Raw genomic sequence first — 72,089 nt, 5'->3', positions numbered from 1 at the left:
TGGAGTCACAATCCATGCAAGGCACATCTGTGAGGTCTGGAGATCCACCTCCAACAGGCAGAGGCAACAATCGCGGCGGGTTCGTCGGGTCGTCAGTTCACCCTGACATTTCCAATCCTCTTCTGACATCAGAACTTGACACACTGCTCACCATGAGTGATACCACGAGTGGACACAGAATACCAACTGAGATGGAACCCGAGGCAAATTTGGCTTACCAGTGAACCTCAGAGTATTCATCATGAATACTGTGTTTCAGAAGTTTCTGTCCATGAGTGATGCAACCCAAAGAAGCATTAAAGACAGAGTTAATGAGTACTTGAGGTGGTGGAGAAAGTCTGGACATGGCCTGCTCTCCCTTATCTAAGAAATTAAGCATACAGTAAATGTAGGCTACAGTAAACATCTCATTGTCCTGTTGGTATTTGGCACACTGCACAGTAGCCGAATAAACATGCATTTTGAAACAGTTTTGAAAATAAAAACAATCTAATTCAATAATATGTCTACCACTGGGGTGATGACATGCACAAATGCATGAATGATTGATTGATATATATTGAAGTAGTCCTTTAGGCCAGTATGTAAGTTACTGTATGTTAAGACAGCTGCAGTAAACAGGACTCATAGTCCTACAGCTCCATGTCATTTCAATAAAAACCTTGAACCCACCTATCCCTGAATTTACCGAAATATGTGTATTTTACACTCTAGCAGTAGGCCTACATTAAGATAAATATCATAAAAGACAAAAACTTAACTGAGCATTTCATCCACAAAACACCATGAAGGTCTGATGTATGGTATGTATATTAACAGCAGAATAGCCAGGACTCAATAGCCGCCAGTCTAATAAATCAGTTTAATATACACAATCACAAAGAAATCCATTAATATTTTACTTAGGAAGATCGTACAAAAAAAAAACATGACACTAAGCCAAAATAACAGAATAGCATGTTTTAAGATGTATTTCGCTGTGCTATAGTAGCTGAAGGCTACACTGAAAAAAATATTGCTTTGAATTGACTTAATTAAAATGTGTACATCGGTTCCACATAAATGAAACATGTTAGATAAACACCATTTTTTCTTTTTCAGTTTACTTATTTTCTTTTTGTCAAGCAAATATAATTGTTCAAGTTAATGCATTGTAATGGAATAGAATCAATTTAACATGATTTGGTTAAGCTAATTTTATTTCGATTAAAATGTGTAGCTTCAAATGGATTTGATCATGTTCCCTAAACCTGATCACTACTTAATAATTAACATTATTTTATTGATGATATTACTCATAATTATGTAGAAGGTTCTACATAATTATTCATATAAGCACAAGATGAAATGCTGCCATTTTCTACCTTAGTGTTTGTATTTGCACAAATGAATAGGGAAATAAAAAGTACATGCTAAAGATGTGGAACCAAGGAGCAAGAGACCATTTGCATCAGTGACAATGAAGGCAAAAGGCATGTGTTTCAAAAATTCTACTGTATTACTTTGTAACGTTTCAGCTTTTTGGAACGACAAATGTCCATTCACTGACATTCTGTGTTCAATGAATTGCACAGGTCTAAATCCCAGTGCTGTAGGTTATATATATATATATATGTATTTTTTTTTTTTAAAGCGTTGTCCTAATAATGATTGGGCACTCTCTCTAATACATTTTGTTACAGAATGAGGTAGTTATTTTTCATACAGAGTAACAGACAAAGAATGTGGTAGGTATGTGTGCATGTTCATTCTTTTGACTAAAAGTCACTAAAGTGAAACTGATCTACTCAAAACACCATACAAAATATCTAACAAAATCACGATAGCTCCATATTTGGACATGCTCATTCTGTTGGGAGTTTTTGTGAACAATCTAACAAGTTCAACAGAAGTCAAACAGCGTGTGAAACACAACATACAGTCTGAAACAGCCTGTTTTTAAATGTAACAGCTTTGTTAGAAAGATTGTCCCCATTCAGTTCCATAAAAACCTTCCGAAAGACTTCAAAGGTGTAGCGGAGCTCAGTAGGGTAACTGAGGTTCATGGCATACATGAGGCTGAACAGCATTGCAACAGCAAACGCTACGTTGCCCAGATCCTGCAGCACCTTGACGCCTTCAAGGACAAACCCAGTGTCCTTTGGTTCCTCACTCGCGACATGGTCTTTGATAGTGTAGATCCCCCACAGTAATGTCCTCAATGGCTGCCTTGGTGGACTCTTCATCCATGCCCTGAACAAGACACAAAGGCATAACTTGTCAATCATGTGTTTACAGTTAGGGACTCTAGATTGCAAAAAGTATAGCTCATGAAGCACAAGAGCATGATACAGACAAAGTCAACTAAATCAAGAACTGCTGGTAATATTTGAACACCGCCTATTACAAGGCTAAAATTAAAAGTGGTTCTAACAAAGATTTCCATTCTATTCAGATTACATTTGAGACATAGCCAATTTGATCACTGTATTCAGCATTCATGCAAACAAAAAAAGACATGGAGTCTATAATCTGAATTATACAATTCTGAATAAAAAAAAATAGAAAGTGCATCTAACCGCAGCCAATGAATTAAGATGGAAGACAGAGGAGATGACACAGGGATAGAATAGCTAGTGATAGAATATGTTGGTGACACGGAACAGGAGAGTAAGAAAAAGGAAGGAAGGAAGGAATCACTTCAATCTATTAACATACCACATATAAGGTTTTCTGGGCCTTCACCCATATACACACACACTCCCTTTATGATGCACTCTCGTCCGACATCTATGTTGCTATTCTAAGAAAAGAGAAGAAGGATTTTTTTTTATTTGAAGTCAACTTTTGGTGTAGAACCACATATGAATGTGTCTTTTGAAGCATAAGGAATTCTTACATCAGCCATAGGTGCAATGATTGATGTGACTCTTCTGCCCAGCTGTCCTCCTCTTCTTTGGAACAACTTCAGGTGGTTATCTGAGTGTATATCAAGTTGAGAAAGAAATTTGGACTGGATTGGGGTTGTGGTGATTCTCTTCAACTCAGCATTGACCTGAAAATAGTAATTAAACAAATTAGATTAAAAACTGCAGAAAGGAAAATATCCTGGAGATGATCACACAAGCAGCAAACTAGAGGGTTCTCTATAGGGAGAGAAATAACTAGGCAGTCAGCACAAATGGTGATGACTCTGAATAAGGCTCACTTATGTGGCAAGCTGAGGGAAAATAATCTTCTACCTTCACCAACAAATCCCAGATAACATTCCCAATAGATCAACAATAAGACAATCATGGCTAACTTACCTCAATGAGCGCATGCCATCTTGCCATGAAGTCCTCTACCATGGGTGCGTCACGGACAACTTCATGTCTCCCGTATGTAAACATCTTCTCCATTTTGAACTTCACTGTCTCTTTGTTGTCCCTTTTTCTTCACATCGGACAGTAGAGCGTTCCGCATGTCCTCGAGGCTCTCTTCTGTTTCTCCTGAGGGATATGTGGGGAAAAAGTTCACTTCTGCTCTCTTTGGCTTTTTAACACCATAGGCTGCACTTGACTTCCCTGCAGGTTTGTGCTTCAAGGAGTTTATCATCACCTCTGGACATCCCAGTCTTCTCAGGCGAGTGAGATAGTTTCCCAGTTTGTATTTCTAACTGGTTTTCCATCCTCCACACACAGTGAAGGAACACTTCTCAGTCAGATTTTTAGTACCCTCTATTGAGTGGACTTTACTTTGGTGCACAATTAAGGCATTCCAGGTCTTAAATTCATATGGACAGTCAATGTATGTACATGGGTATAGGACAGTACGGCCGTAATGTGGGTGCTTTAATGCTTTAACTTGTAATGATGCAAAAGTTGGGACATACTTAACATCAATCCTGAACACCCCTTACACTTCCACATTAACACAACACTGAAAAAAAGAGAACAGAAATACCATAAGACCTAAAGACTGACATTCAGACAACATTCATTTGTTGTTGTTGCTATTAAAACAACCTCTGATAACAGTACTCACAAACCCTATATAGCGTTTGAATGGGTAGACAAAGCAGCACAAACGTAGTAGGCAAACATGGACCTGTAGATATACATTTTGTTCATGAAATTATTACTTTTTTCATTATGAAATGTGGAAGTGAAGTGGCCCGGGCCTTACTGAACACCTCTCGGAGGTCCTGTTACTCAGCAGGAATGGGCGGAGAGGTCCAGGGCAACTTCCGAGCCCACAGGAAGGCTGCGTTGACTTTAGGCAATGGGCGTGGCAGAACGGGCTCCAGCCCATGATGGCACAAGCAGTCCAGTCTATGAGGGATTGTGTTGCTGGAGCCAAGAGAATCCCAATACCACGGGAACCTGAGAAGACTTAATTAGCATGAATTGGATTGAGTGGTTCCCTGACACTCGTGGGTTGATGGGAGGGGTATTGTGGGTGACCCGGCCTATAGAGCGCCCATCCAGCTCTCTAACGTCCATGGGAATGGAGAGTGGCTGAGTGGGGATGCCCAGCTCGGATGACAGGGTAGCGTCCATAAAACTCTCATCTGCCCCAGAGTTGATGAGTAAACAGAGAGATTTCAACTGGTTCCTCAACAGCAGGATGGCATGGAAAGGGGTGCAAGTAAGGGGAGAGGAAAGGTTCTCCGTATGGCCCACCAGAGTACTCATCCCTACAGGTGAGCCTGGTCTTTTAGTGGACAGGAGGACAGAAAATGACCAGTAGTTCTGCAATACAGGCACCTCTTTGTGTGAAGCCGATGTAGACTTTCGGCTGGGGACAGCCTACCTCTGCCTAGTTGCATCGGCTCGGGAAGAGGTGAATTGGCAGACTTCGGAGACTCTCAAGGAAACTCGGGTAGCCTCGGGTCCTCTCGGCCAAGGAGACGTCGGGGACTTCGGGGATGCCTCGGAGACGAGGTGGAATTGGACCTCCTCTCCCATAGCCACCCATCGATCCGGATGGTCAAGGCAATGAGCGAGTCGAGATCCATCAGTAGTTCCCGGGCTGCTAGCTCGTCCTTCACATCCTCCGATAATCCGTGCAGGAAGGTGTCAAACAGCGATTCCGTTTTCCAGACACTCTCAGCTGTCAACGTGCGGAAATCCACCCCATAGTCTGCCACACTGCGGGAGTCTTGCTGGAGCTGGAGTAACTTCCGGGCAGCCTCTCTCCAGGACAATGGAGAACTCCAGTGTCACGTCCTGACCATAGTAAGATGTTATTTTCTATGGTAGAGTTGGTCAGGGCGTGACAGGGGGTGTTTTGTGTTTTTCTATGTTTTGTAATCTATGTTTAGGTTCTAGTTTTTCTATTTCTATGTTGTTGTTTTTTGGGATGATCTCCAATTAGAGGCAGCTGGTCCTCGCTGTCTCTAATTGGAGATCATACTTAAGTAGGTTTTTTTCCCACCTGTGTTTGTGGGTAGTTGTCTTCTGTTTAGGTTATGTACCTGACAGAACTGTGCACTTTCGTTTTTTCTCTTTGTTATTTTTCCTTTAGTGTTTTGAGTTATTCATCATGAGCAATCAACACGCTGCGCTTTGGTCCCCTCTCTACGACAGCCGTTACATCCAGACTGAAGTATACTGCCGACTGTTGTTCTCACGTGGCCGTAGCCCAGGCGAGAGCCCTCCCGGACATCAGCGTGATGAGGTACGCTATCTTCAAGCGGTCCGAGGGGAAGGAGGAGGGCTGCAGTTCGATGAAGAGAAAACACTGCGTGAGAAATGCCCGACAGGTTCCTGACTCTCCAGCGAAGCGTTCCGGGGTAGATAAGCGGGGTTCTCGGGCAACCGGGGTGGCCGGGGAGGCCGTGCTGCTAACAGCCGCGTTACTGAGGGGGCAAGAGGTTACCATCGTGGTAGACTGCCTGACAGACAACCCGCGGAATTTCTCCAGCAATGTGTTCAACCCGCAGTCATGGTGTTCGGCCAAGGTCTGGAACCCCTCCATAAGACCATGAAGCAAATCCTCATGCCTTCCAATGGTGTCTCCTTGGGAGGAGACGGCATTGTGGCGCTGGTCCGAGTCTGCTGGGTCCATCATGGCCAGTTCGTACTGTCAAGACTCAGGAGTAGACCCAGACAGTTTCAAAATAACAAAAGTTTATTACAAAAACGGGGGCAGGCAAACGACAGGTCAAGGGCAGGCAGAGGTCAGTAATCCAGAGCAGAGTCTGAAAGGTACAGAATGGCAGGCAGGCTCAGGGCAGGCAGAGGTCAGTAATCCAGGGTGGTGTGACAAGGTACAGAACGGCAGGCAGGGTCAGGGTCAGGGCAGGCAGAATGGTCAAAACTGGGAAAACTAGAAAACAGGAACTAGAGAAAGACATGAGCACAAGAAAAACGCGGGTAGGCTTGACGAAACAAAACGAACTGGCAACAGACAAACAGAGAACACAGGTATAAATACACTGGGGATAATGGGGAAGATGGGTGACACCTGGATGGGGTGGAGACAAGCACAAAGACAGGTGAAACAGATCAGGGTGTGACAACCCCATACATTTTCCCTGACACCCAAAAGTACTCATTACATTTTGAATGCTTAGCGGGACAGAAAGTGGTCCAATTCACACACCTATCAAGAGAACATCGCTGGTCATCCCTACTGCCTACGATCTGGCGGACTCACTACACACAAATGCTTTGTTTGTAAATTATGTCTGAATGTTGGGGTGTGACCCAGGCAATCTGTAAATTTAAAAAACAAGAAAATTGGTCCATCTGGTTTGCTTAACGTAAGGATTTTTTATTATTCATGCTTTTACTTTTGATACTTAAGAATATTTTAGCAATTACATTTACTTTGATACTTAAGTATATTTAAAACCAAATACTTTTGACTTTTACTCAAGTAGTATTTTACTGGGTGACTTTCACTTTTACTTGAGTCATTTTCTATTAAGGCATCTTTACTTTTACTCAAGTATGACTTTTGATGGTCTACTGATAGTGGTTAATATTTAACATGAAAGAAATAGGCAGTGGTGGAAAAAGTACCCAATTACTTATTAATTACTGTTAAATATTAACCACTATCAGTAGACCATCAGTAGGCCTAATAACTGTTATGTTCATGTTTTAAGTATCCCTATATTAGAGGTAGACCGATTATGATTTTTCAACGCCGATACCGATGCCGATTATAGGAGGGCCAAAACCCGATACCGATTAATCGGCCGATTTGTATTTATATTTGTAATAATGACAATTACAACAATACTGAATGAACACTTTTTTAAAACTTAATATAATACATAAAATCTATTTAGTCTCAAATAAATAATGAAACATGTTTAATTTGCTTTAAATAATGCAAAAACACAGTGTTGGAGAAGAAAGTAAAAGTGCAATATGTGCCATGTAAAAAAGCTAACGTTTAAGTTCCTTGCTCAGAACATGAGAACATATGAAAGCTGATGGTTCCTTTTAACATGAGTCTTCAATATTCCCAGTTAAGAAGTTTTAGGTTGTAGTTATTATAGGAATTGTAGGATTATTTCTCTCTATACCATTTGTATTTCATATACCTTTGACTATTGCATGTTCTTATGGGCACTATAGTATTGCCAGCCTAATCTCGGGAGTTGATAGGCTTGAAGTCATAAACAGCGTAATGCTTGAAGCACAGCAAAGAGCTGCTGGCAAACGCAGGAAAGTGCTGTTTGAATGAATGCTTATGAGCCTGCTGCTGCCTACCACCGCTCAGTCAGACTGCTCTATCAAATATCAAATCATAGACTTAATTATAATATAATAAACACACAGAAATACGAGCCTTAGGTCATTAATATGGTCAAATCCGGAAACTACCATTTCGAAAACAAAACATTTATTCTTTCAGTGAAATACGGAACCGTTCCGTATTTTATCTAATGGGTGGTATCCCTAAGTCTAAATATTGCTGTTACATTGCACAACCTTCAATGTTATGTCATAATTATGTAAAATCATGGCAAATTAATTACGGTCTTTGTTAGGAAGAAATGGTCTTCACACAGTTTGCAACGAGCCAGGTGCCCCAAACTGCTGCATATACCCTGACTCTGCTTGAACAAAACGCATGAGAAGTGACACAATTTCCCTAGTTAAAAGAAATTCATGTTAGCAGGCAATATTAACTAAATATGCAGGTTTAAAATAATATATACTTGTGTATTGATTTTAAGAAAGGCATTGATGTTTATGGTTAGATACACATTGGTGCAACGACAGTGCTTTTTTTGCGAATGCGCTTGTTAAATCATCACCCGTTTGGCGAAGTAGGCTGTGATTCGATGAGAAATTAACAGGCACCGCATTGATTATATGCAACGCAGGACAAGCTAGATAAACTAGTAATATCATCAACCAGGTGAAGTTAACTAGTGATTATGTTAAGATTGATTGTTTTTATAAGATAAGTTTAATGCTAGCTAGCAACTTACCTTGGCTCCTTGCTGCACTCGCGTAACAGGTGGTCAGAGAGAAACTTTTTCAAACTTTGACAGTGTTACTAGAGACATTTCAGTTGCAATGACTAACTTCATAATTGATTTTGAACAGAGGTACTATAGGATGCACAAGTAGGATGTGGTTCTCCCGAATGCAGTGTTAGCTTTCAAGTTGCTAGATACTGCCTGTCTGGATGGTAGGGAGAAACAGTTGGCTTTGACTGTTTGTACTGTGCTGTCTTTTGCGTCAATGAAGTAGGCACTAAAAAAGATTTTGGGTGAAAAGACTGTTGCGCCAATAACAGATGGAATGCAAGTGAGTGACGTGGCATATTACACTGAGCAACAGAGAAAAAACGCCAACAAGTCACATTCAAGACAACCAGACGAGGGCGCTATTGCCCGGCACAAATCCACTGGACTGGTATGTCAGGCACGCCACAGGAGTCACTAGTGCGCGATGGGACAGGAACATCCCTGCCGGCCAAACCCTCCCCTAACCAGGACGACGCTGCGCCGTCCCGGTCGCGGCCAGAGCCTGGACTCGAACCAGGTTCTCTAGTGGCACAGCTGGCACTGTGATGCACCGCGCCATTCGGGAGGCGGCAGTTGTGAGACATGCCAGAAATAAAGCAAACCTAAGCCCAGACCAGCTGTTGTTTTGCCACTGGCTTCCAAGTACAATGAAACAGTGGCTGTAGATCTACATGAGCTAGGACCAAGTGTGTGGTACCTTCACATAATCGACCACTTCACACGCTTCAGTGCTGGAAGCATTGTGAATACAAAGAAACCCAGTGAAATCATCAAGCACTTCATTCATTCCTGGATAAGTGTGCACGGCCCGCCCCAGAAATTGTACAGTGACAATGTTGGAGAATTCAATAATAATTAAATAAGAGAAATGGCAGAGAAATTCAACATGGAAGTAAAGACAACTGCTGCATACAGTCCACGTAGCAATGGACTTCTGGAGAGACATAATCAAACACTCACAGAGATCATGCTGAAAGTGAAGCAAGACAATGGATGTTACTGGAATACAGCTCCTAGATTTGGCTTTGATGGCAAAAAACTCAATGCACAATGTTCATGGCTACAGCCCATGCCAACTTGTATTCGGGCAGAACCCTAATCTTCCCTCTGTACTGATTGACAAGCCATCAGCACTAGAAGGGACCAGTGTGAGTGCATGGGTGGGACAGCACCTTTCAGCAATACATGCAGCGAGAAGTCTTCAGAGAGAATTCTCAGGGCTCTATGTAAACAGCTTCAACCCACAGATGAGAAGTATGAGACTGGAAACAAAGTGTACTACAAACGAGTTGACTGTCAAGAGTGGAAAGGACCAGGAGTAGTCACTGGCCAAGATGGTGTGGCAAGTTCTGTGAGGCACGGAGGCACCATTGTCAGGGTGCATCACTCAAGATTGCAGAATGTAAATTATCAACAAGATGGAGGGGCTGTTGCTGAGAATCAGCCTCCTACTAAAAAGGACACATTAACAGACACAAACATACCAGATGTCACATCCAATGATATGGACACTGAAACTGACACAGGAAATGGAGCAGAGACCTTCAACCATGACACAGGTCATACTGTTGAGGGTTCAAATTAGGAAAATGTTCACCATCAGCCACATGTGTTAAGACAACATGGTTGTTCCAATCTGACAACTGGACAAACTGTTAAATACAATGGACAGAGAAGGTGCTATTCCACACACAGTCATTGGAGGAGCAGGAAAAGCCAAAGGAAAACACCAGAACTGGTACAACTTGCAGTACTCTGAACCGGCTACACTTTCTGGTCATCTGACCTGTCACTTGTAGATAATCGCAGAATTGAACCAATGGAAAATCGAGAAAACAGAATGACATTCAAAATTATGTACTTGACTCAGCTAAACTAGATGAGCTCAGTAATTGGAGGAACGATTGAGTGTTTGAGGAAGTCAAAGACATTGGCCAAAAAATGTGTCTCAACAAGGTGGGTGTGTACCCTTAAAGAATCCTTAACTGGAATAGTGCCTAAAGCACGTCTAGTGGCTAGAGGTTTTGAGGAGCTGGCTGCTAAACAACTCCCAAGACTCACCGACATGCATCTCAGAGTCACTCAGATTGCTGCTGACAGTGATCTGACAGAAAAAATGGAAACTTCATTCCATAGACATAAAATCTGCATTTTTGCAGGGAACAGAGCTGTCAAGGGACATTCACATACGACCTCCGCCTGAAGCTAAGAGCGAAGGAACACTGTGGAAACTAAAAAAGTGTGTGTATGGCCTGGCAGATGCATCACTCTACTGGTACAACAAAGTCAAGGCAACAATGCTGAGTACAGGTGCGAAAATGTCACAAGTGGATCCTGCCGTCTTCTATTTGCTTGATCAAAACAGCAATGTGACTGGAGTACTTGTCTGTCATGTTGATGACTTAATCTGGGGTTGTTTACAGAACTTTGCTTCAACTGTGATTCCACACCTCAAAGCTGTTTTCCTGGTCGGCCACAAAGGAACATCTTGCTGACTAAAAAGGGAACATCCGGTCTTGTGCTCCTAAAGGCACTCAGTAATGGAAAGTGTCAGCTTATGTAATACAAATAAAACTTTGTCACACACCCCATTTGTAATGGGGAACTTAAATAATACCTGGGACATTTAATTATTTTGTTGATGTTTTATTTGTCTTTAAAGAGAAGTGGGAGATTGTTAAAATTCATGCTTTAAGTATCCCTATATTTCTGTTATTATGGTGCCATCACTCGGTTATTAGTACGCCTGGGCAGTAGTCTCACTGGTTGATGGACCTGGTTTGAGTGTGATGGCGACTATGTACTGTGGTTTCACAGTGAAGTAAACATTGTTAAACTGGAACCTAGTCGTTGTGTCATTTTGAGTTAACAATAACACATATTCAACTGCCAATTTACTGTTGTTCCCTTCAGTTGGTATACATTATCGTTATCATTCCATTTAATTACATTGTTTTGTTTACCTTAATTTGCTTCCTCTGTAAACGCCGTCACTGCCAGGTGCTTGTTGCTGAGGATCATTAGTAACAGTTGATTCAAAAAATAAAAATACACATATGCTAATTAAATTGTTTAGGAGTGGAGAGCAGTCCAAGCAGTAACAGTTTAAACGCGAAGCATGGCGCAACACTTGGCTGTGTCATCGCAGAGTTCCATGGTTAGCGCACATAGACGAGGGTATAGCCTACCATTGTACACAATTCTCCCTATTATAATTATACAGTTGAAGTCAGAAGTTTACATACACCTTAGCCAAATACATTTAAACTCAGTTTTTCACAATTCCTAACATTTAATCAGAGTAAAAATTCCCTGTCTTAGGTCAGTTAGGATCACCACTATATTTTAAGAATGTGAAATGTCAGAATAATAGTAGAGAGAATGATTTATTTCAGCTTTTATTTCTTTCATCACATTCCCAGTGGGTCAAAAGTTTACATACACTCAATTAGTATTTGGTAGCATTGCCTTTAAATTGTTTAACCTGTTAGGGCTAGGGGGCAGTATTGACACGGCCGGATAAAAAACGTACCCGATTTAATCTGGTTACTACTCCTGCCCAGTAACTAGAATATGCATATAATTATTGGCTTTGGATAGAAAACACCCTAAAGTTTCTAAAACTGTTTGAATGGTGTCTGTGAGTATAACAGAACTCAAATGGCAGGCCAAAACCTGAGAAGATTCCATGCAGGAAGTGGCCTGTCTGACAAGTTGTGTTTCATCTGGGCTCTTTTTATTGAAGACTGAGGATCTTTGCTCTAACGTGACACTTCCTACGGCTCCCATAGGCTCTCAGAGCCCGGGAAAAAGGTGAACGATATCGAGGCAGCCTCTGGCTGAAACACATTATCGCTTTTGGCAAGTGGCCGATCATAGTACTATGGGCTTAGGCGCGTGCCCGAGTCGACCGAATGCTTTATTTTCTTTCGTCTGTTTACCTAAACGCAGATTCCCGGTCGGAATATTATCGCTTTTTTATGAGAAAAATGGCATACAAATTGATTTTAAACAGCGGTTGACATGCTTCGAAGTACGGTAATGGAATATTTAGAATTTTTTTGTCACGAATTGCGCCATGCTCGTCACCCTTATTTACCCTTTCGGATAGTGTCTTGAACGCACGAACAAAACGCCGCTGTTTGGATATAACTATGGATTATTTTGAACCAAACCAACATTTGTTATTGAAGTAGAAGTCCTGGGAGTGCATTCTGACGAAGACAGCAAAGGTAATAACATTTTTCTTATAGTAAATCTGACTTTGGTGAGTGCTAAACTTGCTGGGTGTCTAAATAGCTAGCCCTGTGATGCCGGGCTATCTACTGAGAATATTGCAAAATGTGCTTTCACCGAAAAGCTATTTTAAAATCGGACATAGAGTGCATAGAGGAGTTCTGTATCTATAATTCTTAAAATAATTGTTATGCTTTTTGTGAACGTTTATCGTGAGTAATTTAGTAAATTCACCGGCAGTGTTCGGTGGGAATGCTAGTCACATGCTAGTCACATGCTAATGTAAAAAGCTGGTTTTTGATATAAATATGAACTTGATTGAACAAAACATGCATGTATTGTATAACATAATGTCCTAGGGTTGTCATCTGATGAAGATCATCAAAGGTTAGTGCTGCATTTAGCTGTCTTCTGGGTTTTTGTGACATATGCTAGCTTGAAAAATGGGTGTCTGATTATTTCTGGCTGGGTACTCTGCTGACATAATCTAATGTTTTGCTTTCGTTGTAAAGCCTTTTTGAAATCGGACAGTGTGGTTAGATTAACGAGAGTCTTGTCTTTAAAATGGTGTAAAATAGTCATATGTTTGAAAAATTGAAGTTTTTGCATTTTTGAGGTTTTTGAATAACGCGCCACGGGATTACACTGGCTGTTACGTAGGTGGGACGATTTGGTGCCACCTACCCTAGAGAGGTAAACTTGGGTTAAACGTTTTGGGTAGCCTTCCACAAGCTCCCCACAATAAGTTGGGTGAATTTTGGCCCATTCCTCCTGACAAAGCTGGTGTAACTGACTCAGGTTTGTAGGCCTCCTTGCTCGCACACGCTTTTTCAGTTATGCCCACAAATTTTCTATGGGATTGAGGTCAGGGCTTTGTGAAGCCACTCTAATACCTTGACTTTGTTGTCCCTAAGGCATTTTGCTACAACTTTGGAAGTATGCTTGGGGTTATTGTCCATTTGGAAGACCCATTTGCGACTAAGCTTTAACTTCCTGACTGATGTACTGAGATGTTGCTTCAATATATACACATAATTTTCCTTTCCTCATGATGGCATCTATTTTGTGAAGTACACCAGTGCCTCCTGCAGCATAGCACCCCCACAACATGATGTTGCCACCCCCATGCTGCACGGTTGGGATGGTGTTCTTCGGCTTGCAAGCCTCCCCCTTTTTCCTCCAAACATAACGATGGTCATTATGGCCAAACAGTTCTATTTTTGTTTCATCAGACCAGAGGACATTTCTCCAAAAAGTACGATATTTGTCCCCATGTGCAGTTGCAAACCCTAGTCTGGCTTTTTTTATGGCGGTTTTGGAGCAGTGGCTTCTTCCTTGCTGAGCGGCCTTTCAGGTTATGTTGATATAGGACTCGTTTTACTGTGGATATAGATACTTTTGTACCTGTTTCCTCCAGCATCTTCACAAGGTCCTTTGCTGTTGTTCTGGGATTGATTTGCACTTTTCGCACCAAAGTACATTAATCTCTAGGGGACACAACGCGTCTCCTTCCTGAGCGATATGACGGCTGCATGGTCCCATGGTGTTTATACTTGCGTACTATTGCTTGATGAACGTGGTACCTTCAGGCGTTTGGAAACTGCTCCCAAGGATGAAACAGACTTTTTCCTGAGGTCTTGGCTGATTTATTTAGATTTTCCCATGATGTCAAGCAAAGAGGCACTGAGTTTGAAGGTAGTCCTTGAAATACATCCACAGGTACACCTCCAATTGACTCAAATGATGCCAATTACCCTATTAGAAGCTTCTAAAGCCATGATATCATTTTCTGGAATTTTCCAAGCTGTTTAAAGGCATAGTCAACTTAGTGTATGTAAACTTCTGACCTACTGGAATTGTGATACAGTGAATTACAAGTGAAATAATCTGTCTAAACAATTGTTGGGAAAATTACTTGTGTCATGCACAAAGTAGATGTCCTAACCAACTTGCCAAAACTATAGTTTGTTAACAAGAAATTTGTGGAGTGGTTGAAAAACGAGTTTTAATGACTCCAACCTAAGTGTCTAAACTTCTGACTTCAACTGTATGTACACCAATCTTCCAACATCACCATGGGTCAAAGAACTGAATGTAATTTTCAGAAAAAAATCAAACCACTTCTCTTTCATGCATAAAAGGCTCTCAAAACCTTTATGATTCATGAATACTTTCCTAACCCTAAATAAATATACAAGATCAGAGTATTTTGAAATCTACCAATTGGTGCTGGAAGAGACAAATATGCATAAATTCAGATGGATTTCATTCATTGACCCCTAATATTCTAAACCCATTCTCTCGATATATTCCATTGAGTCTGCTGCCAAAATTCGAAAGAAATAAAATAAAAAAAAGGTACACTATATATAAAGGAATGGCTTAAGATAAATGTACTGAAAACCCTATTGAATGAAAACTCCACAAGTGGGAGGCTTTCAGTGGTTGAATTACATTTATTCAGCGCGCGCAAGGGAACCATGCCTGCAAAGCCCATTATGCACCTTCATAAGGTTGAGGATGTGTTATACAGAAGCTGTTCATTTCAGGATGTAGATAGCAGATGTAAAGACGAAGCGAAGTAACCAAAATACTATCCATACATTGTTTATTTAAACTATTTACTTACAAAAAAAAGAACAAGCAGGTAATGTGGTGACTTGAGCAAGCAGAAGTACAGATAAAAAGAAACAAATATAAAGGTCACTTTATTATTATAAAACCCCAAAGAATTTATTTGATGAGATCCCATCCCCACTCACCCACACACCTACTGAAGCTACACTACTGCATTAGATCGCCGTGACGTTGGGGTGAGATTGATTATTTTAACCGATGACACTCTGCGTTTTAGAAACAATCACAGTCAAAATCCCCCTTATAGCTCAATATTGTTACTGAGTATTATTTTAGTACTTATAGCCACCTATAGATAAATATCACTCTGCAGTCACTCAGTCAACAGTACATGTTGGTCATGATACGGATGTCAATGTGGCCCCAGACATAATAATATACCAAGTCCCACATACAGTACATGAACACACTACAGACATGACATAGAACACATGACAGACTCCTGTCACAGGCAGCGTAACATCACACCTGTGACAAAATATACAGGTCTTGTCAACATCGAACACGCAGCGAGGGCAGGGATTTGAAATACAGATTATTTTTCTACTCAATATATTTCCCAGAGCATCATAAAAACATGTTTGTTTCTGTACATCATTTACTTTCAGCATCCTATCTGACATGATCTACCGCAGGACTATGGGCGGGTGATTAAAAAGAAAGACAGCTACATTATTTATTTTCTTCTACTGATTTCTGGTGTCTTCTTTCATGACAATGAGAAAAGGAGGAGACTAGAAGCAGCAACAGAGGTTCACAACATCTACGTTGATCGTATTTGCCCCTTGATTAAGCAAATGCAGGCGTTACACCAAAAATGTGGGTAACCCTAAGCAAACTTACTGTTTTCAATAACACATCCTCAAAAACATCCCTAGTCGGTTTCTTAGTGTTATCTGATCTCCGCTGACTAAAGCAAACAACAGTGTTCCAAAGAGAAAGAAATCACCGCAGCTCAGAGTTCTCTCCGAACCAGCTACACAAATTCAGTTACACACCAATCAATTCACTACTGGTCTGTACTATTACCAAACTGAACCAAAGTGCTAGCACACCAATCATCGTCAAACCACTTCTAGAAGTGCCATTTTTTTATCAAAACATAATACATTTCCAGTGTTCTGTCATCATGCTAGTTCCAAACTTGGTCTAAAAGTTACTTTAAGCATTCTTAAAAAGAGGACCACAACATCACTATATGCACATAAAGCATGGGGTTAATTTCTACGTCATCTCTGTGATCTCCATCTTTGGTGATGTTAATATCTATACTGCGAGTGATACTGTAGCAGCCAGGTCTCAATCGATACCGTGGAAGTTTGAATACATGTCAAAGTAAATTTAAAGTAAATGAACTAACTGGTGCAAGTGGGGCAAAGCAGCAAGAGTGCCTGGCATCTTATAGAAAATCAAGAATATAACTAGCCATTATAATGGGAGTAGTGTTTTTCTGATGACTTGCTTTACCATGAAAGGCCTTTCTGTCATAGCAGGGCTCACCCGCTCACTCTCGTTATCTCTCTCGATTGCGTAGCAGAGCCAGGGTGAGTGTTTGTCCGTGAATCTTCTTTTATTCTGAGTCCTTTATCAGGCTGAAGCCTCCTCCCAAGGAGAGGAGCGAGAGAAAGGAGAAAGACAGGGACAGCTGAAAGACCTGAGAATGTCGAGCACACTTGAAAGAAGCACCGTGATCAACAGAATGACAGAGCGCGAGAAAAAGAGAGGAATCAGAAGAGATGGAGGGATGGGGAGAGAGACTGTTTGGTGTAGTATACGGGCTCATTGCCGAACCTCAACGTAATTGGCTGGGAAGAGGCCGTAGGCACCCCGGCACACACCCCTCCACCAGCCCTCGTCAATCATCTCAATGTTAGTGATGATGTCATCAGGGTCGAAGGAGATCTCGTCATCACCAGCTGGAAGGCAGACATTCCATATCAGTTGACTTTACATTCCATTGCCCTCATATTATAAAGAATGTCAAAAGGGTTTGTGTATATCATGAATGTGTCCAAATTATTGTATTTTTGGGGTAATTATGAGATATTGATTTTAAAAATTAGAGCTTTGATAGATGTGATGATCAAAGTATAGACAATAGAGGGCTTGCCTCCACTCACCTGCTTGGTAGTCATACAGGGCCACTGCGGTTAACCCCAAGTCCTCACCGTACTCATATGTCTGGGCGTCTGCAGGGAAAAGACAAAACACAAGGGGAGATTGTCAATTGGGAAAAATGTGGTCCTCTCCTTGACTCCTCCGTCCTCCTCTCCCTCATGACCCGGAAACCGATAAGTGGTCGCCATATGTAGGAGTGTCAATTCATTAATAGTTGAACAGAGGAGTATGCGCCTCTCCTTGATAGCATTTTGCAGCCGAGGATACTTAAGTGAATCCTATCGGGACAAGTGTTGTAATGCGCCACACCCTCTTTGAATCAGCTGTTGTTTTCACGTAGGATGAACGAATGCACACCATGTCAATAAAATGTCTGGCACTAGCTCTCCTGTTTTTACTACCTTACACATATTTTGGGATTCCTCCTCTGTAAATGTAATTTGCCTGAATACGCACTACTGTAGAAGGAGAGTCATTTCATGCATTTCTTACCACGTTTCCTCTCTTCCCCTCAGGTCAAAGGTAATCGAGGAGAGGACGCAAGGAACTGAGCGAATCCAATCAAGATTCTCCCAATGGCTCAATCGCTTAAAATTATGTCCTTTTCTCATCATCTCCCCTTAATTTGCAGTGATTGGAAAGACTTGACAGGTGAAAAAAGAAGCTCATCATTAGGCTGGCTTTCACCTGGTCAGTTCTTTCAGACCATTACAATGGAGGGGACATATTTTTTTTTAACGAGAAACAGCCAAGTTAGAAATGGAGTTCACAGTGACTCAGCATATGGCATGTCCTACTCCTCCCCTCTCGTTCACACTCATTCTCTCACCTCCTGTCTCGTCAGGACTCTGGTAGAGTGCCTCCTCCTGGGCTGGAGGCTCCTCATACGTCTGCTCGGCAGAGGGCCGGGAGATGGGCTCCGCCTCATACAGCTCTTCCCCATTCTCCGCTGCTGTAGGATCCTCGTACACACCAGAGTCCTGACACAGCCAGCAGAGACACAGTCAGATAACAGCTCCTAACCCCTGGGTCAATTCAAATTCCTCCTTAACTATGAGTTTTTCTATTTTTGGGACTTTACCTTATTTTTCTTCCTCTATGAAATATCACAGAAAGCATGGTAAGGAAGGAAGGAAAGTCAAAGTCACAAAGTAAAAGCGAGAAGAGGACTGCAGCATTGGGGAAAAAAAATCAGACCATCCTTGTTCACGCCAATGTCACTTAACTGCAAGAAGGACTGAGTCATCCAATTTTGAAGGATGTACTCATCCATATTTTACTCAGCAAACTAACTCCTAGCAAAAAAGTGATGTGCATGTTGGCATGTTAAGCAAACAGGCATTTGTGGGAGTGCAGTGATTGGTGGAACCGGTTGTCATTCACCTGGTGGACTGGGTCGGCGGCTGCAGGTACACACGAAGGTGAGGCTTGCTTGGCAGGAGGGGTAGGGCTAATGGTAGGGATGGTCTCAGAAGCCGGGGAGGCAGGCTTAGCCTTAGCTGTCTCCTCTATCTTGCGCCGCGCTTCCGCTTGCTCCTGCTTCTCCTTGGCCTGGCGGCGGGTTCTCTCCTCCTCCGCCCGCTTCTTGTCCTCCTCCTCATTCTGCTTGGCGATGTTCTCGAAGCGGGCCTTGATGCTGCCCGTGCTGCTCCCGGCTAGGGAGGGATGACACAGGGAGGGCAGATCATAATCAAACCAGTGGTTCAAGTTCCTATTCTGCAATGATCTTGACAAACATATCACGCATTTACACACACACGCTGATTTTGTGGTTACTTACCAGTTTCCACAGGCTTGGTCCTCTGGTAGGCAGGTCTTGGTTTCTCCACATCTTCAAAGTTACCTGCACTCTGCCATTCAAACGAGAGGGAGGAGAGTAACTACACACAATAGATGAGAAATCCCCGGTCTTCAGATATTAGGTATAGAGACAACGTACCTTATCCATTCTGTCCTTCTGGATGCCAAACTTCCCTCCAAACCCATGGGAGTAGTCTGTAAACAGCGGAGAATAAATAGTGTGCCTTTTATTCACAGATTCAAGTGATAGATCACTTTACAGGTGAACTTTTTTTTTTTTTTAGGGAACCATCGCTTAAATTTAAGAAAAGGGATAAAGTAAAAAAGGAATGAAGCGCATGGCATGCAGACCTGTGAAAAGGGGATCAAATAAAATGAAAAAAAAAGAAGCTTAGAATGGAGGAAGGGTAGGGCTGGGCAATACATTGTGTATTTGTTGGTATCGCGAAATAGTGCACTGATTAGTATTTTGCCAGTTGTCAGTATTCCACAATATTCACACTACCTCTCTTCTGCCAAAATCTGTAGCCATTGTTGCCTACTTGGGTTTATGTTAAAATTTCTGAATAGGGGTTATGTTACCATACAATAGGAATGTATTTATATGCATTTATAATACTAATTATATCCTAGGATCCTACAAGATTATGTTCTATCTATAGACATACAAAAGTATGTGGACACCCCTTCAAATTAGTTGATTCAGCTATTTCAGCCACACTCATTGCTGACAAGTGTATAAAATCAAGCACAGTCATGCAATCTCCATAGCAAATATTGACCACAGAATGGTCTTACTGAAGAGCTCAGTGACTTTCAACGTGGCACAGTCATAGGATGCCACCTTCCCAACAAGTCAGTTCGTCAAATTTTTGCCCTGCTATAGCTGCCCCGGTCAACTGTAAGTGCTGTTATTGTGAAGTTGAAACGTCTAGGAGCAACAAAGCTCAGCTGCAAAGTGGTAGGCCACACAAGCTCACAGAAAGGGACCGCCGAGTGCTGTAGCGTATAGTACATAAAAACCATCTGTCCTTAGCTGCAACACTCACTACAAAGTTCCAAACTGCCTCTGGAAGCAACATCAGCATAAGAACTGTTCATCTGGAGCTTCATGAAATGGGTTTTCATGGCCGAGCAGCCCACACAAGCCTAAAATCACCATGCGCAAAGGCCAACCATCGGCTGGAGTGGTGTAGGGCTCGCCGTCATTGGATTGGGGATCAGTGGAAACACGTTCTCTGGAGTGATGAATCACGCTTCACCATCTGGCAGTACGAGAGATGAATCTGGGTTTGGCGGATGCCAGGAGAACGTTACAAGCCCCAATGCATAGTGCCAACTGTAACGTTTGGTGGAGAAGGAATAATGGTCTGGGGCTGTTTTTCATGGTTCGGGCTAGGCCCCTGTGAAGGGAAATCTTAACGGTACAGCATACAAATTACATTCTAGACAATTCTGTGCTTCAACTTTGCGGCAACAATTTGGGGAAGGTCCATGGCCGTTCCAGCATGACAATGCCCCCGTGCACAAAACGAGGTCCATTCAGAAATGGTTTGTCGAGATCGGTGTGGAAGAACTTGACTGGCCTGCACAGAGCCCTGACCTCAGCCCCATTGAACACTTTTGGGATGAATTGGAATGCCGACTGCAAACCAGGCCTAATCACCCAACATTAGTGCCTGACCTAGATAATGCTCGTGGCAAAACGGAAGCAAATCCCAGCAGCAATGTTCCAACATATTGTGGAAAGCCTTCCCAGAAGTGTAGAGGCTGATGTAGCAGCAAGTGGGGGGGACCAACTCCATATTAATGCCCATGATTTTGGAAAATTGATATTTCGGCAAGAAGGTGTCCTCATACTTTAGGTCAAGTAGTGTGTGTGTTTAACTATGCACGTGTATATGTATTTATGTGTATATGTATGTCTGCCTGTCTATGTACAGTACCAGTGAAAAAAGTTGACAATCATTCAAGGGTTTTATTACATTTTAAAAATGTTCTACATTGTAGAATAATAGTGAAGACGTCAAAACTATGAAAAATAGAAAACAGCTTTTCACCCTTCGCATTCTCTCAACCAACTTCATAAGGAATGCTTTTCCAACAGACTTCAAATCAAAATCAAATGTTATTGGTCACATACTCGCAATAACATCTGCTAACCACATGTGTAGCGAAATGCTTGTGAAGGAGTTCCCACATATGCTGAGCACTTGTTGGCTGATTTTCCTTCCTCCACGGTCCAACCCATCCCAAACCATCTCAATTGGGTTGAGGTCGGGCGATTGTTGAGGCCAGGTCATCTGATGCAGCACTCCATTGCTCTCTTTCTTGGTCAAATAGCCCTTGCACAGCTTGGAGGTGTGTTCGGTCATTGTCCTGCTGAAAAACAAATAATAGTCCCACTAAGCACAACCAGATGGGATGGCATATTGCTGCAGAATGTCTTGAATTCTAAAATCACAGACACTGTCACCAGCAAAGCACCCAGCAAAGCACCACCACACCTCCTCCTCCTCCTCCTCCATGCTTCACGGTGGGAACCACATATGGAGATCATCCGTTCACCTACGCTGCGTCTCACAAAGACACGGCGGTTGGAACCAAAAATCTAAAATTTGGACTCAGACCAAAGGACAGATTTCCCTTTGCTCGTGTTTCTTGGCACAAGCAAGTCTCTTCTTATTATTGGTGTCCTTTAGTAGTGGTTTATTTGCAGCAATTCGACCATGAAGGCCTGATTCACGCAGTCTCCTCTGAACAGTTGATATTGAGATGTGTCTGTTACTTGAACTCTGTGAAGCATTTATTTGGGCTGCCATTCCGGAGATAGGTAACTCTAATGAACTTATCCTCTGCAGCAGTGGTAACTCTGGGTCTTCATTTCCTGTGGCGGTCCTCATGAGAGTCAGTTCATCAAAGAGCTTGATGGTTTTTGCGACTGCACTTGAAGACACTTTCAAAGTTCTTGAAATGTTGGGCATTGACTGACCTTCATGTCTTAAAGTAATGATGGACTGTCGTTTCTCTTTGCTTATTTGAGCTATTCTTGCCATAATATGGACTTGGTCTTTTACCAAATATGGCAATCTTCTGTATATCACCCCTACCTTGTTACAACACAACTGATTGGCTCAAAAGCATTAAGAAAAAAATCCACAAATTAACTTTTAACAAGGAACACCTCTTAATTAAAATGCATTCCAGGTGACTACCTCATGATGCTGGTTGAGAGAATGCCAAGAGTGTGCAAAGCTGTCAAGGCAAAGGGTGGCTACTTTGAAGAATCTCAAATATAAAATATATTGATTTGTTTAACAGTTTTTTGGTTACTACATGATTCCATATGTGTCATTTCATAGTTTTGATGTCTTCACTATTATTCTACAATGTAGAAAATAGTAAAAATTAAGAAAAACCCTGGAACGAGAAGGTCCAAACTGGTACTGTATATTATTGCGATTGGTGATTAATTTATTTTGTGTCAATATCTTCCAGTCCTGGGGGTAGGTTTGCACAGTAGGGGTGATGTTTTGAAGGGGGACTAAGATGGGTAAAGGGCAAAGGCGCTTTAGACATTCCAAAACAGTGCTAGGGCAAAAGGAAGGAGAATAAACTTTGGAAAGAAAACGAGGGATGGTGTGTTCTGTGCCTTGCTGAGACTCGTGCTTGGCCAGCCTCTCCTTGTGCTCATAACCCAGGGCACATTGGTCTTGCTTCTCCACCTCTACCCCATACTGCCCTCCGAACCCACGCTTATAGTCTGAAACAATACAAAACATATAGAGACATACAAACTATATATACACATACACAGATAGATACACACACACAGACAGATATACACACAAATATATATATACATACATATTTTCTTCATATCTACATCTATAGATATACATATATCGATAGATACACACAGACAAATATACACACACACACACACACACACACACACACACACACACACACACACACACACACACACACACACATACACACACATATACATACTGCTCAAAAAAATGAAGGGAACACTTAAACAACACATCCTAGATCTGAATGAAAGAAATAATCTTATTAAATACTTTTTTCTTTACATAGTTGAATGTGTTGACAACAAAATCACAAAAATAGTCAATGGAAATCCAATTCATCAACCCATGGAGGTCTGGATTTGGAGTCACACTCAAAATTAAAGTGTAAAACCACACTACAGGCTGATCCAACTTTGATGTAATGTCCTTAAAACAAGTCAAAATGAGGCTCAGTAGTGTGTGTGGCCTCCACGTGCCTGTATGACCTCCCTACAACGCCTGGGCATGCTCCTGATGAGGTGGAGGATGGTCTCCTGAGGGATCTCCTCCCAGACCTGGACTAAAGCATCCGCCAACTCCTGGACAGTCTGTGGTGCAACGTGGCATTGGTGGATGGAGCGAGACATGATGTCCCAGATGTGCTCAATTGGATTCAGGTCTGGGGAACGGGCGGGCCAGTCCATAGCATCAATGCCTTCCTCTTGCAGGAACTGCTGACACACTCCAGCCACATGAGGTCTAGCATTGTCTTGCATTAGGAGGAACCCAGGGCCAACCGCACCAGCATATGGTCTCACAAGGGGTCTGAGGATCTCATCTCGGTACCTAATGGCAGTCAGGCTACCTCTGGCGAGCACATGGTGGGCTGTGCGGCCACCCAAAGAAATGCCACCCCACACCATGACTGACCCACCGCCAAACCGGTCATGCTGGAGGATGTTGCAGGCAGCAGAACGTTCTCCACGGCGTCTCCAGACTCTGTCACGTCTATCACGTGCTCAGTGTGAACCTGCTTTCATCTGTGAAGAGCACAGGGCGCCAGTGGCGAATTTGCCAATCTTGGCGTTCTCTGGCAAATGCCAAACGTCCTGCACGGTGTTGGGCTGTAAGCACAACCCCCACCTGTGGACGTCGGGCCCTCATACCACCCTCATGGAGTCTGTTTCTGACCGTTTGAGCAGACACATGCACATTTGTGGCCTGCTGGAGGTCATTTTGCAGGGCTCTGGCAGTGCTCCTCCTGCTCCTCCTTGCACAAAGGCGGAGGTAGCGGTCCTGCTGCTGGGTTGTTGCCCTCCTACGGCCTCCTCCACGTCTCCTGATGTACTGGCCTGTCTCCTGGTAGCGCCTCCATGCTCTGGACACTACGCTGACAGACACAGCAAACCTTCTTGCCACAGCTCGCATTGATGTGCCATCCTGGATGAGCTGCACTACCTGAGCCACTTGTGTGGGTTGTAGACTCCGTCTCATGCTACCACTAGAGTGAAAGCACCGCCAGCATTCAAAAGTGACCAAAACATCAGCCAGGAAGCATAGGAACTGAGAAGTGGTCTGTGGTCCCCACCTGCAGAACCACTCCTTTATTGGGGGTGTCTTGCTAATTGCCTATAATTTCTATAATATATATAAAAATCTCTTTTTCCATTTTTTTAAATTAAAATATACCTTCCGGCAACCCGCCTCACCCAATGTGATACGGATCTGCTATTTTAAGACCTTATAGCCAGAACATCCATCAGAAGCTAGCCATCAGAAGCTAACCAGCTAATTAGCAACTAGCTATTTAGACATTGTTAGCGGCCTTTACCTTTAGCACAGACACCAGCCGCTTTTAGCCTGGATAATACTTGCCAGCCTGCCAATCTGAGCATACCGGACTGTTTTTCTCCACGACAACACCGGATTCCTGCCGTAAGCCCTGGACCATTACTCCAGATCATCGCAGCTAGCTAGCTGCCACCGAGCGGCCCAGCCCCGAAGCTAGCCTTGAGCCAGGCCCATCTCTCGGCCTGCTCAGTGGACCCTATGATCACTCGGCTACACAGCTGATGCCTCTCGGACTCCTCACTAACATGACTAGAATCCACGACACCACCGGATTCTTGCCGTAAGCTCAGGACATTTGCATCGGATCATCGCTGCTAGCTAGCTGCTAACGCCCTTGTCCCATCTCCCGGCTAGCAAACGAAATTACTCCAGCTACAATAGCTCTTTTGCCAACTGGCCTGGACCTTTTGTCAACACGGAGCCCCGCCGTTCTATCACGACTGGTCTGCCGACATAATTTCATCCGCTTTGCCCTCAACTGGACGTCGGAGCAGACGCATCTACTAGACCCGGCCTGCTAACTTTATTTTTTAACGCTGTGTCTCCTGCTTGCTAGTGTAGTAACGACTACCTAGCGGCTTCCCTGTTTCGTCTATTGCTGTTCACTGGACCCTATGATCATTTGGCTACATAGATGATGCCTGCTGGACTGTTCATTAATCACGGTACTCCATTTTGTTTATCTGTCGGCCCCAGCCTCGAACTCAGGCCCTGTGTGTAGTTAACTGACCCTCTGCCCATTCATCGCCATTTTACCTGTTGTTGCTGTCTTAACTGATTAGCTGTTGTTGTCTTACCCGTTGTCTTAGCTAGCTCTCCCAATCAACACCTGTGATTGCTTTATGCCTAAACGTCATCATAACCACCATCAATCTTCATCGACCTGACCAAGGCTTTCGATTCTGTCAATCACCGCATTCTTAAAATCGGCAGACTCAACAACCTTGGCTTCTCAAATGACTGCCTCGCCTGGTTCACCAACTACTTCTCAGAGTTCAGTGTGTCAAATCAGAGGGCCTGTTGTCTGGACCTCTGGCAGTCTCTATGGGGGTACCACAGAGTTCAAATCTCGGGCCGACTCTTTTCTCTGTATATATCAACGATGTCACTCTTGCTGCTGGTGACTCCCTGATCCACCTCTTACGCAGACGACACCATTCTGTATACATATGGCCCTTCTTTGGACACTTAAACCTCCAAACGAGCTTCAATGCCATACAACACTCCTTCCGGGGCCTCCAACTGCTCTTAAATGCTAGTAAAACTAAATGCATGCTTTTCAACTGATCGCTGCCCGCACCTGCCCGCCCGACCAGCATCACTACTCTGGACGGTTCTGACTTAGAATATGTGGACAACTACAAATACCTAGGAGTCTGGCTAGACTGTAAACTCTCCTTCCAGACTCATATTAAACCCCTCCAATCCAAAATGAAATCTAGAGTCGGCTTCCTATTTTGCAACAAAGCATCCTTCCCTCACGCTGCCAAACATACCCTCATAAAACTGACCATCCTACCGATCCTCGACTTCGGCGATGTAATTTACAAAATAGCCTCCAACACTCTACTCAGCAAACTGGATGCAGTCTATCACAGTGCCATCCGTTTGGTCACCAAAGCCCCATATACCACCCACCACTGCGACCTATATGCTCTCGTTGGCTGGCCCTTGCTACATATTCGTCGCCAGACCCACTGGCTCCAGGTCATCTATAAGTCTTTGCTAGGTAAAGCTCCACCTTATCTCAGCTCACTGGTCACCATAACAACACCCACACGTAGCACGCGCTCCAGCAGGTATATCTCACTGGTCAACCCCAAAGCCAACACCTCCTTTGGCTGCATTTCCTTCCAGTTCTCTGCTGCCAATGACTGGAATGAATTGCAAAAATCACTGAAGTTGGAGACATAACTCCCTCACTAACTTTAAGCATCAGCTATCTGAGCAGCTTACCGATCGCTGCACACAGCCCATCTGTAAATAGCCCATCCAATCTACCTACCTCATCCCCATATTGTTTTAATTTACTTTTTTGCACACCAGTATTTCTACTTGCACATCTTTCACTCCAGTGTTAATTTGCTAAGTTGTAATTACTTCGCTACTATGGCTTATTTATTGCCTAACCTCCTCACACCATTTGCACACACTGTATATAGACTTTTTCTATTGTGTTATTTACTGTACGTTTGTTTATTCCATGTTTAACTCTGTTGTTTGTGTCGCACTGCTTTGCTTTATCTTGGCCAGGTCGCAGTTGTAAATGGCCTACCTGATTAAATAAAGGTGAAATAAAAAAAATTCAAAAACAAAAATATATATACACACACATATACACACACACACAGTTGAAGTCGGAAGTTTACATACACTTAGGTTGGAGTCATTAAAACTCATTTGTCAACCACTCCACAAATTTCTTGTTAACAAACTATAGTTTTGGCAAGTCAGTTAGGACATCTACTTTGTGCATGACACAAGTCATTTATCCAACAATTGTTTACAGACAGATTATTTCACTTATAATTGACTGCATCACAATTCCAGTGGGTTAGAAGTTTACATACACTAAGTTGACTGTGCCTTTAAACAGCTTGGAAAATTCCAGAAAATTATGTCATGGTTTTAGAAGCTTCTGATGGGCTAATTGACATCATTTGGGTCAATTGGAGGTGCACCTGTGGATGTATTTCAAGGCCTACCTTCAAACTCAGTGCCTCTTTGCTTGACATCATGGGAAAATCTAAATAAATCAGCCAAGACCTCAGAAAACAAAAATGTGGCCCTCCACAAGTCTGGTTCATCCTTGGGAGCAGTTTCCAAACGCCTGAAGGTACCACGTTCATCTGTACAAACAATGGTACACAAGTATAAACACCATGGGACCACGCAGTCGTCATACCACTCAGGAAGGAGACGCGTTCTGTAACATAGGATAGAGATGAACATACTTTGGTGCGAAAAGTGCAAATCAATCCCAGAACAACAGCAAAGGACCTTGTGAAGATGCTGGAGAAAACAGGTATAAAAGTATCTATATCCACAGAAAAACAAGTCCTATATCAACATAACCTGAAAGGCCGCTCAGCAAGGAAGAAGCCACTGCTCCAAAACCGCCATAAAAAAGCCAGACTACGTTTTGCAACTGCACATGGGGACAGAGATCTTACTTTTTGGTGAAATGTCCTCTGGTCTGTTGAAACAAAAATAGAACTATTTGGCCATAATGACCATCGTTGTTTGGAGGAAAAAGGGGGAGGATTGCAAGCTGAAGAACACCATCCCAACCGTGAAGCACAGGGGTGACAGCATCATGTTGAGGTGGTGCTTTGCTGCAGGAGGGACTGGTGCACTTCGCAAAATAGATGGCATCATGAGGAAAGGAAAATTATGTGGATATATTTAAGCAACATCAAGACATCAGACAGGAAGTTAAAGCTTGGTCGCAAATGGGTCTTCCAAATGGACAATAACCCCAAGCATACTTCCAAAGCTGTGGCAAAATGGCTTAAGGACAACAAAGTCAAGGTATTGGAGTGGCCATCACAAAGCTCTGACCTCAATCCAATAGAACATTTGTGGGCAGAACTGAAAAAGCGTGTGCGAGCAAAGAGGCCTACAAACCTGACTCAGTTACACCAGCTCTGTCAGAAAGAGTGGGCCAAAAATCACCCAACTTATTGTGGGAAGCTTGTGGAAGGCTACCCGAAACATTTGACCCAAGTTAAACAATTTAAAGGCAATGCTACCAAATACCAATTGAGTGTATGTAAACTTCTGACCCACTGGGAATGTGATGAAAGAAATAAAATCTGAAATAAATAGTTCTCTCTACTTTTATTCTGACATTTCACATTCTTAAAATAAAGTGGTGATCCTAACTGACCTAAAACAGGGAATTTTTACCAGGATTAAATGTCAGGAATTGTGAAAAACTGAGTTTAAATGTATTTGGCTAAGATGTACGTCAACTTCCTACTTCAACTGTGTGTGTGAGATATATATAAAAACTGAGTTTAAATATATTTGGCTAAGATGTACGTCAACTTCAACTGTGTGTGTGAGATATATATATATATATATATATATATATATATAAATATATTTAAACTCAGTTTTTATATATATCTCACACACACAGTTGACGTACATCTTAGCCAAATACATTTAAACTCAGTTTTTATATACATCTCACACACACAGTTGAAGTAGGAAGTTTACGTACATCTTAGCCAAATATATTTAAACTCAGTTTTTATATATATATCTCACACACACAGTTGAAGTAGGAAGTTGACGTACATCTTAGCCAAATACATTTAAACTCAGTATATATATACATACATACATACATACATACATACATACATACATACATACATACATACATACATACATACATACATACATACATACATACATACATACATACATACATACATACATACATACATACATACATACATACATACATACATACATACATACATACATACATACATACATACATACATACATACATACACACACACACACATATATATATATACACACACACACACATACATATATATATACACACACACACACATACATATATATATATACACACACACACACACACATATATACACACACAAAGGCACAAACAGACAAACAAGTACACGGGTCCAGGCCTAACACACATACACACACAAAGACGTATGCGCACACACACATAGCGATACTGCATTACTACATACAGTATATAAAAGCACACACATACAGAATAGAAACATATAGAATTACAGTATATAATACACACAGCAAATGAAAAACTTTGTCAACTTAAACCAAAAGAACCAAGGTGCTTTGCACATCCAGTAAATCCAGCCTGAGTGCTGGACTGATCAGTCCTCCTTATGTCTAGCTCTATCTGTTCTCACTTCCTCTATTATAATCCTGTGGCAGATGCCATGCCACCAGACAAAGGAAGTACTTTAACCTCATTGACTCAATAGTAAAACCACAAAATGACCACCATAGTAAAAAGTGAGTGTTGGGTGGGTTAGGATGTGAACACAATTCCTCTGTGTGTTTTCCTGCTACTAAGGCTAGGTGGAATAAAATGCATGTAATGACAGGTCAAACACGGGTACCTTTCTGCGACTCGTGGAGCTGCAGTTTCTCCTGGTGGTCCCATCCCACGGCTGACTTGTCCTGTCTGTCCGTCTGCACACCAAACTTGCCACCAAAGCCCTTCACGTAATCTGTCAAGGGCACAGAGAATATTAGCATGGATACTAAAGCGCAACGTAGGTAGGCCCAAATTGGATAATTCCAATGGCTGATTGTCATACAGTACAATACCGGATAACATATATGATACAATTCTACACTACAAAATGGCTACTGTGGAGGCACTCTGGGACACATGTCAGAGCCACCATCTCAACACCTGGGCTGTAAATACTGCCTTGGTGCAGTTTGGGTAACAATGGAAGGTCACCTGTCCCTCCCTCTGATACCAGCTGATACCTTCAGCCTGGGATTGCGTAATCAGGGAGGAAAAGCTAATGATAAGGCAACATGTTTCCAGGCCTTCGGGAGAGCTTGAAAACAAGATCCTACAAGCAGAACTATTTAGCTATTAGGATATTTGGGGCACTGTAGGAGAGAGGGAAACAAGTCTGATCAGAGCTGAAGGGGGCGTAGTACATACTTGTCAGATATCTATGACCCCACACTGTCTTGCCTCATCCCACTTGTTACACAGGCACAATAGAAAATAAAGTGTGTATGTGTGTGTGCTTAAGGCTTCGGGAGGTACAGGATGATTTTTCAATATCATTGAATCTATTTGTGCTTTAATAAATATGAATATTTGGGGCTTTATAAATCCATTTGATTGATCACATTCTTCATTTCACCTGTCACAATCTTTCATTATGAAGCTTACCAGTAGTCCCGAAGTCACGTGGTGTTTGTTTACAAGCACAGAACAACGAGATCGGCGCCTTGTGAGTCACTCACTGTTGTGCAGCATGCTCCAGGTGATCTAATTACAGTATGGAATTCATAACTAAATGTTTGCCAGCTAGAAATTTTGATAACTATTAAGTTAACTCTCTAAAATATGCTAAATGCTCTGCAGTTGTGCATTGAAAGTGATAATTTAGCTATCTGGCTAACTTATTCCAAAATCAAGCAGTCACTTGGTAACAGCAGAGAATCACCACCTGGATCAAGAGCCCTGCTGTCTAATATTTGTTTTGTGGGTGCAGCAAACTGAGTAGCATTTTTTTGTCACTTGTATAGTTTAGGTCAAAGTTCGCAATGTGCTTGTTAGCATTTAGTTAGCATTCTCTATGGGATTTTACATGTACTTGTTAGCATTTCTAACCTTTCGGATTACAGAGTATCAGTGGGGTTTGAAAACAGTGCTCCTTGTGTTCAGTGCTGGTATTACTGAATATCCTGGTATGGCACAATATATGACAAACTGGATACCGCCCAAGCCTAGTATATGCGTGACAAAGGAGGACACACCTTTCTGAGACTCGTGCTTCTCTGTTTTGCCCTGGTACTCAAAGCCCAAGGCACTCTTGTCCACCTTGTCCGTCTCCACTCCGAACTTCCCGCCAAAACCTTTGGTGTAATCTGTTGATACCCGGGAAAATGTTTGGGAAAATAGCAGATATAGTTAATCATAGGGGGGAAAAAAATAGTTGGGCTTACCCCAAGGCAGACAATTCAGAGTTCAGTCAAGGTATCATCTGGATACCCATTCTATATCCTATATACACAGGCAAGTGTTATCACTGACATACAGTCCAAAAACCATGTTTAGCTGGAACTGCAAGGCAGCTGATCAAGCTAAAGCACAACAAAGCCATGAATTTGGCAGCCTAATGTTTAGCAAGAACACTGCAACACTGTAAACCAGTGGGCTTCAACCCTGGTTGAGAGAACTACAGGATGTGCAGGTATTTGTTCCAGCCCAGCACTAAATGGGGCCGGAAACTAAAGCCTGCACACCCTGTCAGGTTTTTCCACAAAATAAGTGCCTATTAAGTAGAAATTGTGCACAAATATTGAATTTTAAAAGCCTGTTATATTAAATGAAGTGCCCTTTAAAATAGACCACATGGACAATTAAATTAATACTTTAATAAAGGCTTCAATTAATACATTTTTTGATATGAATAAAGGCTTGCAAAAGCGCCAAATTCAGACTTTTGATATGTCCCACCGTCAAGCCTGTCACTTCTAGGAAGATTTAAACCCACTTAAAATAAAAATGTACCAAAGTTTCACCATCACTGTAGTCCTCGTCATTTTGTTGCTTTGACAAAGTAATTTCTGAAGATAATTTATTTCATGTGATTAGTCATTAAATGTACAGTACCAGTCAAAAGTTTGGACACACCTAATCATTCCAGGGCTTTTCCTTATTTTCTACATTGTAGAATAATAGTGAAGACATCAAAACTATGAAATAACACAAATGGAATCATGTACTAACCAAAAAAGTGTTAAATCAAAATATATTTTATATTTCAGATTCTTCAAAGAACTTGGAAAGTTTCCTCAAGCGCAGTTGCAAAAACCATAAAGCGCTATGATGAAACTGGCTCTCATGAGGACCACCACAGGAAAGAAAGACCCAGAGTTACCTCTGCTGCAGAGGATAAGTTCATTAGAGTTACCAGCCTTGCTGCAAAGAAACCACTACTAAAGAACACCAAAAATAAGAATAGACTTGATTGGCCCAAGAAACACGAGCAATGGACATTAGACCGGTGGAAATTGGTCCTTTAGAAGATGAGTCGAAATTTGAGATTTTTGGTTCCAACCGCCGTGTCTTTGTAAGATGCAGAGTAGGTGAACGGATGACCTCCGCATGTGTAATTCCCACCGTGAAGCATGAAGGAGGTGGTGTGATGGTGCTTTGCTGGTGACACGGTCTGTGATTTGTTTAGAATATTTAGATGGCACACTTAACCAGCATGGCTACCACAGCATTCTGTAGCAATACGCCATCCCATCTGGTTTGAGCTTAGTGGGACTATCATTTGTTTTTCAACAGGACAATGAACCCAAACACACCAAGATTTGGCATGGGTCCTGAGATCCTCAAAAGGTTCTACAGCTGCAACATCGAGAGCATCCTGACCGGTTGCATCACTGCCTGGTACGGCAATTGCTCGGCCTCCGACCGCAAGGCACTTCAGAGGGTAGTGCGTACGGCCCAGTACATCACTGAGGCAAAGCTGCCTGCCATCCAGGACCTCTACGCCAGGCAGTGTCAGAGGAAGGCCCTAAAAATTGTCAAAGACCCCAGCCACCCCAGTCATAGACTGTTCTCTCTACTACCGCATGGCAAGCAGTACCGGAGTGCCAAGTCTAGGACAAAAAGGCTTCAACAGTTTTTACCCCCAAGCCTTAAGATTCCTGAACAGGTAAGCAAATGGTTACCCGGACTATTTGCATTGTGTGCCACCCCCCACCCCTCTTTTACGCTGATGCTACTCTCTGTTCATCATATATGCATAGTCACTTTAACTATACATTCATGTACATAATACCTCAATTAGCCCGACCAACCAGTGCTCCCGCACATTGGCTAACCGGGCTATCTGCATTGTGTCCCACCACCCGCCAACCCCTCTTTTTACGCTACCGCTACTCTCTGTTCATCATATATGCATAGTTACTTTAACCATACCTACATGTACATACTACCTCAATAAGCCTGACTAACCGGTGTTGGTATGTAGCCTTGCTACTGTTATTTTCAAATGTCCTTTTACTGTTGTTTTATTTCTTTACTTACCGACACACACACACACACACCTTATTTTTCGCACTATTGGTTAGAGCCTGTAAGTAAGCATTTCACTGTACGGTCTACATCTGTTGTATTTGACACGCGTGACAAATAAACTTTGATTTGATTTGTAAGGGCTATTTGACCAAGGAGAGTTATGGAGTGCTGCATCAGATGACCTGGCCTCCACAATCACCCGACCTCCACGCAATTGAGATGGTTTGGGATGAGTTGGACCGCAGAGTGAAGGAAAAGCAGCCATCAAGTGCTCAGCATGTGAGAACTCCTTCAAGAATGTTGGAAAAGCATTCCTCATGAAGCTGGTTGTGAGAGAACGCCAAGAGTGTGCAAAGCTGTCAAGGCAAACGGTGGCTACTTTTAATAATCGCAAATTTGAAATTACATTTTGATTTGCTTAATAGTTTCTTGGTTACTACATGATTCCATGTGTTATTTCCTAGTTTTGATGTATTATTCTACAATGTAGAAAATAGTAAAAATTAAGAAAAACTCTGGAATGAATAGGTGTGTCCCAACTTTTGACTGGTACTGTACGCCTGTCCCTCATTTTAAGGTTAACGCCATTCCGTGAAGAGAACTCTCGTTTTAATATGGTGAAACTATTCATTTTTTTAAAAGGAACACTAAACATCCAATAGTCACGTCAACCCTGTTACACAGACAGGCCAGAAATCTTTTAACAATGTCATTTATTTTGGTGAAGCTTGCATTCAATTTCCCCTCTCCGTTGCACATAAGCTTCCATGTTGCGGTCAACCCTGTTGCGGTCAACCCTGCTACTTTATTTGACACTTAATATAGTCATTTTTTTATGTAACCTCTTGAGATGGGAAAACGTATTTGTTATTAAGTTTAACGTGTGTTTTTTTATGACAATGTTAAAATGAGGTGAAATCAAAAACACACTGAATTGTTGGAACGACCATGTAGCTCTCCAGGACCAGGGTTGCTGACCACCGCTGTAAAATAATGTAACCAAGGAGTAAAAAGCTCAGTCATCAACGTGCCTGGCCTTGACCTGCACACAAACACACAGAGCGTGGGCGGGTGTTTGCGTGGGTAGGGGGGGTACAGCAAGGCAATGATACATCCTCTGTAGCAGGTTTTGCCTTTATAAACAGTGTGTGTGTGTGTGTGTGTGCGAGACACCAGGACAGACTGCATTTCCCTGCTTTGCCCTCAGTGCGTGTGTGTGTACTCATTTTATGCTACACAAACCTTTCTGGAACTTACATTCGTGCACAAAATGGCAAAAGTTATGTGTGGGTGTGTCCATGCACAAATGGTGTGTGTATTACTCGCTACACAAACCTTTCTGGGAGTCGTGTTTCTCTGTTTTGCCCTGGTATTCAAAGCCCATTGCAGTCTTGTCCACGCGGTCTGCCTGCACCCCATATTTCCCCCCAAACCCTGTGGAGTAGTCTGCACATCAAAGCAAGGGGAGGGGTCAAAGGTCAAGAAAGAAGCAGGGATAGGTGGCTGCAGTGATGAATGCTCAATCCAAAATCAACCCCTAGTCCATACCATCTAGGCACTTCATGTACAGTAGGTCTGGTGTAAAATTCAGAATCAGAGTGTTTAATAGAATAGGTGTGAGCAATATGGGTAAAGACTATCAGAGGGCAAGGTGGAGCTGTCGTCATCTTGCTTACACTTATGTAGTCATTTTAGATCAAGTGTCTTAGGCAGTAGGAGGTAGGGGTTCATTTGGAATTGAGCACATAGCGCTATCAACTAAAGGGGGGTGAGGAACAATAGTGGTCACAGCATGGAATCACAGGAGTGCAGCTGGAGTGGGGAGCACTGAGAGCCAACAGCATACTCACTCACACAGCATCGGATGCCACTCACACCCATCCTTATACCATAAAGGTCTGGCTGGGCCAGATACTATTACATCCAGATGGTTTACAGAGCAGACAGTTCTGAACTATGTGAAGTGTCTAAACAACTAGGTTGTACTCAGAATGCTCAGGTCAGTTTGGCCTTTTACCCCCGGATGGATACGGTTAGGACTTGTGGGGACTAAGGATCGTGAGCTGATCTTAGATCAGAGCTAATTGTGCAACTTCTACCCAGAGTTATAAAACATTGACCTGTTCAACTTGTGTTGTTTGCCCGTTTTAACAGACCGTGTAAAATCACCTTTCTGCGACGCGTGTTTCTCAGTCTTCCCGGCATAGTCAAACCCGACGGCGGACTGAAAAGGGAGAGATCTCCATGTTGAAGTTAACAAAGTAATCAGCCAAAGGAGAATGCAGCATTACTCAGCACCATCATACAGTATCTTTTCATGCTATTCAAGTATTCTCATCTAAATGACATAACTTGAGAGATGGGCACTAACTCAAATTGTATTATTGTTAAGTTAGCATTCAGACCTAAAATCGCTGTGTGGTGATGAGTTGGGTCAGGAGTTTTTTTCCTGACCATGTGACCTGACCATGAGAACCCAATGTGACTGTGATGAGCGTACCTTGTCGACGCGGTCGCCCTGTACTCCAAACTTCCCCCCGAAGCCTTTGGATGTGTCTGTCTGAGAGCAGTGCTTGGACAGCTTACTCTGGTACTCATGGCCCACCGCAGACTTGAGAAAGAGAGATGGACAGAGGGAGAGAGGGGTGAATAAATGCAAACAGTGTGAGGCTGACTGCTGGGTATGCAGTAGTTTGATCAGGTGTTGACAGCTGAGTCACACACAGACACAGAGTGGGGTAAACAGTGATGGGTCATAACATTCACAACACACTGACCAGTGTGCAGGCAGAGTGAGAGAGAGGGGGGGGGGGGTCAAATGGCCCCCTGCCTGCTCACCGTCACACCCTGTTCTCACACACACACACACACACATACATATACATACATACACACACACATATATACATACATATATATATATATATATATATATATATATATATATATATATATATATATATATATATATACGCACACACAAACAGTAAAACAGTGCACACAAACAGAGAGAGAGAGATAGTTAGAGAGGGCTAGAGCATTGTGGATAACAAGACTCAAACAGCAATGATTAGCTCAGCTGCTTTTGCCACAAATCACAGTCAACGCACAGCAACATTTCTGTGTGTGTGTGTTTGTAAATGTTAACATATCAGTAGAAGACAAATGCAATTGCCAATGTTATGCCAATCAGGTTAAATTAATTCCATTCCAAAATAATGTTCCCACGCTCCCTCTGGAGCCTATTGTAATAGTGATCAGCTGTTGGTCCTGGGCTTTGAATCATTGGATAAGAAGCTTTTCTACAGATGTGGTCACCAAAATAAAAATATAATCAAATTGCTGTGATCTGAGGGGCATTTTCCGTTCTAGTAATTCATTACTATGGTCACCATTCACCTTGTCCATGCGGTCCTGCTGCACCCCAAACTTGCCCCCATAGCCGTCCGAGGCTTTGGGCATGGCGGCCTGCTCCTTCTGCCTAAGGTCACTGTGCTCCGACGACACGTTCTCACGCAGCTTGTGGATACTGGAGAGGGGGTAGGAGGGAAAAGATGGGGAGGAAGGAGAGAAATAATGGGGTAAAAATGACTGTGGGCTCCACTGTGGTTTACTGACCATCCTAAAAAAAAACTTTTTTTTAAGGTTAACTGAGATAATGGAATGACCAAAGATGAAAAATCATCGACAGGTAGACAATGTGAAGATCATGATTACAATGAAGTTGAAATGATCATGTTTGAAATGGTACTGAAGCTGATTATGAAAACTGTTGTTGATGATAAGGATGATGAAGGCAGCAGTAGTACTCACTTAATGTGTTCCTGGTGACCGGAGCCTTCTACCGTCTTGGCCCCCCACCGCTGCTCCTTCTCTGAAACGTCATTCTGTTAGCACGGAAACAAGGAGCAAGGGGTCACCGGGAAGGAGAGGAAAGAGGGAGGGAAAGAGAAAGGTATAATGGGGAAAGAGGGGAGGCAGAGGAATATGGAGAAGAGGAGGAATAGTCAAAGAAAGAGATTTAGTGGGCACAGGGTAAGGAGAGGAGATGGTGAGGTGTTAATAAAATAGCAGAAACAGGTGAAAAAAAATCCGTTGCTCTGGACTGAAACCGGACTTCATTACCATGGTTGATTTACCTCAAAGTCTGGGTCTGTCTCCCAGTCGTCACCTCCGTCATCCACTGCCACGGTGACGGACTGACCTGCTGCTGCCTTCCACATCTGGGGAGAATACACTGGTTATACTGGCTCGCACGCTCAAACATACACACACTTAGCTACTTATGTCCGATAATGTGACAGCTGGAAATGATCGCCCCAACTTTCCTGTGAGCTGTTAGTTTCTAACATTTTGTTGGTATATCGATATTCTAATCTTCCTATGAATTTGATAGGACCTGAAACCCATCTGAATGTCATAAAACATCAGCAGACAATTGAATAACCTAATAATAATCATCAACCAGTAAGACGTTTTTCAAATGCTGGGATGGGGCTTTTTTGAGGTTGCCTTTGGCCAAAATCCAGCACCCAAGTCTCAGCGAGAAGGGCCACTTTTAACTAAGACCTAACTCAGCACAAGACTGTGTTCAATGATCTGTGTTCAATGAGCTGGTAGTACACGATGTGGCTCCATTCATTCCGAGAGGGAAAAAGGAGGGAGGATGCACCCCGTTACAACATGGGACTCTCTCTGTAACAACATAATGATGGTCTTCCGTCTGCCACAGTTGTGACATACCACACCCCATATATAGCAAAGCCCCTTAAAAAAAACGTATAAAATAAGAAAGGGGTGTGGCCATAGACGGGTTAGTTGTTTTAGCTACAAAACCGACGTGTGCACAACTATGGGGCAAAACAGACGGGGTTGGCTTAGAATGTTGACAACATGTAAATGATATCGTCTCCAATGTTAGTTGAAAACATAAATACATTGCACAATGAACACTTGTTTCTCACATACATCGTTACAGTTGTTGGTTAGCTAGGTAGCGAATTTTAGCCATTGTACTGATGTGAAATCCGTCCAAATACCTCAAAACAAGACATGGTATCAAGTCGAGGACAATATGAAACTAGCTGAAACGAGCCACTTAGGATTCCCCACATGGCAGTTTATTGTTGGCGATCTGTCCTTCCAGCATCAAAACTATTTGCGGATTTCGGACCCATTGAAACGTGCGCATTGTTTTCGTGATGTCAGCTAACCAATCTATTCTAGCTATTCAAGTTCAACACAAAAGTCCCTTCTTGTATTGCACACTGATGATGAGTTATTGAAGGCTGTCAGCACCACCACACACGTACAGTCGTGGCCAAAAGTTGAGAATGACACAAATATTAATTTTCAAAGTCTGCTGCCTCAGTTTGTATGATGGCAATTTGCATATACTCCAGAATGTTATGAAGAGTGATCAGATGAATTGCAATTAATTGCAAAGTCCATCTTTGCCATGCAAATGAACTGAATCCACCTAAAACATTTCCACTGCATGTCAACCCTGCCACAAAAGGACCAGCTGACGCCATGTCAGTGATTCTCTCGTTAACACAGGTGTGATTGTTGACGAGGACAAGGCTGGAGATCACTCTCTCATGCTGATTGAGTTCGAATAACAGACTGGAAGCTTCAAAACGAGGGTGGTGCTTGGAATCATTGTTCTTCCTCTGTCAACCATGGTTACCTGCAAGGAAACACATGCCGTCATCATTGCTTTGCACAAAAAGGGCTTCACAGGCAAGGATATTGCTGCCAGTTAGATTGCACCTAAATCAACCATTTATCAGATCATCAAGAACTTCAAGGAGAGCGGTTCAATTGTTGTGAAGAAGGCTTCAGGGCGCCCAAGAAAGTCCAGCAAGCGCCAGGACCGTCTCCTAAAGTTGATTCAGCTGCGGGATCGGGGCATCACCAGTACAGAGCTTGCTCAGGAATGGCAGCAGGCAGGTGTGAGTGCATCTGCACGCAGTGAGGCGAAGACTTTTGGAGGATGGCCTGGTGTCAAGAAGGGCAGCAAAGAAGCCACTTCTCTCCAGGAAAAACGTCAGGGACAGACTGATATTCTGCAAAAGGTACAGGGATTGGACTGCTGAGGACTGGGGTAAAGTCATTTTCTCTGAATCCCCTTTCCGATTGTTTGGGGCATCCGGGAAAAAGCTTGTCCGGAGAAGACAAAGTGAGCGCTACCATCAGTCCTGTGTCATGCCAACAGTAAAGCATCCTGAGACCATTCATGTGTGGGGTTGCTTCTCAGCCAAGGGAGTGGGCTCACTCACAATTTTACCTAAGAACACAGCCATGAATAAAGAATGGTACCAACACATCCTCCGAGAGCAACTTCTCCCAACCATCCAGGAACAGTTTGGTGACGAACAATGCCTTTTCCAGCATGATGGAGCACCTTGCCATAAGGCAAAAGTGATAACTAAATGGCTCGGGGAACAAAACATCAATATTTTGGGTCCTTTGCCAGGAAACTCCCCAGACCTTAATCCCATTGAGAACTTGTGGTCAATCCTCAAGAGACGGGTGGACAAACAAAAACCCACAAACTCCAAGCATTGATTATGCAAGAATGGGCTGCCATCAGTCAGGATGTGGCCCAGAAGTTAATTGACAGCATGCCAGGGTGGATAGCAGAGGTCTTGAAAAAGAAGGGTCAACACAAATATTGACTCTTTGCATCAACTTCATGTCATTATCAATAAAAGCCTTTGACACTTATGAAATGCTTGTAATTATACTTCAGTATTCCATAGTAACATCTGACAAAAATATCTAAAGACACTGAGGCAGCAAACTTTGGAAATTAATATTTGTCTCATTCTCAAAACTTTTGGCCATGACTGTAGATTGGGCGTTTAGTTCGAAAAGCTACGTCCATGATACAAATGCAAGACAATTGGTTAGCTAGAAGAAAGATACAAAAATAAATAATCAGGCAGCTGTGTATTCATAATGTAGTTAACTAGTATTTCCGCGTTCTGTAGCTGGACTGGACAACTGTACAGGGACAATGCAGCAGCAACAGCCATTCAAATGTGCTGCCTTGTCAAAGGCACATGTGAGAGATTACAAACAAATAACATGGACATAGCTTGTAAAGTAGCTACATTATTAGCATTTACTTGATTGCTGATCTTTACCAAACCTTGCGACATATTTTAATTTGCAGTAGTTTAACAGTGTAATCAGAAAAGACGGTACAGGGAACGAGATATTTCTATTAGAAAATGACACAAGTGAAGCACATCGTAGCTAGATTATAGTTACTAAACATAAAATAGTAATAGTATTTCCTGTTCCAGTTAGCTAGCTGTGGCTTGTCTCGAAAATGACTTAGCCACAGGCACTAGTCAAGCTCGAACTGTTTTTTTAAATTCATCCTGCATTCCATCCTGCAAAGAGCTCGAGCGCGTATATGTTTATCTCAATCACTTACTTTTATGAAAACTCCCTGCTGTCAAAAATATATTTCAGATGTGAAAATAATGCACCTCTTGACAGTCCTCGGGGTGTGATAGAATATTCCTTTTGGCGAGCTCTCTTCCGGCTTTCCCAATATCCCACTTCCTGCTTGGGGAGTGACGCAGCTTTCATAGAGCTGGACAGAGGACTCATCTTTTGCCGACAATTTTGTCCCCAAATGCAATACATTTTTACTTGAAATCCAATATTTTATAAGATCTCTAAAATGTGTCAATAACAACAACAAAAACACTGTATGCTTACAACTCTGTCATAGCTTTGTACAACTGAAACCCCTTAATGTTATTTTATGTTTCTTCAGAGAAAATATACGTGTAGTGATGTCCTGTGTTTTTATGTTGTTATTATATTGTAATTTGAAATGTTATAATATATATATATATATATATATATATATATATATATATATATATATATATATATATATATTTTTTTTTTTTAAATACTCTTATTTTGCTGAGTTCAAAACAACTGGGAGCTCGGAACTCAGAAATCTCCGACTTCAATGCGTTCAAAACAACTGGGAACTCAGTAAAAACGATCTCTGACTGGGAAAAATGTATTTAAACAGTCATCCAACTCAGAGTTCCAAATCGGAAACTCAGGCCTCTTTCTAGAACTCTGACCTGAAGATCACTGACATCATGATTTGACCTCTTTCTCAGAGTTCACCGTTGTTTTGAACACGGCACTAGTATCTGTGCCATTATAGAGGCATGGGCAGTGTCATTGAGGCAATCTCCATTTTGAAGTATTCAATCATAAAAAAATATTTATATATCAATCCAAAACCATCCCACTCCTTCAGTCACAGTTCAAATCACATCCCTAGACAGACTCAGGGGCCTGTGAGGACAGAGCATTCATCAAAAGGATTCCTTGTTATGCCTCTGCTGTAAAATCCCTGAAGCCTCATTCACATTAACCATAAGCACTCAGCAGGGTTGGGGAGTAACACCACTGCACACTGCTTGCATCATCACGTTGCTGTACGGTACATTTTATGCAATTGTTACAATCCATGCTCTGCATCTTCACAGTTGAGATCACACAAAGGGAAAACACGCCTTCGAGGGAGATGGTGGGAGAGACCCGACCAACTTGGCTTGTTGAGTTAGTAGGGAGGAGTGTGGAGACGGTCAACGTCAAAGATAGAGGGGAGAGTCGGAAATGGCGGTGAGTAGTGGGGAGGAAATGGAGTAAATGGATGAAAAAGTTGGTGAAGCAACAGCTGTGCTGGAATGTGAACAATATGGGTGTCAGTTCTGATTGTATGGAGCGGGAGGATGATGGTCAAGGACCGGAATGGTCGGTAGTGGAAAGACATAGGAACAAGAGAGATCATGATACAGAAAGCAGTGGAGCTTCTAGTGAAGAAAGCAGAAAGCATAAAGAGGGCCAAGGTAGGAAGCAAGAGTAATAATGTGTTGGAGTGGAAAGTGGTGATGATGTTTGATGAGACAACAGGGCCTCATTTACACCCTATCCAACTAACTAATGCTGTAGAGAAAGAGGTAGGTGAAGCCAAATTATTTTGGTTCATTGGAAATGGTAGGTTGTTAATATTTTGTGGTAGCCAGGCTCAGCAAGAAAATATTCTGAAAATGGAAAAGCTTAAAGGGGGAAGATTAAAAGCCATGTCCCTAGTGCTTATGCTAGATTGTGCAGCATTTGGTGGATGCCAGGTGCTGAGAGAGGGTATGAGACATGGAATTAGTCATAATGTATCGTATGCAGAGGCTGTAAGACAGATTGGTGGAACTACAGTGTGTAATGACGGAGCTTCTATGGCGTGGAGGATGTGTTGTTACCTACCCTTACCACCTGGGGGTGGCCCGGCTAGAAGTTCAGGATCCAGTTGCAGAGGCTGCGGAGAGCATGATCACACAGTCTTCCGGAACAGCTGGCGCTCTCATGCATGTTTCAGTGTCATTTGCCTCGAAGCCAGCATAGAAGTAGTTCAGCTCCTCTAGTAGGCTTGTTTCACTGGGCAGCACTCGGCTGTGCTTCCCTTTGTAGTCTGTAATGGTTTGCAAGCCCTGCCACATCCGACGAGCATCAGAGCCAGTGTAGTACAATTTCGATCATAGTCCTGTATTGACGCTTTGCCTGTTTGATGGTTCATCAGAGGGATTTCTTATAAGCTTCCGAGTTAGAGTCCCACTCCTTGAAAGCGGCAGCTCTACCCTTTAGCTCAGTGCGGATGTTGCCTGTAATTCATTGCTTCTGGTTGGGGTATGCACAGTCACTGTGGGGATGACGTCATCGATGCACTTATTGATGAAGCCAGTGACTAATGTGGTGTACTCCTCAATGGCATCGGAAGAATCCCAGAACATATTATTCCAGTCTGTGGTAACAAAACAGTCCTGTAGCTTAGCATCTGCTTCATCTGACCACTTTACATGAGAGCGTTTGTGAAAAAAACTTTTCAGTGTTGAATTGCGAAAGGTATAGTCATGTATCAAGTCTATGCCAACAGAAGCAATATGTTGGTGAAGTAGGTGATGATCTACAGTGTTGCAATTGGGGTGGAAATCATGTTGCCGAATTCCTGGAGTGTCCTGCTAGGGTGGAGGAGTTTGAAGTAGCACAAATCCGGGCTATACAGCAGGTCTCCTTCACGGAGGCACAGGAAATTGTTGAATGAGGGAGTGGAGCTGAGGAAGATATGGCAGTGGATGCCCAGAAGCCAATTGAGATTCAGAATGTCATTCATCAGTTGAAGGATACAGATACATTGATAGTGAAGAAGGTGGATTTTGTGGAGTTTATTGCGCAAGTGATTAATTGTACTGTCCGAAAGAGCAGAAGTCCAAGAAGCTGGACATAATTGTATCTGCAGCTGCAAGGTTTTTGGGTATTCAGAAATTAACAGCTGAAACATTGCAGGAAATACTGACTAAAGATGATCAGACCCCTGAGGGGCGTAGGTGTGTAATTTGGATTGGATTATGACTGAAGGTGTGGGATGTTTTTTTTATTGATATATTTTTGTTTATTTGTATGATGTATTTATTTTCCCTTTGCACAATGGTTTAAAAAAAAATAATTCAGTTCATTACCCGTACAATTGGTGGTGGCATGCACATTAAATTAGTATGAATGCCATTATGTCAGAAGAAGAAGAAGAAGAGATCATACAAAAGGTAAAAACTGTTTTTGTCACTTTGTAAAAGATGACTGTAGAAAGAAAATTTAAACCTGAGAGACAGATACAGTACATAAAAGAGAAAGGGGCAGAGAAGGAAAGAAAGAGGAGAGGGAGAGGGACAGCAGTCAGCAATCGTCTCTGGCGGTTTTCCCCAATCATGTCATTTATTTGAAAAAATCACGTCCCACAAGTGGGAATATGACAGACAGAAACAGCCAGGTGCAGGGAGAGGACAGGATAGGAAGAGGGAGAGGAAGAGAACACCCAGCTAGAACAGTACAGGTGAACACTTGAGGTCGCTATCCGGGAAGAGCCTATGTCCTCAGAGTAAACCCCTATGCTGACCCTGATCACCACTCAAGCTACCAGACCTCCGACCCCAAGCACCTCTCAAGCTACCCAACCCACTAGACCCCATACCCGGAAACCCCAACCCACTAGACCCCTTTCCATAACCTGTCCATTCCACCACCAGCACCACCTGCACTTACTGCAGTTGATGAAGATTAGCTTTTTGCACAAAGCATCGTACCTTTGATAAAACGGCTGTCATTCCAAAAGTAGGCCATTGCCAAATGCCAAATTCACCAGCTGCTCTATGATGCAGCCTTTACTTGCAAGTGGCTCGGTTTTTGATAAGGGTGTTGATTGTGGCCTGTGGGATGTTGTCCCACTCCTCTTCGGTGGCTGTGCGAAGTTGCTGGATATTGGCGGCAACTGGAACACATCAATCCAGTACACATCAATCCAGATCATCCCAAACATGCTCAATGAGTGACATGTCTGGTGAGTATGTATGCCATTGAAGAACTGGGACATTTTCAGCTTCCAGGAATTGTGTACAGATCCTTGTGACATGGGGCTGTGCATTATCATACTGAAACATGAGGTGATGGCGGCAAATGAATGGCACGACAATGGTCCTCAGGATCTCGTCATGTTATCTCTGTGCATTCAAATTGCCATTAACAAAATGCAATTGTGTTTGTTGTCCGTAGCTTATGCCTGTCCATACCATAACCCCACTGCGACCATGGGGCACTCTGTTCACAACGTTGACATCAACAAACCGCTTGCCCATCCGCCATCTGCCCGGTACAGTTGACACCGGAATTAATCTGTGAAGAGCACATTTCTCCAGGCTGCCAGTGGCCATCGAAGGTGTGCATTTGCCCCCTGAAGTATGTTACGACGCCGAAATGCAGTCAGGTGAAGACCCTGGTGAGAATGACGAGCACACAGATGAGCTTCCCTGAGATGGTTTCTGACAGTTTGTGCAGAAATTCTTGTTGTGCAAATCCACAGTTTCATCAACGACGTTGATCTTTCCCAGTCCTTTTAGAGTGCGGCTTATGTTAGAGAAATGAACATTCAATTCTCTGGCAACAGCTCTGGTGGACATTTCTGCAGCCAGCATGCCAATTGCATGCTCCCTCAAAACTTGAGACGTCTGTGGCATTGTGTTGTGTGACAAAACTGTGCATTTTAGAGTGCCGTTTTATTGTCCCGAAGCACAAGACGCACCTGTGTAATGATTATGCTGTTTAATCAGCTTCTTGATATGCCACACCTGTCAGGTGAATGGATTATCTTGGCAAAGGAGAAATGCTGATGAACAAAATTTGAGAGAAATAAGCTTTTTGTGCATATGGAACAATTCTGGGACATTTTATTTAATTTCATGAAACATGGGACCAACACTTTACATGCGTTTATACTTTTGTTCAGTATAATTTACTCACATATAAAGGTTGGATGGAAACCTGCTTACATTTATATATTGACACATACTCATATTATTATGCTCAACTTTCCTTAATGACTCAAAGTTAAAGTAATGTGTATATACAGTGCATTCGGAAAGTATTCAGACCCCTTGAATTTTTCCACATTTTGTTACGTTACAGCCTTATTTTTAAATGGATTAAATTGTTTTTGAAAATGTAAAACTTAAATATGACATTTACATAAGTTTTCAGACCCTTTACTCAGTACTTTGTTGAAGCACCTTTGGCAGCGATTACAGCCTCGAGTATTCTTGGGTACGGCGCTAGAAGCTTGGCACACCTGTATTTGGGGAGTTTCTCCCATTCTTCTCTGCAGATCCTCTCAAGTTCTGTCAGGTTGGATTGGGAGCGTTGCTGCACAGGTATTTTCAGGTCTCTCTAGAGATATTCGATCAGGTTAAAGTCCAGGCTCTGGCTGGGCCACTCAAGGACATGCAGAGACTTGTCCCAAAGTCACTCCTGCGTTGTCTTGGCTGTGTGCTTAGGGTTTTTGTCCTGTTGGAAGGTGAACCTTCGCCCCAGTGTGAGGTTTTCATCAAGGATCTCTCTGTACTTTTCTCCATTCATCTTTCCCAGTCCTTGCCACTGAAAAACATCCTCACAGCATGATGCTGCCACCACCATGCTTCACCGTAAGGATGTTGCCAGGTTTCCTCCCGTCATGGCACTTGGCATTCTGGCTAAAGAGTTCAATCTTGGTTTCATCAGACCAGAGAGTCTTGTTTCTCATGGTCTGAGAGTCCTTTAGGTGCCTTTTGGCAAACTCCAAGTGGGCTGTCATGTGCTTTTTACTGAGGAGTGGCTTCCGTCTGGCCACTCTACCATAAAGGCCTGATTGGTGGAGTGCTGCAGAGATGATTTTGTTGAACTCAGTGGGTTTTGTCTGGCTAATAGCCTACACAAATAGGTTGCAATATTCAAGGTTAATTAAATTAAATCCAAATTGAGACTCCCCTGGTGTCCTGAAGTCCTCTTTTTTGTGTGCAAATGTTTTCACAACTGTCACAACTTCCGCCGAAGTCGGTCCCTCTCCTTGTTCGGGCGGCATTCGGCGGTCGACGTCACCGGCCTTCTAGCCATCGCCGATCCACTTTTCATTTTCCATTTGTTTTGTCTTTGTTTTACACACCTGGTTTCAATTCCCCAATTACATGTTCATTATTTAACCCTCTGTTTTCCCCATGGTTTTGTGCATGTTTGTTTTATGTATTTCGGTCCTTTTGTGTGGCTTGGTATTTCTACATGTACTTTGTAATTTTGAGTAAAGTTGCTTTTATTACTCATTTCTGCTGTCCTGCGCCTGACTCCTCTGCACCAGCTACACCAAGACCTTTACAACAACGGCCTGTAGGTCCAGGTTGCGGGCCTGACTGTTTTCTAGACTGAGAATTGCCAACCCGGATAGTGTTTCCTGAGACATTGTGCATTATATGTCCATTGTGGTAGACAACATTTTTACTTACTCTTGAAAGATGCATGACAATTTATACCCGAGATAAGGGACTGTTGATATTGCAACCACAGAACTCGAACGCCAGTTCACCAGTATGAAAGAAATCACTAACAGCTTTTTTTGTTTACGTGCACAATAACAATTTTCTGCTAAAGATGATCATCTGTTTGTATCTGCCAATTTATTTCCTATCCAGTATCCAGATGACCTGTCCTCAGAGCTTCCTATACAGTTAGTCTCTTTCCGTTACGTGTTGAGGCCTGCCGTTAAGGAGAATGAGCTGGCAATGAGAGGCTAAAGATTTTACAGAACTGCTGTATTTGAATCACATCTCCCTTCTGCCCAGTATCCCTGATATTGCTATGGTAATCAAGCTGTTTGTACCATCCCTGTAACTGTTGCTTCTGCGAAGAGATCATTTTCTAAACTAAAACTCATAAAGAACTACCTAAGAAGCATTAGTCTCTCGGTATGATATGCACTTTTGAACACCTGAGTAAGCTCCACTCATTGCACTGGCGCCGTCGTAGCCTTGACCACAGCATTTGTTCACTGATATCCCCTCATACTTTCAATCAGTTTATTTGTTCTTTTTCACTTCTCAGTCACATTCCTGAAGCCAAAGACACAAACACTTAGCTTCCTAGTACATATGGAAATAAAAAGGTTGATTAATTACTTTTTGGAGAGTTACTGTATCAAAATTCTGTATTAAATTTTAAAAAATTGACATCAATGACAGGCGCATGGGCCCGCAAAACTAATGGGCCCCCTCCACTTTACGGGGGCTGTGGGAGTGTCCAGTACGCTTGTGGTGAGTCTATAACTACCTCATCTCTGTACCCCACACAGAGGAGTGAATTTCACACACAGATTCAACCACAAAGAACATGGAGGTTTTGCAATGCCTTGCAAAGAAGGGCAGATATTGGTAGATGGTATAAATTAAAAAAGCAGACATTGTTTATCCCTGTGAGCATAGTGAAGTTATTAATTATACTATAGATGACAAAGACACAGGAATCATTTCTAGCACAGTTGACGGAGTGTAAGGAAACTGCTCAGGGAGGGCAATGGTGACTTCAAAACAGTTACAGAGTTTATTAATTGGCTGTCATAGGAGAAAACTCAGGATGGATCAACAACATTGTAGTTACTCCACAATACTAACCTTATTGACAAAGTGAAAAGAAGGAAGCCTGTACAGAATACAAATATTCCAAAACACTCTCCATATTTTCAAGCATAGTGGTGGCTGCATCATGTTATGGGTATACTTGTAATCGTTAAGGACTGAGTCGTTTTCGTGATAAAAAAGAAACAGAATGGAGCTAAGCAAAATCCTAGAGGAAACCTGGTTCAGTCTGCTTTCCACCAGACAATGGGAGATTCATTTACCTTTCAGCAGGACAATAACCTAAAACACAAGGCCAAAACTACACTGGAGTTGCTTACCAAGAAGACAAATCAAATCAAACTTTATTTGTCACATGCGCCGAATACAACAAGAGTAGGCCTTACTGTGAAATGCTTACTTACAAGCCCTTAACCAACAGTGCACTTCAACAAGAGTTAAGAAAATATTTACCAAATAAACTAAAGTAAAAAAATAATAAAAAAGTAACACAAAAAAATAACAATAACGAGGCTATATACAGGAGGTACTGGTACAGAGTCAATGTGCGGTGGTGCAGGTTAGTTGAGGTAATTTTTATATGTCGGTAGGGGTGAAATGAATATGCAAAGATAATAAACAGTGAGAAGCAGCAGTGTACAAAACAAATGGAGGGGAAGGGGGGGGGTCAATGTAAGTAGTCCGGTGGAAATTTGATTAATAGTTCAGCAATCTTTTGGCTTGGGGGTAGAAGCTGTTAAGGAGCCTTTTGGTCGTAGACTTAGTGCTCCGGTACCGCTTGTCCTGCGGTAGCAGAGAAAACAGTCTGTGACTTAGGTGACTGGAGCATGTACAGTTGAAGTCAGAAGTTTACATACACCTTAGCCAAATACATTTAAACTCAGTTTTTCACAATTCCTGAAATTTAATCCGAGGAAAAATTCCCTGTCTTCGGTCAGTTAGGATCACCACTTTATTTTAAGAATGTGAAATGTCAGAATAATAGTAGAGAGAATTATTTATTTCAGCTTTTATTTATTTCATCACATTCCCAGTGGGTCAGAAGTTTACATACACTCAATTAGTATTTGGTAGCATTGCCTTTAAATTGTTTAACTTGGATCAAACATTTTGGGTAGCCTTCCACAAATTTCCCACAATAAGTTGGGTGAATTTTGGCCCATTCCTCCTGACAGAGCTGGTGTAACTGAAATAATTTTCCCTCCTCGTGATGCCATCTATTTTGTGAAGTGCACCAGTCCCTCCTGCAGCAAAGCACCCCCACAACATGATGCTGCCACCGCCGTGCTTCACGGTTGGGATGGTGTTCTTTGGCTTGCAAGCCTCCCCCTTTTTCCTCCAAACATAACGATGGTCATTATGGCCAAACAGTTCTATTTTTCTTTCATCAGACCAGAGGACATTTCTCCAAAAAAGTATGATCTTTGTCCCCATGTGCAGTTGCAAACCATAGTCTGGCATTTTTATGACGGTTTTGGAGCAGTGGCTTCTTCCTTGCTGAGCGGCCTTTCAGGTTATGTCGATGTAGGACTCGTTTTGCTGTGGATTTAGATACTTTTGTACCTGTTTCCTCCAGCATCTTCACAAGGTCCTTTGCTGTTGTTCTGGGATTAATTTCCACTTTTCGCACCAAAGTACGTTAATCTCTAGGAGACAGAACGCGTCTCCTTCCTGAGCAGTATCACGGCTGCGTGGTCCCATGGTGTTTATACTTGCGTACTATTGTTTGTACAGATTAACGTGGTACTTTCAGGTGTTTGGAAATTGCTCCCAAGGATGAACCAGACTTGTGGAGGTCTACATTTTCTTCTGAGGTCTTGGCTGATTTCTTTTGATTTTCCCATGATGTCAAGCAAAGAGGCACTGAGTTTGAAGGTAGGCCTTGAAATACATCCACAGGTACACCTCCAATTGACTCAAATTACGTCAATTAGCCTATCAGAAAATTCTAAAGCCATGACATCATTTTCTGGAATTTTCCAAGCTGTTTAAAGGCACAGTCAACTTAGTGCATGTAAACTTCTGACCCACTGGAATTGTGATACAGTGAATTATAAGTGAAATAATCTGTGTGTAAACAATTGTTGGAAAAATGACTTGTGTCATGCACAAAGTAGATGTCCTAACCGACTTGCCAAAACTATAGTTTGTTAACAAGACATTTGCGGAGTGGTTGAAAAACGAGTTTTAATGACTCCAACCTAAGTGTATGTAAACTTCCGCCTTCAAATGTATATACAGTGCCTTGCGAAAGTATTCGGCCCCTTGAACTTTTCGACCTTTTGCCACATTTCAGGCTTCAAACATAAAGATATAAAATAATTTTTTTGTGAAGAATCAACAACAAGTGGGACACAATCATGAAGTGGAACGAAATTTATTGGATATTTCAAACTTTTTTAACAAATAAAAAACTGAAAAATTGGGCGTGCAAAATTATTGACACCAAGCCGTCATATCGGTTTAGACCACTAGCGAATCTTCCCTCTCATTGTTAGTAACATATGTACTATTGTTTGTTTATGCATTTCTGTGATTATTTATTTAGTTAGTAAATAAATGATTAGGCCAATTGGTGTATGGATGATTCATAGTAAAGGCTGGGTTTGTGCAGATAACCAACAATTTACGATGTTTGGAATAACACTGATGTCCTTGGTGCCCCAACTTCCTAGTTAATTACATTTACATGATTAGTTTAATCACGTAATAATAATTACAGAGAATTGATTTGATAAAATAACAGTATTTACTTTTAATGATGCCAAAGACACGACATTAGCACAGCTGAAAACTGTTGTACTGATTATAGAAGCAAGACAACTGTCCTTCTTTAGACTAGTTGAGTATCTGGAGCATCAGCATTTGTGGGTTCGATTACAGGTTCAAAATGGCCAGAAACAAAGACCTTCTGAAACTCGTCAGTCTATTCTTGAATTCTCACATCTATTGGGTGAAATACCAGATTGTGCAATCATTGTTAGCACCATTGTAAATACAACCTATATTTATGTTTATTTATTTTCCATTTTGTACTTTAACTATTTGCACATCACTACAACACTGTATATAGACACAAAATGACATTTGACATGTCTTTACTCTTTTGGAACTTTTGTGAGTGTAATGTTTACTGTTCATTTTTCTATTGTTTATTTCACTTTAGTTTATTATCTATTTCACTTGCTTTGGCAATGTAAACATATGTTTCCCTTGCCAATAAAGACACCCTTAAATTGAAATTGAATTGAGTGAGAAAGTGGAGAGTGAGGGATGGTGAGAGAGGGGAGCGAGAAAGGGAGAGAGTTTATTAAAATATTATATAGATTTTTTTAAATGTAACCAAATTATTTTTATTAATGAATATTTGAATACTGTATATTTATTTTATCCCCTAACCTGTTATAACACATAGCACCCACAATGATAAAAATTGGTTGACAGATCAAGCGTTCCACTGTTAAACACATCCTAAAGAAACATTTGAAACGTAGCATACTTAAGAGTAAAAGCAGCTATAACATTCAGGGTTTATGCTCCTCAACCTTTGGTGTGAAAAGCACAGACCCAGACTTTGTGGATAGTAGATACTGTATATATTTCAGACATTATTATACTTCTAGAGACATGGAGTAGAGGAGACTTACAAACATCCAATCCAAAAATTACAGGGAGTTTAATGTACCTTTAGTGAAACATCCACATGTAAAATGTGCCAGCGATTCAGGAGGGATTGTAATCTGGTTTAAAACTTCTTTGGGATCTGGGGGCAGTATTAAGTAGCTTGGATGAATAAGGTGCCCAGAGTAAACTGCCTGCTACTCAGGCCCAAAAGCTAGAATATGCATATAATTAGTAGATTTGGATAGAAAACACTCTGAAGTTTCTAAACGTGTTTGAATGATGTCTGTGAGTATAACAGAACTCATATGACAGGCAAAAACCTCAGAAAAATCCAACCAGGAAGTGGGAAATCTGAGATTTGTAGTTTTTCAAGTGATTGCCTATCCAATATACAGTGTCTGTGGGGTCATATTGCACTTCCTAAGGCTTCCACTAGATGTCAACAGTCTTTAGAACGTTGTTTCATGCTTCTACTGTGAATGGGGAGAGAATAAGAGCTGTTGGAATCAGGGGTCTGGCAGAATGCAATGAGCTAAGTCACGAGCGTGGCCGTGAGCGTGAGCTGCGTTCCTTTTCATTTCTAAAGACAAAGGAATTGTCCGGTTGGAATATTATTGAAGATTTATGATAAAAACATCCTAAAGATTGATTCTATACATCGTTTGACATGTTTCTACAAACTGTAATGCAATTTATTTGACTTTTCGTCTGGACTTAGTGCATGCGTCTTGTGCATTTGGAATAGTGAACTGAACGTGCGAACAAAAAGGAGGTATTTGGACATAAATATGGACTTTATCGAAACAAAACAAACATTTATTGTGGAACTGGGATTCCTGGGAGTGCATTCCGATGAAGATCATTAAAGGTAAGTGAATATTTATAATGCTATTTCTGACTTTTGTTGACTCCACAACATGGCGGGTATCTGTATGGTTTGTTTTGGTGGCTGAGCGCTGTACTCAGATTATCACATGGTGTGCTTTTGCCGTAAAGCTTTTTTGAAATCTGACACAGCAGTTGCATTAAGGAGAAGTGTATCTTTAATTCTCTGTAAAACACTTGTATCTTATATCAGTGTTTATGATGAGTATTTCTGTAAATTGATGTGGCTCCCTGCAAAATCACTGGATGTTTTGGAGGCAAAACATTACTGAACATAACGCGCCAATGTAAACAGAGATTTTTGGATATACATATAAACTTTATTGAGCAAATAATACATGTATTGTGTAACATGAAGTCCTATGAGTGCCATCTGATGAAGATCATCAAAGGTTAGTGATTCGTTTTATCTCTATTTCTGCTTTTTGTGACTCCTCTCTTTGGCTGGAAAATGGCTGTATGTTTTTTTTGTGACTAGGCGCTGACCAAACATAATCATATGGTATGCTTTCGCCGTAAAGCCTTTTTGAAATCAGACACTGTGGCTGGATTAACAAGAAGTGTATCTTTAAAATGATGTATAATACATGTATGTTTGAGGAATTTTAATTATGAGATTTCTGTTGTTTTGAATTTGGCGCCCTGCAATTTCACTGGCTATTGTCGAGGTGGTGTCCCACATATCCCAGAGAGGTTTTAAAGAAGATCTTTCAAAATATATCACAACAGAGAGAAAAGGAAAAACATACATTTGGCAAAATATATATATTTTTAATCAAATTGTCAACTCAGATCGAGACATTTACATGTGTGCAATATATATGCCCCCCCATCTGACTATCCATATTTTAACAAATATTGTTTTCAGACTCTCTATTCTGATGTAATTAATTTTCAGTCAGCAGGCAAAGTTATGTTAATGGAGGATCAAAATGCAAGAACTGGTAAAGAAGCAGACTGCATAGATTTAGAGGGAAACACCCAAGATTGAGGAGCGGGATGGTCGACGAAGGTGGAAATCTCAGATGATGTTGCGATCTAGACCATACCCCTCCCAGTCCACCACGTACTGGAGCCAAACCCCACGACGTCGGGAGTCCAGGAATAATCTGACGGCATAGGCGAGGCTCCCATCGGTGTCCAAGGGAGGCGGAGGGGTGTTGTGGGGGACGGCATCAGCCAGGGGACCAGAAACCCTTGGCCTGAGGGAAACATGAAAAGATGGTGAGTGGGGAGTTGTAATCTGTAAATTACTTTGTTGACCTACGAACCGAGGACTCAGCTTCTTTAAGGGCAGGCGGAGCGCATGGTTCCTGGTGGAGAGCCAGACACGATCACCAGATGGAACACGGGAGTCTCACTGCAAGGGCGTTCTGCCTGCTCTTTCTGATGGTGGATGGCGTGCTAGAGTCTCATGTGGGCATCATTCCATACCTCTTCTGCGCGTCTGAACCACTCGATCACCGCAGGAGCTTCGGTCTGGTCTCGGAGACCATTGAGCCAGGGCTGGCTGATAACCCAGAACACTCTGGAAGGGAGTCAGCCTGGTGGAGGAGTGTCGCAATGAATTCTGGGCATATTCAGCCCAAGGAAGAAATCTGGCCCACTACCCCTCCCGGTCCTGGCAGTGGCTCCTCAGAAACCTCCCCAGCTCCTGGTTCATCCTCTCCACCTGCCCATTAGATTGAGGCCAGTACCTGGATGTGAGGCTGACAATGGCTCCCAGCTTCTCCAAGAAAGCCTTCCATACACTGTGATTTACATTTACATTTAAGTCATTTAGCAGACGCTCTTATCCAGAGCGACTTACAAAATGGTGCATTCACCTTATGATATCCAGTGGAACAACCACTTTACAATAGTGCATCTAAATCTTTTAAGGGGGGGTTAGAAGGATTACTTTATCCTATCCTAGGTATTCCTTAAAGAGGTGGGGTTTCAGGTGTCTCCGGAAGGTGGTGATTGACTCCGCTGTCCTGGCGTCGTGAGGGAGCTTGTTCCACCATTGGGGTGCCAGAGAAGCGAACAGTTTTGACTGGGCTGAGCGGGAACTGTGCTTCCTCAGAGGTAGGGGGGCCAGCAGGCCAGTGGTGGATGAACGCAGTGCCCTTGTTTGGGTGTAGGGCCTGATCAGAAGGTATGGAGGTGCCGTTCCCTTCACAGCTCCGTAGGCAATCACCATGGTCTTGTAGCGGATGCGAGCTTCAACTGGAAGCCAGTGGAGAGAGCGGAGGAGCGGGGTGACGTGAGAGAACTTGGGAAGGTTGAACACCAGACGGGCTGCGGCGTTCTGGATGAGTTGTAGGGGTTTAATGGCACAGGCAGGGAGCCCAGCCAACAGCGAGTTGCAGTAATCCAGACGGGAGATGACAAGTGCCTGGATTAGGACCTGCGCCGCTTCCTGTGTGAGGCAGGGTCGTACTCTGCGAATGTTGTAGAGCATGAACCTACAGGATCGGGTCACCGCCTTGATGTTAGTGGAGAACGACAGGGTGTTGTCCAGGATCACGCCAAGGTTCTTAGCACTCTGGGAGGAGGACACAAGGGAGTTGTCAACCGTGATGGCGAGATCATGGAACGGGCAGTCCTTCCCCGGGAGGAAGAGCAGCTCCGTCTTGCCAAGGTTCAGCTTGAGCTGGTGATCCGTCATCCACACTGATATGTCTGACAGACATGCAGAGATGCGATTCGCCGCCTGGTTATCAGAAGGGGGAAAGGAGAAGATTAATTGTGTGTCGTCTGCATAGCAATGATAGGAGAGACCATGTGAGGATATGACATAGCCAAGTGACTTGGTGTATAGCGAGAATAGGAGAGGGCCTAGAACAGAGCCCTGGGGACACCAGTGGTGAGAGCGCATGGTGCGGAGACAGATTCTCGCCACGCCACCTGGTAGGAGCGACCTGTCAGGTAGGACGCAATCCAAGCGTGGGCCGCGCCGGAGATGCCCAACTCGGACAGGGTGGAGAGGAGGATCTGATGGTTCACAGTATCAAAGGCAGCAGATAGGTCTAGAAGGATGAGAGCAGAGGAGAGAGAGTTAGCTTTAGCAGTGCGGAGAGCCTCCGTGACACAGAGAAGAGCAGTCTCTGTTGAATGCCCAGTCTTGAAACCTGACTGATTAGGATCAAGAAGGTCATTCTGAGAGCGATAGCAGGAGAGCTGGCCAAGGACGGCACGTTCAAGAGTTTTGGAGAGAAAAGAAAGAAGGGATACTGGTCTGTAGTTGTTGACATCGGAGGGATCGAGTGTAGGTTTTTTCAGAAGGGGTGCAACTCTCGCTCTCTTGAAGACGGAAGGGACGTAGCCAGCGGTCAAGGATGAGTTGATGAGCGAGGTGAGGAAGGGGAGAAGGTCTCCGGAAATGGTCTGGAGAAGAGAGGAGGGGATAGGGTCAAGTGGGCAGGTTGTTGGGCGGCCGGCCGTCACAAGACGCGAGATTTCATCTGGAGAGAGAGGGGAGAAAGAGGTCAAAGCACAGGGTAGGGCAGTGTGAGCAGGACCAGCGGTGTCGTTTGACTTAGCAAACGAGGATCGGATATCGTCAACTTTCTTTTCAAAATGGTTGACGAAGTCATCCGCAGAGAGGGAGGAGGGGGGAGGGGGAGGAGGATTCAGGAGGGAGGAGAAGGTAGCAAAGAGCTTCCTAGGGTTAGAGGCAGATGCTTGGAATTTAGAGTGGTAGAAAGTGGCTTTAGCAGCAGAGACAGAAGAGGAGAATGTAGAGAGGAGTGAGTGAAAGGATGCCAGGTCCGCAGGGGAGGCGAGTTTTCCTCCATTTCCGCTCGGCTGCCCGGAGCCTTGTTCTGTGAGCTCGTAGTGAGTCGTCGAGCCACGGAGCAGGAGGGGAGGACCGAGCCGGCCTGGAGGATAGGGGACAGAGGAAATCAAAGGATGCAGAGAGGGAGGAGAGGAGGGTTGAGGAGGCAGAATCAGGAGATAGGTTGGAGAAGGTTTGAGCAGAGGGAAGAGATGATAGGATGGAAGAGGAGAGAGTAGCGGGAGAGAGAGAGCGAAGGTTGGGACGGCGCAATACCATCCGAGTAGGGGCAGAGTGAGAAGTGTTGGATGAGAGCGAGAGGGAAAAGGATACAAGGTAGTGGTCTGAGATTTGGAGGGGAGTTGCAATGAGATTAGTGGAAGAACAGCATCTAGTAAAGATGAGGTCAAGCGTATTGCCTGCCTTGTGAGTAGGGGGGGAAGGTGAGAGGGTGAGGTCAAAAGAGGAGAGGAGTGGAAAGAAGGAGGCAGAGAGGAATGAGTCAAAGGTAGACGTGGGGAGGTTAAAGTCACCCAGAACTGTGAGAGGTGAGCCATCCTCAGGAAAGGAACTTATCAAGGCGTCAAGCTCATTGATGAACTCTCCAAGGGAACCTGGAGGGCGATAAATGATAAGGATGTTAAGCTTGAAAGGGCTGGTAACTGTGACAGCATGGAATTCAAATGAGGAGATAGACAGATGGGTCAGGGGAGAAAGAGAGAATGTCCACTTGGGAGAGATGAGGATTCCAGTGCCACCACCCCGCTGGCTCGATGCTCTAGGGGTATGCGAGAACACGTGGGCAGACGAAGAGAGAGCAGTAGGAGTAGCAGTGTTATCTGTGGTAATCCATGTTTCCGTCAGCGCCAGGAAGTCTAGGGACTGGAGGGTAGCATAGGCTGAGATGAACTCAGCCTTGTTGGCTGCAGACCGGCAGTTCCAGAGGCTGCCGGAGACCTGGAACTCCACGTGGGTCGTGCGCGCTGGGACCACCAGGTTAGAGTGGCAGCGGCCACGCGGTGTGAAGCGTTTGTATGGCCTGTGCAGAGCCGAGAGAACAGGGATAGACAGACACATAGTTGACAAGCTACAGAAGTGTTGTTTCTTCTATTATTGTCTCCTGTGTCTTTAGAGAACTGTTTCACTTTGATATCCTTTTTCTTCTGTCCTGATTTTCTCTTTCTTTTCTTCTGTTAACTAGATATTCTTTGTTGTTCTTCGTTAGCTAGCTAGCTTCTTCCAAAAGAGTCCCTAGCAACTGCTTAGCAACTGTTAAACAATTCAGCTTGCTAAGATAACTACAATTTTATGAAAAATAGTTATTTTTCAAAAGCCTATCTTCTTTGTTTGTTGCTTGTTTTTTCTCCTATTCAGTCTTGCAGTTTTCTTTTGCTTTTTTCCGATGTACTTCACTCTAAAAACCATGTAAATTTCAATATTTGTAGGAGCTCATTTTTCAGCTGCTGCTGCTCAAATTGGAGTTCCGGAACATGTGATGTTAATTGGGGTCCACGATCGGAGACGTTATTGTTGGGCTGAAGGGCATCCACAGGACTCTCAACCGACATGGAACCACAGAGAAAGGGTAAGCAGGCCTCCCGGCATTCGGGTGCCCAGTCAGTGATTTTCATGAGAAGGCATGGAATGACGATCTTGTGTACGGGTGCACTGATGATGAAGAAAGTAAGAATTTCTTGATGTATGGATTCCACAGTGAGGGTGAGTGGTGCTGTGTGTGATTGTCCCAGATCGCAGTGGTTGACTATCCAGTGCTTGAACCGGACAAAGTGAGGAGAGCGGGTATGAGGTGATATTAAGGGAGGAGACAAGGGCCTGGTCAATAAAATTCCCCACGGCACCGGAGTCCACTAGAGCTGTAGAAACAAACATGAAGGACAGCCAGCCAGTGAAATTGTTACTAGGAAAGGTTTGGCGGAAAGTGATGATGAAATACTCACGCCTAACCCAGGAGACGGATGATCACATGGCTGTCCCTCTGCTCCCGTGGAATCCCATTTAGAACGTACCCGGACACTATTGAAGCTGGTGCCCCTCCTGTCTGCAATAAGGGCAAAGCCCCAGCTGTCTACGACGGCGTCGCTCAGCCACGGAGAGACGTGTGTCCCCCACCTCCATGGGTTCAGGCGATGGGGTACCGACGCTCCCAAAGAAGGTTATCCTTGACAGATGGTCATCGCAATGAGGCCGTCCAAGGATAGGTTGACGTCTCGGCATGCCAACTCCTTCTGTACCTCTTCACGCAATCCTCTTCTGAATAGAGTGCGGAACGTCGGCTCATTCCGTCTGCTGGATGCTGCCACTGTCCGAAAGGTGAGCGCGTCCTCCGCCGTAGTCAGGCCATCCTGCCATAGTTGGAGTAGGCGCTCACCCCCCTTTCTGCCCTCTGGTGGATGGTCGAAGACCCCCCTGAACAGAGCCATGAACCCCTCATAGGAATCCAGCTCTTCCTCTCCTCTCTCCCAGATGGCCGTGGCCCACCCCAACGCCCATCCAGTCTGCAGAGAAATATCCGTGGCAACCTTGGACCTCTCGGTGGTGGGGGTTTCCATCTGATGAGCAAAATAGAGGGAGCACTGGAGTAGGAAGCCACATTATTTCAATGGAGTCCCATCATATTTGTCCGGGAGGGACAATCGGGCATCGCTGACCAGGACGAACTGCTGGATGGGCTGCGGTACTGGCTTGCTGGGTTGACTTGTGGTAGAGAATCTTCCGTTGTTTAGAGATAACGCCCCTTGAGTAATGTTGACCTCATCCATAGCCGTCCCCAAATGAGCCAGCTGGTCATGGTGTTGACAAAGTAAGTGTCCCTGTTCGCTGACCATCTGGGAGATGTCTTGGTTAACTGCTGCATCCATTTGTAGAGGTAGAATTCTGTAACAAAGACACAGGGAGTCAGGAAGCAGGTGCAATTAGTGAGTTTAATAATAACGAACATTGGAGCATGGCCAATTGACATCCATGACAGGATGACGTTTTCCTAAGATATCATGTTGGATAGAGAGGAGGTCGGTGCTATAGGTGATTCTGCATGTCTTTTTCTCTCGACAAGCAGCCAGTCTTGGATGGGGACTTGAAGATGGAGTGTTTGCAGTGCTAGTGGAGTGTATCTAGTGCATCTGTGTATATCACTGTGCCCACAATGATATTGCAAGCACAGTTAATTTTAGCAGATTAGATGACAATAACAGCAGCTGTATATAATGTAATGAAAAGTGGGATCATGGATCTTGGCAGAACACCAAGAGGACATCAGGTGGATCCAGGTCTGGGGAAGGATACAGTAGGCTTCTCGGAGCATGGCAGAACTCCTAGATCCTGGAGAACAGAAGCAGAGTTAAAGGGAAAAGGGGAGACAGAGACATAGAAGGATGCAGAAAGAAAACACACAGGTTACAGGTAGATCAGGGGCGCATTCAGCAGGACACAATGTTTTTGAAAGTTCAGATATAAATATGTTTTGCCCTCTGATAGGCCAGGTAGAATTGTCACCATGTTGCTTACACTTATCCAACCCGCTCAGGTCTACACAAATGCACAGGGAGTAAGGGCTAGGGGTTGATTTGGGATTCAGGGATTGGCCCTTTCTCAATTTGTTTATTTAAAAGCATGGATTTTTCTCCATCCTCCACTGATTCAGAATATATCAATTTAAAGCTTTGTTTAAGAGCTATTGAAGCTTGAAATCTGAAATCGTATTTATTTTATTCATTCAACAAAAAGACCATCCTTATTTTAACACCCTCCCTACTTCTTCCCACCAAACCCTGGCGTGTGACCCCTTAACCGGACCTCGCTTATAGACATGTAAGGAGTGTGTGTCAGTGCCTCAGTGACCATTTGAAGACCAAAAATCCAGCCATATTGTAAACAAATGCAATATGTCAGATGTGTGTGTTGAAGAGAGAGGTGATGTGCACTTCCTGCCTGCTACAGCAATGAGTAGTCATGCTCACTACATATTATGATGTTGACTTTCAACTCAATAACTTTTTTTTATTTTCATTATTTTACCTTTATTTAACCTTTTATTTATTTATTTAACTAGGCAAGTCAGTTAAGAACAAATTCTTATTTACAATGACGAACTACCCCAGATGACGCTGGGCCAATTGTGCACGGCCCTATGGGACTCCCAATCACAGCCGGATGTGATGCAGCTTGGATTCGAACCAGGGACTTCAGTGACGCCTCTTGCACTGAGATGCAGTGCCTTAGACCGCTGCGCCACTCGGGAGGTTTTGGCAGGCAACCAGAATTCAAAAGGTTTAACCCTCACCCGAAACAATCCTACTTTTCAGAGTTACACTAGACTTTATAACTTTAACTTTGAGGTGCAGTATGACAATAGAGATAATAGAGCGTCAGAGTCAGAAGCACGAGACCTAAACTCTCCAGACGCCATTGTGACCCTGCTGGTCACACTTTACACACCCATTGCAGACTAGCCCAAGGAAAGTGACCCATGCACACAAGTGATGTTATGGCTGGACTACATACCTCTGTGCAAACCTCCCTCTTCCTTGGCAGTGCTGTCATGTAGGAGGCTAACCAGGGTTGACTAACAATATGAGGGCAGACCATCATAAACTTTCTCCCAAAGTGTGCACTTGTTCACAGCCCTTCATGGATTTGAAAGAAAATGACTAATGAGTTCTGAACGAGTGACCACTACAGGAGGATGGAGATGTTATTGGGATGGAACCACAGTGACTGAACCACAAATCCCTTAGTTCACCCTGCACATTCCCAACAACACATTCCCTGCTTGAAAAACGTTTTTGTTTTGGAAACAGATTATGGATTAGGTATCCACGATAGCGTAACTTCAAACTACTCCAACCATACTAACTAAGTCACAGCTGATGGTAGTGAGTAGTGCTGTGCGATAATGGACAAAATATCATAGCACTGTATTTTAAGAAAATTGACGGTATGACGGTATTTTATGTTTCTAAATAATAAAAATAGTTCTGAATATGCTTTATGGGTAGTGTGTGACCCTAGGGTGGCAACACATACATTCTAAGTGATTTCTTCTTTATAAAACCTTTTTCTCCCCGATTTCGTGATATCCAATTGCAATCTTGTCTCATTGATGCAACTCCGCAACAGGCTTGGCGAAGGTCAAGTCATGCATCCTCCGAAACAAGACCTGCCAAACCATGCTCCTTAACACCCACACCAATGTGTCAGAGGAAACACTGTTGAACCTGACGACAAGAGTCAGCCTGCAGGCACCTGGCCCACCACAAAGAGTCCCCCCTCGACCAAACCCTACCCTAACTCGGACGACGCTGGGCCAATTGTGCACCGCCTGGTCACGGCTGGTTATGACACAGCCTGGGCTCGAACCCAGGTGTGTAGTGATGCCCCAAGCACTGCGATGCATTGGCTTAGACCACTGTGCCACCCAGGTGGCCCCCATTCTAAGTGATTTTAATGGGTCTTTCTCCATTTTATGCTGTACAGTTCAACCCAAAATATGTATTTTTTTTAATCAATTTCTGCATTTCCTGCACTCATTTAAAATCATTTCCACACTTCCACGTAGGGCTGCACGATATGGGCAAACAATCTAGGCCTTATTTTTTACCCAATGTTGCAATTTTGATTTGACTTGGGTGAACAGTTGGAATCATGGAAATATAATTATTATTCTATTTTAGTTTGAATACAGTGAATACAGTGAACACTTTGAATACAGTGTTGTTTGACATGACAATGAATGAAAATGCCAGAGAGGAGTTATTGTGACAGGGCAGGAACCAAAGTGTTGATAAGTGTTTCATAGGGGACCCTATAATCTTTGGCTACATTTAATGTTTTCTCTTTCACTACTTCATGTAGCTAACATATTCTTTCTTCACATATTCCTCTTTGATTTAGAAGATACTGTTGCACAAACAACATGCTGATTTAGGTCTACACCATCACTGGTATTATCATGCTGTATAGCTAATTAAGCTTGCTCTGACTAATTTATTATCTAGCTGTCGATTAGCAGTAGCGATTAGCGGCTAACAAGACTTAACTTGCTAAGAAAACACAAACTAGCTGTTTGCAGATGTAAGAAACACAAACAAATAGTTTATTCATTATAGAATGCTAGTGGATTTATATTAAGAAGCAAAGTGAAAACAGCATCGTTTTCATCAACATTGTCGCATGTGCTGCATTGACCATGCAGACTGAAAGCAACTGTCTCATGGTTGAGGAACAACAAATGCGCTCCTTGAATGAATGACAGGGTGCAGGGCTAGGTCTGTGAAATGGACGTTACACACGGTGTATCACATTTAACAAACCAAACATTCATATACCGTTATAGAAGGTAAAGTAAAACCCCAAACCAGTCCATGCATCAATACCGGTATATGGTAAAATACGGTATACCGCCCTGCCCTCCCTGTGAGTAATGCTAATAGTCCTCTCCCTGAGATCCATTTAGTAACCAGGCAGGTTTGGAATTTAATCATCTGCATCTTGCGCTATAACCACCAAGGCTGCACATATTATCAGCATTCAGAACATACAGTACAAACTCAAATCAAAGTTAATGGTGCAAGAAGGAAGAGAGCCATGATTGTTTAACTACAGCATGTACATTCCAATCATTTATTTTTGTATGGCTTTACCTTTCTTAGGTTGAGTGTTAATCCCTATTTGTGCTGTGACATAATTTACACCTACAGTAATCAAAAATCACTTTCACTCTCCATGATTACCTTTTCCTGGTACTAATGTTGCTAACAAGATGACCACTTCACTGGAAAAGCACTCAATATAACAGAAAAGCTCCTAAACTGATGTTAGCCGGATGAGAGGTCAACTGTAATTGATGAACAATGAGTTTCTCCATTCACCTCCCATTAGTTAAAAACTCAAGAGGCGGGCAGGTATAGTAGAGGGCATCTGAGGGAAAATATGTATGGCTCTTTAGCCACAATTGTACGGCTCATTCTGGGTATTGTTTCAAACGTGTGTGTTTATGTGTGTGTTCTTGTGTGTGTGAACGTGGGTTTGTGTGAGAGAGATTTCTCTTCGCCCTCCTCTCTTCTGTGGAGAGACCCACAGCTGAACAAGAGGTGGAGAGTTAATGAGCTGTGAGTGAATGGCGTTAGTTAGCGTCCATCCGACACCAAATGCCCTGCTGCTCTGCTGAGCTGAGACAATGCTGTGGTCCGGGCCCCTCGGAAACCTTTTCTAGGCCTGGCAGGTCAGTTGTACTCATCACCATTGTCTCTGTGTTAGCTCTCCTCGTTAGTGGCTCCTCATGAATCGTCACCATTTTTGTCCCTCAAACAAAATGTAGGGCCAACAATGTGCCTGTCTATGATATCGGGAACAGCTATGGTTGGGCATGTTTTCACCTCTGGTATAGTATAGAGAAAAGAACTGTGAAGGGGGCCAGGAATGTAATGAAAACAATAAGTCAGACTATGCATTAAGAAACCATATAAAGAATCAGCCACCACTTTGTAACAGAGAAAAGAAAGGAGCAGGTTCAGGCCAGGGGTTAATTTCAATACTCGTGTTTGAAAGAGACTGGAATGTTTTAGCCCTTATCATTGTAGTATATACATTTAGAGAAATAATCCAAAGGCCAACACATTTAATCACAGGGCCTTAAGCAGCTTGTATATACTCTCAGGACCTATATTGTTTGTTCACACAATGGGTCAGTTTCCCAGACACAGATTTGTATGTATTAGGGATCCCCATTAGCAGCTGCGAAGGGGATTGTGAAGAGACCTCTGGTGGCATGTCTTGTGGGGTGTGCATGGGTGTCCGAGCTGTGTGCTAGTAGTTTAAACAGACAGCTCGGTGCGTTCAGCTTGTCAACAGTGCTTATAAAACGAAGTAGTGATGAAGTCAATCTCTCCTCCACTTTGAGCCATGAGAGATTGACATACATATAATTCATGTTAGCTCTCCGTGTACATTTAAGGGCCAGCCGTGCTGCCCTGTTCTGAGCCAATTGTAGCCGTGCTGCCCTATTCTGAGCAAATTGTAATTTTCCTAAGTCTCTCTTTGTGGCACCTTACCACACGACTGAACAGTAGTCCAGATATGACAAAACTAGTAGGACCTGCCTTGTTGATAGTGTTGTTAAGAAGGCAGAAGAGCACTTTATTATGGACAGACTTCTCCCCATCTTAGCTACTGTTGTATCAACATGTTTTGACCATGACAGTTTACAATCCAGGGTTACTCAAAGCAGTTTAGTCACCTCAAACTTGGTCAATTTCCACATCATTCAGTCGAGGTTTAGGGTTTAGTGAATACAATGTTTTCAGGTAAACCGGCCCATAATCATCTTCCAAAAATATTGATGATGGCCTGTCAATGACACGTGAGATGTACAGGGGGGGAAAGGGTTGAGGTCAAGTTCAGACATGAAATAGGAATTACATTCATCCGAAGAAAAACTACTCAGGCCATACATAATTTGGCAACTTTGTTTTAAGGAGTAGGGAACTGTCACGGATGCCATGTTGGCACCAAAAGTTCAAAGACAGTTAAGAAGAAAGCAAGTGACAATGTTATGGTCATGGAATGTTTGGGGGTGAGTAGGCTTGGCATGGTGACACCCAGGCTCTCTGCTTCTGCAGTTCAAGTCAACAGCCAACAGGTGGAGAAGCAGTGTGGACATGATATCAGTAACCAATACTCCCACCTAGTGGCACAAATGGCACAGTAATAAGCCCAATACTTTTAATCAACTCATTGAAATTATGGCTAATGCGCCACTAGAAATTACACTATAGAGAAAAAATCCAATCAGTAGACATTGTAGTTGCAAGCACAGACAGGCAGGTCTAATGTAACTACAGTTACTCTTATATAGTACTTAATTTACACCTGTTTGTGGATTGTGTAGTCTAATTACACATTTAAAATTATTACACTATACCTACCTACGTAACTAAACTTAGCAAAAAAAACAAATGTTCCCTTTTCAGGACCCTGTCTTTCAAAGATAATTCGTAAAAATCCAAATAACTTCACAGATCGTCATTGTAAAGGGTTTAAACACTGTTTCCCATGCTTGTAAACTAATGAACATGCACCTGTGGAATGGTCATTAAGACACTAACAGCTTACAGACGGTAGGCTATTAAGGAAGGTCACAGTTATGAAAACTTAGGACACTAAAAAGACCTTTCTACTGACTCTGAAAAACACCAAAAGAAAGATGCCCAGGGTCCCTGCTCATCTGCGTGAGCGTGCCTTAGGCATGCTGCAAGGAGGCATGAGGACTAAAGATGTGGCCAGGGCAATAAATTGCAATGTCCGTACTGTGAGACGCCTAAGACAGCGCTACAGGGAGACAGGATGGACAGCTGATCGTCCTCGCAGTGGCAGACCACGTGTAACAACACCTGCACATGATCGGAACATCACACATGCGGGACAGGTACAGGATGATAACGGCCCAAGTTACACAAGGAACGTAATCCCTCCATCAGTGCTCAGACTGTCCGCAATAGACTGAGAGAGGCTGGACTGAGGGCTTGTAGGCCTGTTGTATGGCAGGTCCTCACCAGACATCACCGTCGCCTATGGGCACAAACCCACCGTCGCTGGACCAGACAGGACTGGCAAAAAGTGCTCTTCACTGACGAGTCGTGGTTTTGTCTCACCAGGGGTGATGGTCAGATTCGCGTTTATTGTCGAAGGAATGAGCGTTACACCGAGGCCTGTACTCTGGAGCGGGATCGATTTAGAGGAAGGTCCGTCATGGTCTGAGCTTGTCGTCATTGCAGGCAATCTCAATGCTGTGCGTTATAGGGAAGACCTCCTCCCTCATGTGGTACCCTTCCTGCAGGCTCATCCTGACATGACCCTCCAGCATGACAATGCCACCAGCCATACTGCTCGTTCTGTGCGTGATTTCCTGCTAGACAGTGTTCTGCCATGGCCAGCGAAGAGCCCAGATCTCAATCCCATTGAGCACGTCTGGGACCTGTTGGGTCGGCGGGTGAGGGCTAGGGCCATTCCCCCCAGAAATGTCCGGGAACTTGCAGGTGCCTTGGTGGAAGAGTGGGGTAACATCTCACAGCAAAAACTGGCAAATCTGGTGCAGTCCATGAGGAGATACACTGCAGTACTTAATGCATCTGGTCGCCACACCAGATACTGACTTATTTTTGATTTTGACCACCCCTTTATTCAGGGACACATTATTCAATTTCTGTTAGGCACATGTCTGTGGAACTTGTTCAGTTTGTGTCAGTTGTTGAATCTTATGATCATACAAATATTTACACGTTAAGTTTGCTGAAAATAAACGCAGTTGACAGTGAGGATGTTTCTTTTTTTGCTGAGTTTACAATCTAGTACATAGGTTTGGGGACACTTAGGCTGTGTTTACAGACAGCCCAATTCAGATATTTTCCCTATAATTGGACAGAATATTAGAATTGGGCTGCCTGTGTTAAAGTCAGACCATCCACAGTTATTTCAGGACATAAGTCACAGGCACAACATCACAATCTCAACCCTTCCAGCCTACCCACCTAAAAATAAAACCCCATCATGCTTCTCTTAGTAATCGTGGAGAGTGCATATTGCAAAAGCATACACAAGACACACTTTAAACAAATCATAGCCAACTTATTTAATCATTATTTTACTGCAACAGTGTCAGATAGGAGAATGTGGGAGTAAGAAGAAGCTGAGGACCACTGGCGATAGCGTTGTTATAAATTTGAAACTTTGATAACACAGAAACATGACTCATGGTTGGGGTAGGGAAACTATCAACACAACGAGGAACCGAGTCAGGAAAACACAGGTTAAGAAGTTCAACTTCAGCACATGTTAAAATAACAATCTCGCTTTAACATGTTGGTCACAATGATTTGTCTTATATTAGCCAACAAGGTGAAAAATCTGTTGTTGTGCCCTTGAGCAAGGCACTTAACCCTAATGTGCTCCAGGGGCACCGTACTACTATGGCTGACCCTGTAAAACACATTTCACTGCACCTACCTGCTGTGTGACAAAACAATTGTTCTTAAATTTGTAAGGCATAGTATAGTTCCCAAGATGAAAACAATTTGTTCCACAATGGCGATAAAACATTTAATACTTCAACTTAACTGTGGAGGCTCACAACTTAACTGTGGGCACACAGCCAAAAGTGTAAACATGATGCAATTGACATTTTAACCTGTATACATAAGATATTGTTACGGATTCATTTGACTATTAAGAGACATCATGTTAGTCTGGATACGAGTCTTTTTAGCTAACATTCCACTCCTTGCCACACCTGTCATTTGCCAAAGAGACCAGGCAATCATGATGTCAGTATGAGCAGCTATTTTTTCAGTGATCTTCAGTTATGTGCAAAAGGTTACAAACAGCGATTGTTAATAGTATACTTAAAAAAAAAAAAAGAACCACTGGTATGTATGCCACAGGATAAAACTAATATTGACACATTGTGTGCTTATTATTTTCCCAGTGCTAAAACAATCAAATTAAAAAGTATTACTTAACTAAATATAATCTATTTGAAATCATTAAAAGTTCTATTTTTTTGTTATTTGTCTTGCCATCCTTGGCTGTGAAATTAAAAACTATGATAAAAAATACCAATGAGTATCAATCCCCCTTAAAAACAAAAATACTGAGTAAGAACAGCTGTGACCCTCATAAAAGTGGCACACGGGCACAGCCAGACACGGGCACTGTAATCTCCCCTGCATAAACCCTGCAGTAAAACAGGACTGTTTTTATGTTTCCTGTCTCCCCTTATGGCGACCCTAGTACACAACATCAAGTCCCATGATTCATATGAGCCACACCCATATTCCTGCTAGGTCAGTTGACCCAGTGGGTGACATCCTCTCAGCCCAGGAAGGTGAGGCCCGCCATGACGCTGAAGCCCAACAGGATGAAGAACACCTTGAGCAGCTGGTTCTCCGGGGAGTTCAGCTCGTGAGGCAGAATCTCCATGAAGGTGATGTAAATAAAGGTCCCGGCCGCCAGCCCCTCCAGGATGGCCTGGATCAGAGCGCCTGCCGCCAGCTGGGCCTCGATAACCCCGATGCCCACTCCGATGCCCAGCGGAGACATCATGGCGAAGACGCCCACGTAAGCCGCAACCCACATGGGCGGGACCGCACTCTGCACCAGCTTCACCGACAGGCTGAACACGATGATGCTTTTGTGGACCACAATGGCGATGCAGATCTCTAATACCTGGATAGGATGGAGAGAAAACGAGATTAGAGGTTAAATTCCTCTCCTACTTCCTTTATCGCAGTAAGATGAAGAAAGCTGTATAAGATCAACACAAGCTGTAGAAATGACACATCTCTCATTTATAGTCCTTTGAAAAGTCTATTAACAGGTTAGCCTAAATAGATCTCACTTCAAGACAGATAGTCTTTGATCAACCAGAGAAAGCGGTTTAAAAAGGACATTATACTCCTAAGTAGTCAGATGTTTTCAGACCTCAAAGTAGTCTAATATCAAATTAAGTTCACGTCCCAGGCCATCTGTTTTGTTGATCCAGGGTTGTATTCACTACGAAACAAACGGGCCAAAACAGGGAGGGACCTACCTGAATTTGTCCAATAAGAAACACTTGTTTTTGCTTTCACTAGATTTCATTTTTTGCGACAGTGCAAAATATGTTTGCTACGGTGTGTACAAATGAATACGACCCTATAGTCCACAATCCCAAATAATTGGAAAAAAGATCATTTCCAGATTCTGTGCTGCTCTTTTCCATTTATTTGGGGTTGAGGCTACAGCTGGATCTACACAACCAATTACATAGGATGTGGACATGACGTCAGACTATGTTTGAGTTCTGAAAACATGTGACAACTTTTGATTTGAATGTAATGTCCCTTTACCAGTTAAAAGTTACATTCCTGTCTTTCCCACTCCTCTTCTTTCTACCACAGTGAGTTCTCACGTCAATCAATGTGTCAGAAACTTTCATGTCTTTATAGTGTATTGACTTTTGGTAAAATATCTCAGAGCCTTTTGTCATTAGAATCCGCTGACATGGTGCATGCTGTGTGAGTGATGTTATACTGAGGATGTGAGAGGAAGTGCATGGAAATCATGCCTGTGTCTCACTTCCCTCTGCCTCTACATTGCATAAATGAACAAGAAACTCTAAACCTCCCGACAGTACGGGTGATTGGAAAAAGTTGTCCTAGGGCTTTCTCCTAAGCACAGCAATAGCTTCACTATGCTTTTGTGATGGAAAGAGACTGCCCTGAATACCAACAAAGGACAATACAGTGAAAAGGAGAACTGTCTGTGAAGAGCAAGTGAAAGAGCACATCACATGAAAAGCACGGGTTAGAAAAATCGACTTTATTTTTCCCCCAATAGAAACACTATTCTCCCTGCACTGTAATATACAACTTGATAAGAGCTAGGTAAATGAGTAACTGGTTTGAGAATTCTAAATATGGCCTGTTTTAGATACATTTTACCTTATAAATCATTGAAGACAAATGTGAAACCAGTCATATGGCAGCAAACTGACGCATATCAACTTTCCCATTGTATTGTTTATGAAATGCTGTTACATTATGCAGAATTGAAATTGTAAGGCCTTTTAACTTGGAAGGATGGGTACTCTCGAATGTATTAATTATAGGCTATACCGACTTTCTCTGTTTCCTATCATGTTAAATATGAGCCACAATCAAAAGCGACCATTAGTACGTACTAACAACCACACATATTTTTGTAAAACTGTCAATTTACTTTTAGTTCTCTTCAGTTGGTATAGACTACATTATCGTTCCATTTAATTACATTGTTTTGTTTACCTACATTTGCTTCCTCTAAAAGACATCACAGCCATGTGGTTGTTGCTGAGGATCATTAGTAACAGTTGATAATATAAAAGAAAAATGACATGAAGGCTAATTAAATCGTTATGGAGCGGAGCATGGTGCAAGACTTGGCTGTATATAGTCACAGTTTCATGGTTAGTGAAGGCAAGAGACGAGGGTATAGCTTACACTATTCTCCCTATTATAAGTAAACTAATCTTCCAATATTACCGTGGGTTGAAAAACTGAATGTGGTAATTTTCAGAATGAATCAAACCACAGTTCTTTCTTTCGTGCATAAGGGCTCTCTTTACCAGTTTATAAATACTTTCCTAACCCTAAATAATCTACAAGAGCAGAGTATTTTTTATTTATTTTATTGACCAATTGGTACTAAAACTGACTAATATGCATGTTAGATAGCCTTCTATCATGAGCCTTCATGATCCATAATATTTTGAACCCATTCTCTAAATATTTTCGAATGAGTCTGTGGACAAAATACTTACTAAAAAAAAGGTACATTGTAATTAAAGGGATGGCTTAAGATAAATGTACTCAAAACCCTATGGAATGAAAACTCCATGAGAAAATCTGTTGGCCAGGAAGGAGGGTTTTCAGCAGTTGAATTACATTTGTTCAGCACGCGCAAAGGAAATCACACCTGCAAATCCTGTATGCACCAGCACAAGGTAAGTCTGAATACCAACTACTGAGAAATGCATAGGAAAAGCTTGCGTAATTTCCTAAATCGGAATTGGGCCCATTATGAGTAGGGCTGTGAAGATAAAATAAATATTGCTATATTTTTGGCAAAAATGAAAACATGAAGCAGACCAAAGTATGTTCCTTTAAAAACCTACTGTATGTAAAATATTGTTAGCTATAGATTGGAAAATAAATAAATGTGACCCTGGATGAAAAGATGATATTTGTTTCAAACATCAGGGCTGTTTTCCAGAGGCCCATTTGGGTTTACTCCAGATAGAAACTCATACGAACAACAACTTACACACAATGACTACATCTCATCTGCCCAGAACTGCATGTTTACGCCGCCATCCCTATTGCCTGCATTATTGTTTTCCCACTTGGCCTTAAAAATTGTACCAATTTGTTTTTCCTCGATCACCAATGCTATTTAAATAAATAATTTATATTCTTCCATTGTGTTAATGTCGGATTGATTGATTTCCACGTTTTTAGTATACGTTTGTCTCAAGATGGTTGATTAGAAGAGAATTGTCCAG

At 42.8% G+C, this 72,089-nt stretch overlaps 2 protein-coding genes and 1 long non-coding RNA gene across 9 annotated transcripts in view; all 3 read right to left on the bottom strand.

The window, feature by feature from the left end:
- Window positions 1-906: 906 nt before the first annotated feature.
- Window positions 907-4,524, bottom strand: LOC123730781 (uncharacterized). Its single transcript, XR_006762215.1, has 3 exons — window positions 3,288-4,524; window positions 2,698-3,034; window positions 907-2,232 (listed from the first exon to the last, which is right to left on the bottom strand). It is a non-coding gene; the product is annotated as an uncharacterized lncRNA (long non-coding RNA).
- Window positions 4,525-15,285: 10,761 nt separating this feature from the next.
- Window positions 15,286-41,291, bottom strand: LOC106587066 (src substrate protein p85). 6 transcript variants are annotated; one of them, XM_014174967.2, is made up of 17 exons: window positions 41,209-41,291; window positions 37,846-37,929; window positions 37,520-37,593; window positions 37,106-37,235; window positions 36,207-36,317; window positions 35,876-35,930; window positions 35,042-35,152; window positions 31,429-31,539; window positions 30,039-30,149; window positions 22,902-23,012; window positions 19,389-19,444; window positions 19,230-19,299; window positions 18,833-19,104; window positions 18,531-18,545; window positions 18,279-18,429; window positions 17,452-17,520; window positions 15,286-17,247 (listed from the first exon to the last, which is right to left on the bottom strand). In XM_014174967.2, the coding sequence occupies exons 2-17, from the start codon at window positions 37,927-37,929 to the stop codon at window positions 17,111-17,113; spliced, it is 1,668 nt and encodes a 555-aa protein (XP_014030442.1). In that variant the 5' UTR covers window positions 41,209-41,291; the 3' UTR covers window positions 15,286-17,110. The 6 variants fall into 6 exon arrangements, with proteins under 6 accessions (XP_014030442.1, XP_014030441.1, XP_014030443.1 ...); XM_014174966.2 differs by having other exon boundaries at window positions 41,154-41,290; XM_014174968.2 differs by lacking the exon at window positions 18,531-18,545 and having other exon boundaries at window positions 41,154-41,290.
- A 26,327-nt stretch (window positions 41,292-67,618) lies between these two features.
- The window catches only part of LOC106587070 (zinc transporter ZIP1), a 26,498-nt gene continuing 22,027 nt past the window's right edge, over window positions 67,619-72,089 (bottom strand). For both annotated transcript variants that reach the window (XM_014174978.2, XM_014174976.2), the window contains one exon: window positions 67,619-69,235. In XM_014174978.2, the coding sequence (XP_014030453.1) occupies window positions 68,882-69,235 (354 nt within the window). In that variant the 3' untranslated portion in view covers window positions 67,619-68,881. The remainder of the gene's footprint in view (window positions 69,236-72,089) is intronic.

The sequence above is a fragment of the Salmo salar genome, chromosome ssa26 (genome assembly GCF_905237065.1).
Source record: "Salmo salar chromosome ssa26, Ssal_v3.1, whole genome shotgun sequence".
Classification (NCBI taxonomy): Eukaryota; Metazoa; Chordata; class Actinopteri; order Salmoniformes; family Salmonidae; genus Salmo; species Salmo salar.
This window is presented reverse-complemented; position numbering and strand designations above follow the sequence as displayed.

Excerpts from the sequence above, each read along its gene's own strand:
- LOC106587066 (XM_014174967.2), bottom strand. The coding sequence starts at position 37,929 with ATGTGGAAGGCAGCAGCAGGTCAGTCCGTCACCGTGGCAGTGGATGAC. Across the intron at positions 31,540-35,041 it reads GAAACACGACTCCCAGAAAG|ATTACACCAAAGGTTTTGGC; the intron begins GTTTGTGTAGCG and ends GGGTATCAACAG. Across the intron at positions 19,105-19,229 it reads GACCAAGCCTGTGGAAACTG|CCGGGAGCAGCACGGGCAGC; the intron begins GTAAGTAACCAC and ends ATCCCTCCCTAG.